Consider the following 72,089-nt stretch of genomic DNA (forward strand, 5'->3'; position numbering starts at 1 on the left):
ACACTCCATACTTCAGTCGGTTCTATGGGAGAAAATGACCCAAGAGCTAATGTTCACTAGACACTCTAGCAGACATAGTCATGGTGGGTATCTTGGTTTATTCCCAGAAAGTACTATAACCCAGGATCAGAAAAAAACTGAAGGTTGGCTGAGGACAAATCATCCTACAAAGTTTCCAAAGGGTAATCTTGACCCAAAAACATTTTGTTAAGTTCTCTGGGAAAAGTAAAAGAAAAAGAGGAGCCGGGCGTGGTGGCTCGCCTGTAATTCCAGCACTTTGGAAGGCCCAGGAGAGTGGATAACCAGGTCAAGAGATCGAGACCATCCTGGCCAATACGGTGAAACCCCGTCTCTGCTTAAAACACAAAAAATTAGCTGGGCGTGGTGGCGCGCGCCTGTAGTCCCAGCTACTCGAAAGGCTGAGGCAGGAGGATCCCTTGAACCCAGGAGACGGAGGTTGCAGTAAATCGACATCGCCTGACTGCACTCCAGCCTGGCAACAGAGCCAGATTCCGTCTCAAAAAACAAAAACAACAAAAGAAAAACAGGCACAGATATTTTTTACAATACAGTGTCAGGGGATTATTCTTTGCTTTCTTCTTCTGGGAAACATTTACAAAGAGAAAACAAGTCTTTTCAATAATGTTATGCAATGCTTTTTAAAAAAATGATTGAGGAACATGGGGTACATTTGAGACCCTGCTTGGGACACTTGTGAATTGCCAGGGAAAATCACTCCCCTGTGGGGTGTGAAAATAATTAAGGGGCAGGCAATTAGACTGAGGAGCCTCTAGTCCTCGGATTCCTACTTCTAAAATAAAAATCTAAACTCAAGTGCAGTTTTTGCTAAATTACTACATTCGGGAAACAAAACTCAGGCTTAAAAAACTGTAAACTGCCAATTAAGCTCTGATTACAAAACCGAGAAATTTCCACCTTAATTGTACAAATTAAGAAACTACGTAACTATACCTGATCAATTATTGAACTTGGTTTTCTTCATCATGCACCTTATAAATGTGTTTCCTTCAAGCCCCTCCCACGGACCACAAACTACAAACTATAGCCGGATGCTCTTGAATGACTGTTTGATTAAATTATTTGATATTTTTGCGGTGACTCCCATAATTTTTTTTTGTTTTTTTTTTTTTAGACGAAGTCTTACTCTGTCTCCCAGGCTGGAGTGCAGTGGCGCGATCTCAGCTCACTGCAAACTCTGCGTCCTGGGTGCAAGCGATTCTCTCCCCTCTGCCTCCCGAGTAGCTGGGACTAGAGACATTCGCCATCAAACCCAGCTAATTTTTGTATTTTTTGTAGAGACGGGGTTTCCTCATTTTGCCCAGGCTGGTCTTCAACTCCTGACCTCAAGTGATCGGCCCTTCTCAGTCTCCCAAAGTGTTGGGATTACTGGAGGCAGCCACAGCGCCTGGCACCATACATTTTTAATAACAGAAAAGAGAAACTGTGAACCCCAGGGACCAAAGCTCTTCTCATTCATGGACCCACATCCCGAGTCAGGATTCTCCCCACGACCCTCCGATGGTCCCTGCACAATCTGGGAGAAACGCGGCGCTGCCGCTGCAGAACTGCCCAGGGAGGGCTCCAGGCCAGGGCACAGTCACTGCCAGAGGAAGAGAAACGAGGCCCAGGGCCCGGCTGTCAGCGCAGTCGCCATCTTACGGCTGAAGGGGACTGAGGCCAACTTGGGCAAGGAGAACTTGGGGCGCACATTGTGGAGCTGACTGCGAAGAAGCCTGAGTCCCGCCACAGTCACTTCCCACGGGTGTCACCCTACCCCTCTTCCTCTCTCGGGATGTAGGCCCCCGCACGCTCACCATTTCTAGGCTTCCGGGGGTCCTGGCGTTTTAGCTGTGGATCTCCCAATACCTGCAGGTCACAGGGCCACAGAGACTGGGCCTCCAGGAGAATAGGGCACAGAGCAGTGAAGAGGAGACCTGAAGGTCGGGCTGCAGCCAGAGACAAAGGCCGCGCCAAAAGCGGAAAGCCGTCCTCTTCCCTCCAGCTGCATGCCTGATTGGACGGTTTCCAGCCCAGCGTCTCTGATTGGATAATGTTTTAGGTCCCACCCCTCAGGTCCTGAGTGACAGAAGATGTGATCAGATGCTGGGCTAAGTTGAAGAGAGACAGCCTAAGCTGCAGCCTTTAGAGGCAGGGCTTCCTCCCTGAGCTGAGCCAGGCCCACCCCAGAGCATGAGAAAATTCTCTCTCTTGTACTCACTCTCTTTTTGAATGTCATGCGCGTCCGTGTGAAGAGACCACCAAACAGGCTTTGTGTGAGCAATAAAGCTTTTAAATCACCGGGGTGCAGGCAGGCTGAGTCCGAAAAGAGAATCAGCAAAGGGAGATAAGGGTGGGGCCGTTTTATAAGATTTGGGTAGATAAAGGAAAACTACAGTCAAAGGGGGGTTCTCTGGCGGGCAGGAGTGGGGGTCACAAGGTGCTCAGTGGGGGAGCTTTTTGAGCCAGGATGAGTCAGGAAAAGGAATTTCACAAGATAATGTCATCACTTAAGGCAAGGACCGGCCATTTTCACTTCTTTTGTGGTGGAATGTCATCAGTTAAGGCAGGGGCAGGGCATTTTCACTGATTTTGTGATTCTTCAGTTACTTCAGGCCATCTGAGAGTATAGGTGCAAGTCACAGGGGATGCGATGGCTTGGCTTGGGCTCAGAGGCCTGATAGTGAACAGAGTATTTTGCTGTCATATTAATAATACATAAAATATTTGCTCAAGAGAAAATCAATGTTTACTTTGGTAGTAGTGTATTATCAATACTAAAGCTAATTTTTTTTTTTTTTTTTTTGAGACGAAGTCTCGGTTTGTCACCCAGGCTGGAGTGCAGTGGTGCGGTCTTGCTCACCGCAACCTCCGCCTCCCGGGTTCAAGCGACTTTCCTGCCTCAGCCCCCTGAGTAGCTGGGATTACAGCTACTATTGTTGAAAAACAATTAACAATCGCAAAAACAAGTCGACCTTTTTGTGTTCCCTGAGCCTAGTCCTGAAGAGCCCTCGTGACTGGGCCTTATGCCAAACAACTCATTACTAAAGAGCTGTGGTCCCAGACTGCACCGCAGTTTCATGAGACCTCTCCTCATCTGTGCAGGGAGGAGTGGCTGAGTCTGGAACCCAAGCTGTTGCTTCCCTGTCTGGTGGTGAATCCTTCATAGTCTGGTGAGTGCGGTGTGCCATTCTGGAACCCAGGCTGTTGCTTCCTGGTCTGGGTGGCGAATCTTCCAGTCTGGAGAGTGCGGTGTCTGACTCTTGGAGCCCAGGGCTGGAAACTCGGGGGTATCCCGAATTCCGGAATGTAAACTCCTCCAGTTCTCCCCCTTGGCGTGCCCTATCTGGCGAGTTTCGGTGGAACTCATGACCCAAGTCATAATAGGAATTTCAAGCCTCATAAAGACGTCATGGTTGAAGCAGAGGTGTTTGTTTTCAGCAAAGCCCAACAGCAAGCTAACAACTGCTTCTCAAAAGGGGTATAAGCCTTGCCGGCCTCTGGCAGTTTCTGGGTCCAAAACCAGAAATGTACCTCTTCCTATCTTGTTTCAGCCTAAGGCCCCAATTAGCATGCTGACCTAGGACAGTTACTTGCAGTTCTACTGGCCCTTCCCGAATGAATCATAGATCCAGGACCAGTTGCACTGCTTGTTTATCTTGTTCAGAAGCCATGATCTCATTCTCTCCCCAATCAAAGTCATAGCGTTTTCCAGTGACAGCATGCAGAGGTTGTAAAATGTCACCCAAGTGGGGAATATGATGTCTCCACAATCCAAACAAGCCAATACATTTCTGCACCTCATTTTTAGTGGTAGAGGTTACAAATTCTAGTATTTTAGCCTTAACCTTTGGTAAAATGAATTATTTCCCTGCATTCCATAGGATGCAACCAGTCCCTATCTTGACACATTATCTCATAAGCAGTAAGCAAACACCATCCACTCTGGGAGATCCCCCAGCATCTCCTTTGCTGACTGGAATTTCCTGCAGCACTTCACGCACAAAGGTCTAAATTGCACTAATTTGGATTCCCAATTCTCACAAAGGCCAGTTCCCCTTGACCATTCAATCGGCAAGGCAGAGAACTGGGGGAGTTTCCATCCGGGGATATGGGAAGTCCCCGAGCCTCCTGACATGTCCTTGTGGCCAAAAAGTGGCACACTTTTGTTTTTGAATCCTGTTTGTGACACCAAAAATGTTCTGTGCGGGGAACGCACTAGGGGAGAAGGAAAGACACACACACAATACCTTTAAGGGTAAACAAGCTTCATTCCACGTAAATGGCAACGCAGATATAATAAACAAATTATGTAATAAGCAAATCAACATAATAAGCAGATTGATATAGTAAGTAGTGGATATAATAAGCAAATTGCAATGGGAAGAGGAGAAAGGAAAAAAGATATATATATTTACACTCACCAGACTATGGAGGATTCACCACCAGAGTGGGAAGCAACAACCTGGGCTCCAGCATTGGACATTGCTCTCACCAGACAATGGAGGCGTCACCACCAGCCTGGGAAGCAACAGCTTGGGCTGCAGAGCCGGCCACTCATTCCTGCACAGATGAGGAGAGGTCTCATGAAGCTTCAGCGCAGTCTGGTACCCTAGCTCTTTTGTAATGAATTGTTTGGCATGAGGCCCAGTCAGGAGGGCCCTTCATGACTGGGTACAAGGAACACAAAAAGGTCAGCTTGTTTTTGTGATTGCCTATTGTTTTTCAATAACTAATGTATAGGAATAGATTGAAATAGAGATTTCTCCAAAACAGCGCTGAATGAATGCTTAACGGGGCTCACACAACCTGTTCTGGGACTTGGTGACTGTCATGCGTGTCCGTGTGAAGAGACCACCAAACAGGCTTTGTGTGAGCAACATGGCTGTTTATTTCACCTGGGTGCAGGCGGGCTGAGTCCGAAAAGAGAGTCAGCAAAGGGAGATAAGGGTGGGGCCGTTTTATAGGATTTGGGTAGGTAAAGGAAAATTACAGTCAAAGGGGGGTTTTTCTCTGGCTGGAGTGGGGGTCACAAGGTGCTCAATGGGGGAGCTTTCTGAGCCAGGATGAGCCAGGAAAAAAATTTCACAAGATAATGTCATCGCTTAAGGCAAGGACTGGATATTTTCACTTCTTTTGTGGTGGAATGTCATCAGTTAAGGCGGGGCAGGGCATTTTCACTTCTTTTGTGATTCTTCAGTTACTTCAGGCCAGCTGGGCGTATATATGTGCAAGTCACAGGGGATGCGATGGCTTGGCTTGGGCTCAGAGGCCTGACGGTGACCATTGTTTGTGTCCACATTCAATTGAGTTCAAATTTATTATTTAACTTTTCCTCCACAAATTCCCCTGCCTTGATGAATCAGCTCTGTCTAGGCAAAGGGCAAGGTGAACCGCTTGGCTCTTACACAACCTCTGCCTCCTGGGTTCAAGCGATTCTTCTGCTTTGGCCTCCAGAGTAGCTGGGACTACAAAAGTGCACCACCATACCCTGCTAATTTTTTGTATTTTTAATAGAGATGGAGTTTCATCATGTTGGCCAGATTGGTCTTGAACTCCTGACCTCAAGTGATCCGCCCACCTTGGCCTCCCAAAGTGCTGGGATTACAGGCGTGAGCCACCGAGGTTGTCTCTAAATGATTTCTTTTTTTTTTTTTTTTTGAGACAGAGTCTCGTTCAGTCGCTCAGTCGCCCAGACTGGAGTGCAGTGGCACGATCTCTGCTCACTCTATGCTCCGCCTCCTGGGTTCACGCCATTCTCCTGCCTCAGTCTCCCGAGTAGCTGGGAGTGGGAAGCAACAGCCTGGGCTCCAGCGGAACTCCTGAGTTGACTCACAGGTTCAAAAGGCAGCATCCACCCCTTACCAGGCAGGCGTCAATCACTGCGCCCTTGCTCCCTTAAGCACCTGAACTTGTACCTACTTATTGTAAAGAAGAAAAAAACTTTCTCCAAGTGGAAAGGGTACAGGTACTAAAAGAAGGATGAATCTGGTTACCGGATGGGAGAATAGCTGTGCCACAGCTACTTGGAGCAGTGGTTGTACTGGCTGTGCATGAAACTACCCATCTAGGTCAGGAGTCACTTGAAAAGTTGTTAGGCCGGTATTTTTACATCTCCCATTTATCAGCTCTTGCCAAAACAGTAGCACAGCTATGTGTTATCTGCCAACAGCACAATGCAAGACAGGGTCCAGCCGTTCTGCCAGGTATAAAGACATATGGAGCAGCCCCCTTTGAAGATCTCCAGGTGAACTTCACAGAAATGCCAAAGTGTGGAGGTAATAAGTATTTACTAGTTCTTGTGTGTACCTACTCTGGGTGGGTAGAGGCTTATCCAACGTGAAAAGCTGGTGAGGCGGCCGGGCGCGGTGGCTCACGCCTGTAATCCCAGCACTTTGGGAGGCCGAGGTGGGCGGATCACAAGGTCAGGAGATCGAGACCATGGTGAAACCCCGTCTCTACTAAAAATACAAAAAATTAGCCGGGCGCGGTGGCAGGTGCCTGTAGTCCCAGCTACTTGGGAGGCTGAGGCAGGAGAATGGCAGGAACCCGGGAGGCGGAGCTTGCGGTGAGCCGAGATCGCACCACTGCACTCCAGCCAGGGGGACAGAGCAAGACTCCGTCTCAAAAAAAAAAAAAAAAAAAAAAAGAAAAGAAAAGTTGGTGAGGCAACCTGTGTGCTTCTTCAAGATCTCATCCCTAGGTTTGGACTGCCCTTACAGATTGGCTTGGACAACGGGCCAGCGTGTGTGGCTGACTTGGTACAGTAAACATCAAAGGTATTGGGGATCACATGGAAACTGCATGCCGCCTACCAACTGCAGAGTTCCGGAAAGGTGGAGTGGATGAATCAGACAATCAAAAACAGTTTAGGGAAAGTTGTCAGGAAACAGGATTAAAGTGGTACCTTTAACCCTGGTACTGTTCAAGATTAGATGCAACCCTTCAAAGAGAACAGGATATTCTTCCTATGAAATATTATATGATAGGCCCCTTCCTATATTATTGGAACTCCCAGGCACTCCACAAGATCTAGGTGAAGTTGAGTTACAGCGACAGCTACAGGCCTTAGGAAAAATTACTCAAACAATTTCAACCTGTGTAAATGAGAGGTGCCCCGTCAGCTTATTCTCCCCAATTCACCCTTTCTCCCCAGGTGATTGAGTGTGGATCAAAGATTGGAACACATCCCCCTTGTGACCACTGTGGAAAGAACCCTAGACCATCATCTTGACCTCCCACACAGCTGTAAAGGTAGAAGGAATCCCAGTCTGGATCCACCACAGCTGCATAAAACCTGCAGCCTCTGAAATCTGGGAGGTGAGACCGAGCCCAGACAACCCCTGCAAAGTGACTCTGAGAAGGATGAAAAACCCTGCTCCAGTCACATACGGAAGCTGACTGGTCTATCACAGCCAAAGCATGAGGAAACTCACCGTGGGACATATTCTCCTTGAACTTTGGACTTGTGTAATAAGGACTTCTACTGATTTTCCTGGCATGGAGGACTGTTCTCAGTGTATCCATCAGGTTACTGAGGTAGGCCAACAAGTTAAAACAATCTTTCTGTTTTATAGTTATTATGAATGCCTAGGAACTTTAAAAGGGACTTGCTTGTATAATGCCACTCAGTATAAAGTGTGCAACCCAGGGAATGACTGACCTGATGTGTGCTAAAACAGAAGAAAAAAGGATCCTCAAACACATAACCTTAAAATTTGATGCTTGTGCTGCCATTAATAGTAACCAGTGAGGATTAAAATGTGGCTCTCTAGATGAGAAAAGAAGTTATACAGCAGAAAATAAGTACATTTGCCATGAGTTAGGCTTGTGAAATAACGTATGTAATTACTGGTCTTGTGTCATTTAGACTACCTGAAAAAAAAAAATGACAAAGATCCTGTTTGGATTTAGAAAATGAAAGAGCAATTTCTTCTATAAGGATGGCTACTGTAACCCCTTAGAACTAATAATTACCAATCCCCTAGACTCCCATTGGAAAAAGGGAAAATATGTAGTTCTAGAGATCAATGGAGCCAGACTAGAGCAGAAAATGTAGACCATTTACTCAATGTAACTTCCTGTTATGTATGCGGAGGGACCACCGTGGGAGACCAGTGGCCTTGGAAAGCCCGAGAACTAGTGCCTACTGATCCACTTCCTGACCTAACTCAAGTCCAGAAGACTCAAACTAACAATTTCTAGGTCTTAAAAACTTCCATTATTGGGCAATATTGCATAGCTAAAAAAAGAAAAACCTTCACTGTCCCTGTGGGAAATCTCCGTTTCCTAGGACAAAAGCTGTATAACAGTACAGCAACGGCAATCACTTGGTGGGGCCTAAACCATACAGAAAAGAATGAATTGAGTAAGTTTCCTAAGTTACTAACTGCTTGGCCCCATCTAGGATATCATTAGGACTGGGCAGCTCCCGCTGGACTGTATTGGATATGTGGACATAGAGCCTGCAGCAGAATACCTGACTGCTGGACAAGGAGTTGTGTCATTGTCACCATTAAGCCATCAGCAACCTGTTTTCTCCACCAACCTTGGGTCTGGACCACTTGTTCATATTCTCATCTGCCTGCATTCACAGACAAATAAATCAGAGTACAGGCTCACCTGGGCTACTATCTGTAGCAAAAATCAGTTTTTTCACCTACATTGCACTCTCTCCCACTCGGGGAGATTTTTGTTTTGTTTTTTTTTTTAGCTTTTATTTTTGTTTTGGGATACACATGTGGGTTTGTTATGTAGCTAAAATTACGTTACAGGGTTTTGGTGTGCAGATTATTTTGTCACTGAAGTACTAAGCCTAGTGTCAAGCAGGTGATCCTCTTAGTCCTCCCACTGTCTACCCTCAACTAGGCCTCAGTGTCTGTTGTTCCCCTCTTTGTGTTCATGTGTTCTTATTATTTAGCTCTAACTTGTAAATAATATGCATTTGGTTTTCTCTTTTTGCATTAATTTTCTAATAATAATGGCCTCAAGCTTCTTTGATGTAATTGCAAAGGACATGATCTTTTTTTTTGAAATGGTCATAGAGTATTCCATGATGTTTATGTACCATATTTTGTTTTTACTAAATCTTTTATTTTATTTTATTTTTGGAGACAGGGTGTCACTTATTTCCCAGGCTAGCATGCTGTGGTGTGATATTGCCTTATTTCAGCCTCAACCTCCCAGGCTCAAGCAATTCTCTCCTACCTCATCCTTTCAAGTATCAAGGACCACACACCTTCTTTACCATGCCTGACCAATTTTTCTTTTTGTATTTTTCATGGAGACGGGATTTTGCCATGTTGCCCAGGCTGGTCTCAAACTTCTAAGCTCAGGCAATCCACCTGCCTCGGCCTCCCAAAGTGCTGGGATTACAAACATGAGCCACCGCATCTGACCATACCATATTTTCTTTACCCAATCTACCATTGACAGGCATTTAGGGCCTGTCCATGTCTTTGCTGTTGTGAATAGTGCTGCAGTGAACATGCCTGTGGATGTGTCTTTATAATATAATAATTTATATTTCTTTTGGTATATACCCAATTATGAAGTTCCTGGGTCAAATGATAATTGTGTTTAGTTCTGTAAGGAACTGCTGCACTGCTTTTTACAGTTGTTGACCTAATTTACACTCCCACCAGCAGAGTATGAGCATTCCGTTTTCTCTGCAACCTTGCCAGCATCTGTTATTTTTTGACTTTTAAAAAATAGCCATTCTGACTGGTGTGAGGTCGTATCTCATTGTGTTTTTCCTTTTAATTTCTCTAATTAGCGATGAGAATTTTTTTTCATATGCTTGTTAGTCACATGTATGTATTCTTTTGAAAAGCATCTATTTATGTCTTTTTTTGCCTCCTTTTTAATGAGACTGTTTAGTTTTTTCTTGTAAACTCGTTTAAGTTCTTAATACATTCTGGATATTCTATCTTTGCCAGAGGCAAAGTTTGCAAATATTTTCTTTTCTTCTGTAGGTTGTCTGTTTACTCTGTTGATAGTTTCCTTTTGCTATGAAGAAGCTCTTTAAATAGGACCCATATGTCAATTTTTGCTTTTGTTGCAATTGCTTTATGTAGCTTCATCATGTAGTTTTTGCCAGTTTTTATGTCTAGAATAGTATTTCTTAGGTTATCTTGGAGGGTTTCTTTTTTTTTTCTTTTTTTTTTTTTTTTGAGACGGAGTCTGGCTCTGTCGCCCAGGCTGGAGTGCTGTGGCCGGATCTCAGCTCACTGCAAGCTCCGCCTCCCGGGTTTACGCCATTCTCCTGCCTCAGCCTCCGGAGTAGCTGGGACTACAGGAGCCCGCCACCTCGCCCGGCTAGTTTTTTGTATTTTTTTTTTAGTAGAGACGGGGTTTCACCGTGTTAGCCAGGATGGTCTCGATCTCCCGACCTCGTGATCCGCCCGTCTCGGCCTCCCAAAGTGCTGGGATTACAAGCTTGAGCCACCGCGCCCGGCCTGAGGGTTTCTTATAATTTCAAGTTTTACATTTAAGTCCTTAATTTATCTTGGGTTGATTTTTGTATATAGTGTAATATAGGGGTTAAGTTTCAGTCTTTTACATAGTGCTAGGTAGTTATTCCAGCACCATTTATAAAATAGATAATTATTCCTACATTTTTCTTGTCAGATTTGTCAAAAATCTGATGGTGGTAGGAGGGTGGCGTTATTTCTGGGCTCTCTAGTCTGTTGCATTGGTCTTGTGCGCTCATGGATTTTTTATAACATCTTTCTCCGGTCTGCTTTTTTGCCCCATAAACATTGTTTCAAATGCATACAGTGTGCAAAAGTCTGATGTCCAAGAGTTCAAAAACTTTTTAGAAAGTTCCAAAAGGCCGGGTGCGGTGGCTCACACCTGTAATCCCAGCACTTTGGGAGCCCGAGGCGGGTGGATCACGAGGTCAGGAGATCGAAACCATCCTGGCTAACACGGTGAAACCCCGTCTCTACTGAAAATGCAAAAAATTAGCCAGGCGTGGCGGGGGGCGCCTGAAGTCCTAGCTACTTGGGAAGCTGAGGCAGGAGAATGGCGTGAACCCGGGAGGCGGAGCTTGCAGTGAGCCGAGATCACGCCACTGCACTCCAGCCTGGGCGACAGAGCGAGACTCCGTCTCAAAAAAAAAAAAAAAAAAAATTCCAAAAAAGGGGGATATGGGGCTAGGGGAGGGATAGCATTAGGAGAAATAGCTAGTGTAGATGACAGGTTGATGGGTGCAGCAAAACACCATGGCACGTGTGTGTAACAAACATGCACTTTCTGCACATGTACCCCCAAATTTAAAGTAAGATAAATAAATAAATTAATTAAAAGTCTCAAAAAATATTTTGTTGTTCTCTCTTTTCTTAAGGGATTTAGATTATATATAGATATTTTTCTCTGCTTTCTTTCAAATATATGTAAATCATATTAACAGCTAAATAAACCTTTGTCATGTTTTTGGCTCCAGATTATCTTTATCTAGTACTTCAGATGTATTGCCTTGTCTTTGCTCCTGAAAAGTTTATTTTTTAAATTTTTAATCCTTTGAGTTAAACACAGAGTTGTTTAGATAAAAGCTCATTTTAAGAGCACACAGAAGCTTAGCACAAAGACAGGATCAAATTTAGCAATACAGAATGATGAAGACTAAAGGATACTTAGTTTCTTTGACAGAAACTTGATTATCTGAGTTAATTATCTAATATTTGCAGGCTGAAGTACTTATACTGCAAAAGCGAGCACAGTTCAGTGCATAAAATGAACAGTGGGGTCTGTAGTTGTACCTTGCTTTCTATTGATTATTTCAGAACAATTAGCATAGTTATGTGTAGTGTTTGTAGACAACGTGCATTCATAAAAATTAAACAGTATTTCCTTCCTTTCTTCCTTCCTTCCTTCCTTCCTTCCTTCCTTCCTTCCTTCCTTCCCTTTCCTTTCCTCTCCTCTCCTCTCCTTCCTTTCCTTCCTTCCTTCCTTCCTTCCTTCCTTCCTTCCTTCCTTCCTTCCTCCTTTCCTTTCCTTTCCTTTCCTTTCCTTCTTTCTTCCTTCCTTCCTTTCTTCCTTTCTTTCTTTTTTGAGAGAGAGTCAGACTCTGTTGCCCAGGTTGGAGTGCACTGCCATTATCTCAGCTCACTGCAACGACTGCCACCCCAGTTCAAGTGATTGTCCTGCTTCAGCCTCCCGAGTAGCTGGGATTACAGGTGTGCACAACCATGCCCAGCTAATTTTTCAAATTTTTAGTAGAGACAGGGTTCCACTATGTTGGTCAGGCTGCTCTTGAACTCCTGACCTCAGGTGATCCACCCCCCTCAGCCTCCCAACATGCTGGGATTACAGGCATGAACCAAATACAGTATTTTCTACAATAGTATAAATATAAACCCACAATAGTTACTTTGAATGAATCATTTACTTATTTTAATATTGTTATTTATACTTTTGAAATACAAAGTGTTTTAACTGAAGTATAGCTGCAATTTTTAAAAATGCTACATACATAGCTGGGCACTGTGGCTCACGCCTGTAATCCCAGCACTTTGGGAGTGTGAGGCGGGCAAATCACCTGAGCTTAGGAGTTCAAGACCAGCCTGGCCAACATAGTGAAACCCCATCTCTACTAAAAATAAAAAATTAGCAAGGTGTGGTGTCACTCATCTGGAATCCCAGGTACTTGAGAGGCTGAGGCAGGAGAATTGCTTGTACCCAGGAGGTAGACGTTGCAGTGAGCCGAGATTGTGCCATTTCATTCCAGCCTGGATGGCAGAGTGAGAACGTCTCAAAAAAAAAAAAAAAAAAAAAAAGGTACATGTATTATGACTTGTTCATTAAAATTATTCATAGTTAGATATTTATATCTAATATCCAAAGAAAATTTAATACCAAATTGTAGCAGTAGATAATTAGTCTGACATGTTTATTACTTTTTTCAATACAGATAATTATGAGTAAGCACAATTTTGTTATCTTTTATTTCACTAAATTGGAATGCTGCTACTCTAAGACAAATAAAGACAGGTGATGTAGCCACCTAAAAACTGTAATAGCTCTTCAGTTATATTGCAAGCTCTAGTATATTCCACTATATGAACACAGTCAGATTCTATTTCTTCATCTAAAAGTGTTGTTGGAAGTTGTCAGATGCATTTCAATATAGAACCCCCATTCAATGGCTAGGAGTTGAGAGAGCAGCAGAGATAGAAAAGAAACTTTATAAAATTCTAATGAAAATCTGCTCCCTTTCTTCATAATGCTCATGTCTCTCATGCTGAGAGTAGTTGCGCACTTTGGGTGTTTAGAAAGAAATTACTTTAGGGGAATTTTTTCTGGCTGACTTGATCAATCTTATATCCAATCACCATTATAAGTAGAAACTGGGCCGGGCGCGGTGGCTCAAGCCTGTAATCCCAGCACTTTGGGAGGCCGAGACGGGTGGATCACGAGGTCAGGAGATCGAGACCATCCTGGCTAACACGGTGAAACCCCGTTTCTACTAAAAAATACAAAAAAAACTAGCCGGGCGAGGTGGCGGGCGCCTGTAGTCCCAGCTACTCGGGAGGCTGAGGCAGGAGAATGGCGGGAACCCGGGAGGCGGAGCTTGCAGTGAGCTGAGATCCGGCCACAGCACTCCAGCCTGGGCGACAGAGCAAGACTCCGTCTCAAAAAAAAAAAAAATAAAAAAAAAAAAAAATAAGTAGAAACTGGGGCTGAAACACTGCTCACATTCTCATTATTGTGAAGGTGCAATTTTACCCATGAGGGCTGCAGGCTCTCCTCCTGCAGCTCAAACTTTACTCTCTGATGTGATGTTAGAGTGCTGCTATGGCAAATGTGGTTCACATAAAATGTAAACTGTGCTCTGGGCTGTGCTTCAGAGGCAGATGATACAGGTCAAGGGGACACTAGCAACCAGGAGAAAGCAAGCAAGAGTGCTGTAACCCAGTGCCAGGGAGTACAGAGCCACTGCTCTAAAATGTAAATAGCCAAAAAGATAGAACCCTATTCAACCATTTTTGTAGCAGAGTGAAAGCCTAGCTTCAGCAGGCACCTGGCTTCAAGCTGCTAAACTACATCCTGTTATGAAGATGTGAAAAGTTTATTTGTCATTGAAAATAAGCAATTAGCATACACAGATGGCCTCGTCAATCTCCAGGTGAATTTAGGATGAACTCTGTATGACATGGTGTTTTAAATTGTTCTACTTGTGGTCCAATTATAGTGACCATCCTTCTGTCTCTGCAGTCTCTTAAGCAGATTGACGAAGATCCATGTCACATTCAAGTTCTATTGTGTAATAAAATTGTTTTCTTTCTATTCTATTATTGTGGGGTTTCTCTGGGGTGGAGAAAATTTTTCTTTTAATTATTGTTTCCAAACACTGTCTAGAATTACCAGACATGATATAAACACATAAGGTACCAACCAGAATTTGCTCTAGAGACTTTCCCTCTCAGGCTTCCGGTCAACTCAAAGTTGTGCAGCAAAGTGCCTAAATATGCAGGCAGAACTGTGTCCCTGCCTATTTGGTAGCTATAGTCCTCTACAGTCACTTCTAGAAAGGCTAGACCACATTGCTACAAACTTCACCGGGCAGCAATCAATCATTTTGCCTCTTTCAATGACTCTTGTATCTTCAGAATGAAACTGATACAGAAACTGTGTAGCCCAGAAACCCAATCAGAATAACATGTGTGCATTGAGTAGACATTTAGACATGAGAATCCCCACTTTCCCCTCACTCCTCTTGCCAAAGTGCTCACAAATGTGCAGTTAACACCTGTTGCTACTCCAGCCATTCAGGCACTAAATGTGCAGCTCCAAATTTTGAATTTAGATCTTGAGATTTGGGAAATAAAAAACTTTTATCTAAAAAATGCAAGTCCCTTTGGTTATCAACCTCAGAGAGACATTAAAATAAAAGTGCAGTTACTTCTCCTCCCTTTGAACTATGTATTCATCTCTTGAAACTGTTCACTATTGCCACAAGTAGGTATAAACTAATAATGCCACATTGGACACTATATCCCATATCCTAAACCGTAACAGTATATATCTAATCAATAATCAGTGCTATTTCTGTAAATAAATAAATATTTCTGACAAACAACTTTGTATCATCTTTTAATGGTAGGTTGTATTGATATCTTTGAAAAATAAAATTTTTTGACCCTGGAGCAAAAACATATTGAAGAGTATTTTATATATACATATTTTTGAATTTGCCAGTTTGACTTTTGCTTTTAATTCCTACTTTAATTCAGTTTTTGTTAGAAAACACACAGTGTATAATTTTAGTCTTTCAAATTGATTTGTTGTTCTTTCGAGACAAGATCTTACCATCACCCAGGCTGGAGTGTAGTAGTATAATTTTGGCTCACTGTAGCCTCAGCCTCCTGGGCTCAAGTGATCCTTTCATGTCAGTTTCCTGAGTAGCTAGGACTACAGATATGCACTACCGTGTCTGGCTAATTGTTTGCTTGCTTGTAGTGTTAGGATCTCACTGTGTTGCCCAGGCTGGTCTTGAACTTTTGGCCCCAGTGGATCCTCTTACCTCAGCCTCCCAAAGTGTTAGGATTATAGGCAAGAGCCACTGCACCCAGTCAGTATTTTAAAATTTAATAAAACCTGCTATTGCCCTAACAAAATACACTAGATGCAAATAAGAATATTGTGTATTATCTTGGTTTTGACTGGAGAGTTTTTTATGTGTCTGTGAAGGCTAGTTGGTCTAGAATATGGTTTGGATGTCCATGTTTTCCAAACCTCATGCTGCAATATAAATCCTCACTGTTGAGGCCGGGCGCGGTGGCTCAAGCCTGTAATCCCAGCACTTTGGGAGGCCGAGACGGGCGGATCACGAGGTCAGGAGATCGAGACCATCCTGGCGAACACGGTGAAACCCCGTCTCTACTAAAAAATACAAAAAACTAGCCGGGCGAGGCGGCGGGCGCCTGTAGTCCCACCTACTCGGGAGGCTGAGCCAGGAGAATGGCGTAAACCCGGGGGGCGGAGCTTGCAGTGAGCTGAGATCCGGCCACTGCACTCCGGCCCGGGCGACAGAGCCAGACTCCGTCTCAAAAAAAAAAAAAACAAAAAAAAACAAAAACCACTCAGGTATTCTATTTCTTTTTCTTTATATAATTTTATTTATTCATATATTTATTTTTATGTATTTATTTATTTATTTTTGAGGTGGTGTCTCACTCTGTCACCAAGACTGGAGTGCAGTGGTGCAATCTCAGTTCACTGCAACCTCCACCTCCCAGGTTCAAGTGACTCTCCTGCGTTAGCCTCCTGAGTAGCTAGGATTACAGGCACATGCCACCATACCCAGCCAATTTTTGTATTTTTAGTAGAAACACGGTTTCACCATGTTGGCCAGGCTGGTCTTGATCTCTTGATCTCATGATCCACCCACCTCAGCCTCCCAAAGTGCGACTGTAAGGGACCCTGTTCTGTGCCTGCTTCTGTAACTAATGGTAATAATGAGCCAATGGGGAGCAACATCATCGACGGGGGAACTTGTTTAAAACACCCATTCATGGACCCTTTTCAAACCTGCAGAATCACATTACATAAAGTGGGTAAAATTACCAAGTGATTTATAAGCTCGTTAAAGCTTGAGAGGCAATGCTTAGCTTAGTGGTGATCAGCCCAGGCTTCTCATTAGGATCACATGGCCAATTTGCAGAAATCTCTTGTGCCCTCCCCACAGCTTCTGTTTATTGTTCTGGGTGGAAGCATCCATGTTGTTTCAATGAAGGGCCTCATGTGACTCTAAGGTGAGGCCAGAATCAGGTATGAGGGCTTCAAAATACATTCGTGAGAGTTAAGTTCCACCTTTGTACTATAGGGTGGTCACAGGGCCTTTTCTGCTTGGGTTCGGTAGGGACAGGTCAGTGTGGCACATATTTCCATTACTGTAGCAGAAATTGCTGGTGTCTGTGGCAGGGGAGGGCACCTGAGGACAGGAAAGGAGAAACTTATATTTTCATCTTCATGGAGCAGCTCATTGTTCCTGAATCTCTTCTGTTTTAAAGGACAGGAATGGGTGGACTTTTTCTGTCTATTTCTGCCAGTTGATGTCATGCTAGCAGGTAAACACATGGTACTGACACCTTTAAAGTCATATCCTTCAGATGCAGGTGTAATTTGTCCAGAAAATCTCATCTGAGAAGGAATTCCAGAGAAGTAGGAGATAGAAAAAAAAAAGGCTTTTCTTCAGGTAAATATGTCTCAGCTGAAATGCTGTGTCCACTCTGCCCGCTAATATGCCATGCGTTTAGTACTTGCAAACCTGGATTTCTCTACTTTTGTTTTTCCTCCCTAAGGAGTTTGGTTTAAGTACTTCTTAAAATTCTTATGATAGTCAAGGGTCTCTGAAAAGTATTTCTTTCCTGTATCCCAGAGGCTTCTCTTCATTCTCTACAGAATAATTTCTTATATGCCATGCAGATTTCTCAACAAGTATTTATGATCTGTAATATTAAAAATATTCCCTTTGTGGCTGTTGAACATGGAAATAAGTGGATACTCAAGATTTCTACTGGGGAAAACTGTGGTCCTTAGTAAAGATGGAGAACATGTAATGTTGAGGCTCCATTCCTGTATTCCATTAGCGGTGTGCAGACCAGGATTAAGAAATTGTTTATATAGGTTGGGTGCAGTGGCTCACACCTGTAATCCCAGCACTTTGGGAGGTCGAGGCAGGCAGATCACCTGAGATCAGGAGTTCGAGACCAGCCTGGCGAACATGGTGGAACCCTGTCTCTACTAAAAATACAAAAATTACCCGGGCATGGTGGCAGGCACCTGTAATCCCAGCTACTCGCGAGGCTGAGGCAGGAGAACCGCTTGAACCCAGAAGGTGGAAGTTGCAGTAAGATGAGATTGCACCATTGCACTCCAGCCTGGGGGACAAGAGTGAGACTTCGTCTAAAATAAAAAATTGCTCATTTAAATGTGATGACATTTATTACTCAGAAAGTTCTGAAAAAAAATTATTAGGAGATACCTACTCTCTAGGGTGCTACGTGAAGCCTACTTAAAATTGCTACTAAAAATTACAGAACATAGGAGTTATCTGTATTTTAAAGTTTGCATAAAACTGATGTTTCCTTATGGTTAAATTCAGATTTTAATTTACTTTGGGAGGAATATTTCAACAGCGATGCTGTGTTCTTCTTTGTGCATTAGCATATCACAAAAATTTTTTGTTGTGCAGTTAATTTGTAATGATTCACTTGGTGAACTAGCTCTCTGACAGATTTTTTCACTATGTAGTTAATTATTTTTTCCTTCATTATTAAGTATCTTTTTGCAGCTGATGTGCGTAAACCATCACATTTAATCTGACAGCTGTCCTTTCTTCTTATTTTTTTTATATATATTTTTTTGGAAAATTAAGGCTCTTATCTTTGTTTACAGGCTAGAAAAAGTGGGAAAAACAATGGCTCTTCCACTTGTTGAATGTTTGAGAAAATATCCTTCTTAGGCCAGAAACATTGGCATTATTAGTGAGCTTGTTAGAAATTCAAAAAATCAGCCTGGCATGGTGGCTCACACCTGTAATTTCACCACTTTCGGAGGCCGAGGTGGGTGGATCACCTGAGGTCGGGAGTTCCAGACCAGCTTGAGCAACATGGAGTAAAACCTTGTCTCTACTAAAAATACAAAATTAGTCGGGCATGATGGGGCATGCCTGTAATCCCAGGTTCTTGGGAGACTGACTCAGGAGAATCTCTTGAACCCGGGATGTGGAGGTTGCGGTGAGCCGAGATTGGGCCACTGCACTCCAGCCTGGGCAACAAGAGAGAAAATTCGTCTCAAAACAAACAAACAAACAAACAAACAAAATTGTTGAGAGATACCTTCTAATTCAGCATGTCTTTTCCATTTGAAAAATATTCACAACTCCTTCCGTATGATATAAATATAGCACACAAAAATGTACAGTTTCATGTTCATGCTTTTAATTTTATACTTTTTATCTAGAAAAGTATAAGAACTGATGTTGTGGATCTTATGTTGCTCTTTTTTCTTAGAGTTAGAGAATACATTAGAGAATATTTCTCTATTGAAAGTTATTTTATTAGATCATTTTAGTCAGTCCTGTATGTCAGAACCAGTTCTGTTTACTCTCTAATTTCACCTTAAGTCAAATTAAAAATTCTGCTCATGGTTACTTAGTAAATGTGTGTGTGTGCGCGTGTGTCTCAGGCACCAGAGCAATTTAGAATGTGGCCATGGAATTCTCTTGAGGAGTGGCATTGCCTGGACAATGCATGGCAGAATTTATATACAGATGTGATGTTAGAGAACTACAGAAACCTGGTCTTCTTTGGTGAGGATAACTTTAATACATTATTCATAATATACCCTAAAGATATTATTTCCCTTTTTTATGGAATGTTTTTTGGTAATTTATTCTTTTTTTTTTTTTTTTTTTTTGAGACGGAGTCTCGCTCTGTCGCCCAGGCTGGAGTGCAGTGGCCGGATCTCAGCTCACTGCAAGCTCCGCCTCCCGGGTTTACGCCATTCTCCTGCCTCAGCCTCCCGAGTAGCTGGGACTACAGGCGCCCACCACTTCGCCCGGCTATTTTTTTGTATTTTTTAGTAGAGACGGGGTTTCACCATGTTAGCCAGGATGGTCTCGATCTCCTGACCTTGTGATCCGCCTGTCTCGGCCTCCCAAAGTGCTGGGATTACAGGCTTGAGCCACCGTGCCCGGCCAGGTAATTTATTCTTTGCATAAAAGAGTTTCAGATACCCTTTTTCAAAAAACTTCCTGAATTTGTTCATTTAGAAAAGAATTTCTTCAAGATGTTTCATCTTAATCCAAACTTTCCACCTTCCTGATTAGAGCTGTATTCTTCACTCTAAATTAGTGATAATTCCAGCAATTTAGTGGCATAAAATATTGTTGTCCCCACCTGAAAATCTAATTGCCACTGCCAATTTTTGATTCAGTAATACCAGGTAGTAAAATTAAGAAACCTACAAATTGAAAGTATTTTCTAAATACTTAGAAATTTCCTTTATAAATTAGTATTTTGTTATTAATTTACTAGAATATTTTATTACATCCTCTCTGCTGAGCACATTACCAGCTTGTAACTGGAGAATATGAGCAGGATTCATGTTATTTTTTTGTTTGTTTGTTTTTTAATTTTGCTCTCACAAAGAGGCTTCTTCTGTCTTATGATTTTAAATTCTCTAAGGATTCTACTTTTCATTTGGTGAGCTTTCTTCAAGTTCACAGTGAGAGCCAAAGTCCTCTTCATGGCATATAAGAGACTGCGTAATCTGGCTGTTTTTTCATTGTTTTAGGGCACACAAATATCTGCATGCTTTTGAGAGGCCAAAACTATTTTTTAAGTTCTTTTTTTCATCAGATCTGAAATGTGTGAGAGTAGTAGTTTCTGTTGCATTTTTTGTTCATTTTCCTGCACAGTCCATTCTGTTTTTATTACTACATAGTCTTGAAATATAGTTTGAAATTATAAGTATGATATCCTTCTGCTTTGTTCTTTTTTTCAAGATTGCTCTGGCTATTCAAAATTTATTTTAATTTCATGTAAATTTTGGAATTGTATTTTCCATTACTGTAAAAAAAAAAATTGCAATTTTTTTTTTTTTTGAGACGGAGTCTCCCTCTTGCCCAGGCTGAGTGCAGTGGCGCAATCTCGGCTCACTGCAAGCTCCGCCTCCTGGGTTCACGCCATTCTCCTGCCTCAGCCTCCTGAGTAGCTGGGACTACAGGCGCCCGCCACCTCGCCCAGCTAGTTTTTTTGTATTTTTTAGTAGAGACGGGGTTTCACCGTGTTCGCCAGGATGGTCTCGATCTCCTGACCTCGTGATCCGCCCGTCTCGGCCTCCCAAAGTGCTGGGATTACAGGCTTGAGCCACCGCGACCGGCCGAGTTTGTTATTGATATTAAAATTATTGTATATAGTGTATTAACGTATTTATGCAGATTTACATATTTTTATATTCTACAAAAGTACTTTAAAGGTTTTACATACCATCATTTGTTTGTTTGTTTTGTTTTTGTTTTGAATTGAATCTTGCTCTATTGCTTAGGATGGAGTGTATGGATGCGATCTTGGCTCACTGAAACCTCCGCCTCCCAGGTTCAACAATTCTCCTGCCTCCTCCTTCCTAGTAGCTGGGATTACAGATGCCTGTCACCAAGTCCGGCTAGTTTCTTATATTTTTTTTTAGAAAAGATAGGGTTTCACCATGTTGGCCAGGCTGGTCTTGAACTCCTGACCTCAAGTGATCTACCTGCCTCGGCCTCTCAAGAAGCTGGACTTACAGGTGTGAGCCACAGCACCCAGCAAGAAGTTACTTTTTATCTCACTATTCATAGTGTTTCATATCAATACAAAGATTGACACATCTAGATATAAATATACATAGGAAGACAATTACTCCCATACAGAAGTTTATAAATATTTCTATCTAAACATTTATGTATATAAAACATGTTCCCCAAAAGACATTTTTAATCTTTTAGCATGTACTAAAGATGCTGATGTAGAATTACTTCTTTTTTCTTTTGTTTAATAACATGTCAGAATGGAACATAGTTATACAATTTTGTTTATGTAAATATCAACAAAGCTCTATCTTCAAAGGCAAGGCTACAGAAATAAGCTGAAAATAAAGTTATGGAACACATCTGTTCAGGACAGTATTTCAGTGCTCTGCATGTCTCCTCAGTGTGTGCATGTTCTGTTTGTATCCAGTATTTGGGGCCTGTCTTGACAAAGCCACAGTCACCATTTAGATAATTTGATGATTGCATCCACCTGGGCTGAGCTACTTGGCTGGCTGGGATCACCTGGGCTGTGCAAACTGGCTCATTGCAATCACCCGGTTTCTCCTAATTTGCTTATTTAATTTATCTCAGCTTCAGGGGTAGAATACGGAGATGTCATCTGACCTACTTTATTTCTGAGGTTTTTTTTAAGGGTCGTATGCACAAATAAACATTTCATAGACATACCCATGTGATTCATTTTCTGTATATGTTTATCTAGCCACCTATTTTCTATCTATATGTACAGAAAGAAGTCTATAAAATAAACTTGATCAGAGGTTATTTCCATTTTCTTTACCTACAGGTTAGGTAAATCAATCTGCTACTGAGCTCTGAAGATTTATTCAAACCAAGCCACACACCACATTACATTTTTTTCATAAATGTAAAAATGTCTTTAATAATCTGGAACCTGGGTGTTTTTAATTCTGGTCCCATTAAACCAGCCCCATGAGGTTCTGTTCATCTATTTAGGAACCGCCAGAAATGCTTGACATCAGTGGGCTGAGCCTTCCTCACAAAGAAGATTTGACCTGGCAAATAAGAGCCACCTATGGCACTTCAGTGAATGTTCACTATCACCCATTTGAAATGCAGCCAAGTACCGTGTACCATTATATTTGCTTCCATCATCACCATCTGTCTTCTAAAAGGAGACCTAGACTTCTTTTTCATTACCGTAAATACCCGACTTCTGCCACAAAGACAAAAAGACAAGAGTGTGATTTTATATCACACATTCTTGGAAATAAATATAGTACTTGTCTTGATGGAAGTTCAAAAGAGAAAGAATAAGTATTCCATATTTAGGTTAGGACCTTTGCACTGGGGCTGGTTCATCTGTGACCCTACATACAATAAAAGTCAGCCCTGACATGGCAGTAAATAACTCCAATGGCCTTAGTAAGTATTCGTCTTCCAGAAGTGCACAACAAAACCCAGTGCTTCCTTTGAATATGTTAAGTGCAGCAGGATGTATATCAGAGCATTCCTCTATTTCTGTACTATTCTAGATATAGTATTCTATACGGAAAATATTTTTATACATGTATGGAAGGTTTTTTATTACTGTTTATAGCAATAGGTATCAATACTTCCACATTCAAAGTCTTTATTCTGTATGAACATACAAAGATTGTTCCAGCTTCATATATATATATATTTATATATATGTAGGTATATATATGAATATACATATGTGGTAGATACATAAACACAAACATATGAATGTGTCTATGTAAATATTAATGTATACATACAGTATTTTCCCCCTTTTTAAATTATAGAGCATATACTAAGAATGCAGATGTAGAATTAATTGCCTTCTGTTTTGCACGATAGTATGTCAGAATGAAACATAATCATACAATGTTTATAGAAACATAAAGATTCAGCTTCAGGTTTCAGGCCTTGTAAAGCTGTATATACACTGTCCAGGTTAGCATATAAGGCCCTGCATTTCTTTTTGGTGTGCATGGGCTATTTACATTTACCATTTTGGGCATACCTTAATGAATCTGTAGTCGCTATTTAGATAATCGGCTAATCGGGATCACCCGGACTGAGCTAATTGGCTAACTGAATTCACCTGGACTGAGCAATTGGTTGATTGGAATCACCTGGGCTGAGCTAATTCACTGATTGAAATCACCTGGGCTGAGTGACTCGGTGGTTCAAAATCACCTGTGCTAAACTAATTGGCTTATCAGCTGAGCTAACTGGCTGATTGGTATCACCTAGAAAAAGCTAGTTGACTGTTAGAAATCACCTGGGCTAATCAGCTGGGCTGAGCTAATTTGCTGATTGGATTCTCCTGGGGTGTGCTAATGTGCTGCTTGGAATCCCCTGAGGTAAGCTACTTGGCTGATTTAAATTATCTGAGCTGAGTTAATTGATTCAGAAAACTTGAACACTGGGCCAGGCCGGTGGTTCATGCCTGTAATCCCAGCACTTTGGGAGGCCAAGGAAGGCAGATCATTTGATGTCAGGAGTTCGAGACCAGCTTGGCCAACACGGTGAAACCCCATCTTTACCAAGAATACAAAAATTAGTCACGCTTGATGGTGGGTGCCTGTAACACCAGGTACTGAGGGGGCTGAGGCAGCAGAATTGCTTGAACCCGGGACGTGGAGGTTGCAGTGAGCCAAGATCGTGCCATTGCACTCCAGCCTGAGCAAGAGTGAAACTCTGTCTCAAAAAAAGAAAAAATCTCTCTCTCTCTCTCTATATATATATATACACACACAGTTAGAGGATGATAACTTGAAGTATTTTAGAGATGTTAAGAATCTAAAATTATTTTTACTTTTAGTTTTTATAAATGTTTCTTAAGCATTTTTAATTTCCCAAAAACTTTTAAATAAATGTTGTTAGTTTAATTTTTTTGAAGAATTTAAATAGAGTCAAATTACACATATCAAAAAATCAACTTTTCTGATAGTAGATCAGCTTAATTTTCAGAACAAATGTGTTAAACTTCACAAAATGCTATGCTGACCAATTTGATCAGTAGCCTCTTTCATACAACTGGGAGAGATGACACCAAGATGTAGCATTCATGTTGGGTGAGAGATTAAATGACTACCAGTACTAGATAATTTCCATTTTACTAACAAATGTCGATTTTCCTTTCTATATTGTCTCAAGTTATGTTAACAACAAAGTAATAACCTTTATCCAGGAAATTTCAAAAACTTATTTTTTAATCAGCCATAATAGTAAGCAAAGACAGAGAAATGAAAGTTTTTAGGCCGGGCGCGGTGGCTCAAGCCTGTAATCCCAGCACTTTGGGAGGCCGAGACGGGCGGATCATGAGGTCAGGAGATCGAGACCATCCTGGCTAACACGGTGAAACCCCGTCTCTACTAAAAAAATACAAAAAACTAGCCGGGCGAAGTGGCGGGTGCCTGTAGTCCCAGCTACTCGGGAGGCTGAGGCAGGAGAATGGCGTGAACCCGAGAGGAGGAGCTTGCAGTGAGCTGAGATCCGGCCACTGCACTCCAGCCTGGGTGACAGAGCAAGACTCCGTCTCAAAAAAAAAAAAAAAGAAAGTTTTTACCAGTCATAATATATATATGAAAATTAAAATACTTCTAGAAATAAAGAAGGAAAGGAAGAAATACACAAAGAAATGAAAGGCAGCCTGGTCAACATGGTGAAAGTCTGCCTCTACTAAAAATACAGAATTAGCCTGGTGTGGTGATGCACACTTGTAATCTCAGCTACTCCAGAGGCTTAGGCATGAGAATCACTTGAACCTGGTAGGCAGAGTTTGCAGTGAGCTGAGATTGCACCACTGCACTCCAGCTTGGGTGACAGAATGAGACTCCATCTCAAACAAAACAAAACCAAACAACAACAAAATAAAAGAGCAAGAAGGAAGTTGATTACTCATAATAGCTAAGGTATGAAATCAAACTAAGCGTCCATCAATGGGTGAATGGAGAAAGAAAATATGGTATATGTACACAATGAAATGCTATTCAGCCCTTAAAAATAAGAAAGTCTTGTTATTTGCAACAACATTCATGAACCTGAAAGACATTATGCTAAGTAAAATAATTCAGCACAGAAATAAACAAAAAAACAATCCTGTTTTTGTTTAAGATGGAGTTTTGTTTTTGTCACCCAGGCTGGAGTGCAGTGGTACTATCTCCACTCACTGCAACCTCCACCTCCCAGGTTCAAGAGATTCTCCTGTCTCAGCCTCCTCAGTACCTGGGATTAGAGGCACATGCCACTACGCCCAGCAAATTTTTTATTTTTAATAGAGATGGGGTTTCTTCATGTTGGCCAGGCTAGTCTCAAACTCCTGACCTCAAGTGATCCATCCACCTTGGCCCCTCAAAGTGTTGAGATTACAAGTTTAAGCCCCTGTGCCTGGCCCACATAATCCTATTTCTATGTAAAGAAAAACTAAACTCATTGAAGCAGACGGTACAATAATAAAACAAACAAACAAATCCCCTATCAGGTTTTTTGGTTAAGAGACCTTCTTCATGATTTTTCAGGGGTTATATTTTCTTTTATTTTCCACATTTTCCTGTTCTTCAGCCAACGGATGAAAAAATATATAGAGAAGACACATTTGCTTTTTATCCACTTCACTTCCTCTCACTATTAGTCAATGTGGGTACAGATGAGACTAGCAGGTTTCTGGCAGGACAGCCACTTCTCCGTAATAAAGAACAAACTGAAAAAATAAAATTGGCATGTACATCAATAGTGCTTCTTGTAAAATAAAGATTCATTGCCGGGCGCGGTGGCTCACGCCTGTAATCCCAGCACTTTGGGAGGCCGAGGCGGGCGGATCACAAGGTCAGGAGATCGAGACCACGGTGAAACCTCGTCTCTACTAAAAATACAAAAAATTAGCTGGGCGCGGTTGTGGGCGCCTGTAGTCCCAGCTACTCGGGAGGCTGAGGCAGGAGAATGGCGGGAACCCGGGAGGCGGAGCTTGCAGTGAGCTGAGATCCGGCCATTGCACTCCAGCCTGAGCGACAGAGCGAGACTCCGTCTCAAAAAAAAAAAAAAAAAAGATTCATCTTGTTGATTTCCATTGAGCTCCTGTAATATTTGATCAAAAGCTAGCAAATACACAGTAGAAAAGGAAAAGTGTTCTAAATAAGAATAGTGAATGATTATTTTGTCAATATAAGTAAAAATATGACCTTACACTAATAGTCTCACCTATAGTTATATGACATCAAATACTAATTTTTATTTAAAATGTTATTTCATCTGAGTATTCAATTTATATCACCTGCCTTTGCTATTTCAATGGCTTCTTCACTTTGTATCAGTGAAAACAGGCCAGCAGGTCCTAGAAACGCATGTGGTGCTGTTGCTACTTTAACAATGATCAGGTCAAGCATGATGGTTTATGCCTGTAATCCCAGCACTTTGAGAGGCTGAGGCAGGTGGATCACAAGGTCAGGAGCTCGAGACCAGCCTGGCCAATATGGTGAAACCCTGTCTCTACCAAAAATACAAAAATTCCCTGGTGCAGTGGCTCATGCCTGTAATCCCAGCAATTTGGGAGGCCGAGGCCAGTGGATTGCTTGAGGTCAGCAGTTCAAGACCAGCCTGGGTAACATGGTGAAACCCCGTCTCTACTAAAAACACAAAAAATTAGCTGGGCATGGTGGTGGGCATCTGTAATCCCAGCCACTCAGGAAGCTGAGGCAGGAGAATCTCTTGAACCTGTGAGGCCAAGGTTGCAGTTAGCCAGGATCATGCCACTGCACTCCACCCTCAGCGACAAAGTAAGACTCCTCTCAAAACAACAAAATTAGCTGGGCCTGGTGGCGGGCGCCTGTAGTCCCAGCTACTAGGGAGGCTGAGGCAGGAAAATCACTTAAACCTGAAAGCCAGAGGTTGCAGTGAGCTGAGATCACAACACTGCACTCCAGCCTGGGTGACATAGCGAGACTCTGTCTCAAAAGAAGGAAAAAAAAAACCCAGTGATCATGAATAGCACTTGTTTGGTTGCTACTCACGTGTCAAACACTTATTTTTACTTAAGATGCTGTTTTTTTCTTTTTCTTTTTTTCTTTTTTGAGATGGAGTTTTGCTCTTGTTGCCGAAGCTGGAGAGTACAATGGCACGATCTCAGCTCACTGCAGCCTCTGCTCCCAAGGTTCACGCAACTCTTCTGCCTCAGCCACCCCAGTAGCTGGGATTACAGACACCTGCCACCATGCCCGGCTAATTTTTTATATTTTTAGTAGAGATGGGGTTTCACCATGTTGGCCAGGCTGGTCTCGAACTCCAGACCTTAGGTGATCCAACCGCCTCGGCCTCCCAAAATTCTGAGATCACAGGCGTGAGCCACCGCATTCAGCCTGGTTTTCTATTTTTTTTTTTTCTAAATTTACTGGTAATATAAAATTCTTTGCTAAGAAGATTTTATCTTATTCAAATGTTTTATGAGATTTCATTGACATTTAACTGTCTGAATTATCTGGAATATTAAAATTTTTCATGAACTCAAATCAAGTACTATAGATAATCTTTTAGTAAAAGCTTTTCTGAGGCAGAGTAAGATTTATAACATTTTATTATCATATGGAAGAAGTGTATTAACCATGTTTTCAGCAATCACTCTGAAAACAGCATTCTCAGTTCCCAGTGTAAAAAGTAAAGTAGAGGTTCCTCTTTAAAGACTTTTCTCCCCGTCTAATTAGGAATAAATAGTAACTTCTCTTAGAAGCGAAGTTTATTCAAAGACCTGTGCTAACATTCTTAAATATCTGCTAGCCATAATAAAAAAAATCAATGTACTTTATGTTCTTAGCTCCCACAATGTAGCCTAAATATTTGCTCTGGCATGCTTACACTAATCCAAACAAGCATTAGGTCATAGCCTGTTCCTCCTTTTTCATGGAAGGTGTTTTTATCTTTCTCAGCATTCCACAAGTTACTTCCTCCTTCCTTTGTTCTCCTTTGCCTTTGCCTCTTTTAAAAAGTTCTACATTGCTAAACAATTGGGACAAATACAGAATGTGAAGTCCTATTCCAGCCAATATAAACCAGACACAGCAGTAGGGTGGACACGTCACGTTATAAATGACCCTGTCTCGTTTGTTGAGTGTGCTCTCATGGCAAAACTGCTGGTAAGTGTACCCTTTCTGCAAAAAGTAAAAATGGCCTTGCTAAGAAAAATTAAATTTACGTTCAAGTGCTATTTCTTTACAGCACCAGAGAAAAGCATTTCTAACACCAGTATGTACCCTGAGTCACTCAGGGGAAATTGGTATGTCTGTAAAGAGGCAGAAGAAAATGCTGAGTGGAGGTGCACCACACTGCACAGCAATGCTTTCCACATGCACCTATTAGAGTCTCCATTTAATTGGGCTGTTATTTGCATAGATACTTACTAACATTAGTCATACTATGTTTTAGCAGCTAATGGCATCTGTTACCCATTAATTTTATACATTTGCTTTTTTGAAAAACAAATCTTTTGTTAATTCACTCTAAATTGAGACAACATTTACAATCTTCAGTTTTTCAGTGTTGAAGCAAATCAGAGAAGAGCAATGTGCATACATAATGTGCATTTTCCTGCCTACCAAAATTCTTCTGGCCAGGCAAAGTGGCTGATGCCTGTAATCCCAGCACTCAGGGAGACTGAGGCGGGTGGATCACCTGAGGTCAAGGGTTCAAGACAAGCCTGGCTAACATGATGAAACCCCATCTCTACTTAAAATACAAAAATTATGCGGGCATAATGGCGGTGCCTGTTATCCCAGCTACTTGGGAGGCTGAGGCAGAAGAATTACTTGAACCAGGGAGGCGGAGGTTGCAGTGAATTGAGAACGCGCCATTGCAGTGCAACCTGGGCGACAGAGTGAGAATTAATCTAAAAAATAAAATAAAATAAATTATTTCTTCATTTACTTGGAAACCCTGGAAAGCCCCATACTCCCTTTGAATACTTTAGCCAGGATTTCAAATTTCAAAAGGTAAAAAACAATCATTGAGCAAAGCCTAAATCTTGTCTTTGTTTCTTGTTAGTCATCTGGCCATTTCCATTTCCATAAGTATGGCAACTATGCCAAGCCACTGAAAAAATGTGGTTTTGGTTAATTTTATTCTATTTCAAATGTTTTCTCTAATTGTTACTTTGGTCATGTCAACCTAAAAGAAACTATCTACATAACTAATCATGCATTCAAAAACTATTCCTATTAAGGTGTTTACAGTTTAATCTTGCATTGCAGTACAGTAGAATACTCTATAATTAGAAGTTATTTATAAATGCATTGTTTTTAAGGTTTTTCAAATTTGAAAACAGACAATTAAGTATGCTTTTTGAAGCAAGTTCAATTGCAGGACATTACCCACTGGTCTTCATGGCATTTCTGTAATAAATAGTGTAAACCTGGGTCACAAGAACGGTACAGACATGCTGATTGAAATAGAATAAATTCATCCTTGTTCGTAGACTATTGGTATCCCAGAGGCCAATCATTCAATATAGCTTACTAAATATTGTTCTATAATGTCAGAGAGCACTTTTACCCAGGTTACCCTTTTTCTCCCATTAATGTGGTCCTGTTGTGGTCTCCTGTTTTTCTTAAGCTATCCCAGGTGAGAGGTGATTATTTCTTGAATGAATGAGATTGCCTTTTTTTACCCTCTGCCATAGAATCCTCTTAATGCTCCTTACTGGAAGCAACATGTAGGAGGCAGCAATGATGACAATCTACAAACATGTTTCCTGCTATGTGGCCATAACCAGCTTACAACATGTTCTACCTAGAAGTCACTTACTTTCAGGTCAGCAGGGCTATTTTTCTGTGATGTGTCTCTTTCTCTTAAAAGCACCTCTGATTGGTCAGGAGATCAAGACCATCCTGGCTAACACAGTGAAACCCCGTCTCTACTAAAAAATACAAAAAACTAGCCGGGCGAGGTGGCGGGCGCCTGTAGTCCCAGCTACTCGGGAGGCTGAGGCAGGAGAATGGCGTGAACCCGGGAGGCGGAGCTTGCAGTGAGCTGAGATCCGGCCACTGCACTCCAGCCTGGGCGACAGAGCGAGACTCTATCTCAAAATGAGTATAATACTTTACCACTTGTACTTTTATGTAATAAAATGCAGTACATTTTAAAACTGTTAGGGCTGGGCTTGATGGCTCACACCTGTAATTTCAGCACTTTGAGAGGCCGAGGCGGGTGGATCACCTGAGGTCAGTAGTTCAAGACCAGCCTGACCAACAGACTGGTCTTGAACTACTGGAGAAACCCAGTCTCTACTAAAAATACAAAAAAATTAGCCAGGCATGGTGGTGCATTCCTGTCATCCCAACTACTCAGGAGGCTGAGGCAGGAGAAACGCTTGAACCCGGGAGGCAGAGGTTGATAGAGATAGAGCGAGACTCTATCTCAAAAAAAAAAAAAAAAAAAAGCACCTCTGATTAAGTCTACAGATGAGTAACCTAATTTCTTTCTTTCTTTCTTTTCTTTTTTTTTGATAAGGAGTCTCGCTCTGTCGTTACATTTTAATGTTGTTAAAATAATTTTTTAAAATCTCTGGTATCTCTGATGCAGAAGCAATCGATCACATGCTTTCTCACATGTGAACAGAAATAAAATAACAGCATAATTTGAAATCTGTATTACATCATTATTCAGCTTTCAAAAAATTTTATTCAAGGAAACAAATACACTTCCAACGGAATTACAATGCTTCCAAAAATCTACTCCTTTTAAAGTTACATAGAAATCATTTACCTAAAAACTGCTGCTGTGGATTAGTTTTTTATACCCAATGCTCTGATTTAGTATAATGTCTGAAATATCAGGGCCTTAGTTATTCTACTGTAACTTCTCTGATATTTATATACAATCTATTTTGAATTAAATATTTTTTCATATTTACTGCATCTGCAAAATTATATTTTAGTATAAACTCTCTGCTGTTTTCTAAGCTGTAGTTTCTAAAAAAAAAAAAAAAAAAGGTATTTCTAAACTTAATTTATTTGTAGGACTCATCTCCAATATAAATTCCCTGATGTTGAACAAAGCTTGAGCAACTGCTTTAGGGTTTCCTTCAGTACAAAATGTGTGCAATAAAATCTGTGATAAAAGTAAATGTACTATATAACCCTCTTTATATTTGTAATGCTTGTCTTCACAAAAAATACTCATTTTAAAGACTTATACTTTCTGAAAGTTTTTTTGACAGTAACTGCAATTTTAATGCTTTTATTAAAAGGAATCTTTTTATGTTGAGTTAGATGTGAGTAGGAATTAATGGGTTTTCCATATTCCTTCTATTTGTACAGTTTTTCTCAAGGATACTAGCTTTTCTGTGAAATAAGGTTTAAGAACTGATTAAAAGTTTTGCCACATTCTTCACACTTGTAGTTTTGCCAGTATGAATTATCTTACCTACAATCAAGTGTGGCAACTATATAAAGGCTTTGATACATTTTATATATTTCTAGAGTTTCACACTAGTATAATCATTGTTACGTATAGAGAAGTTGGAGGTGTTGGTAAAAGCACTGTCATATTTTTTAGCTGTGTAGATTTCCTCTTCAGTATGAATTATCACCATGTCTCTTAAGAATTGAGAACTTGTGACTGGGTATCGTGACTCACGCCGGTAATCCCAGTACTTCAGGAGGCCAAGGCAGGTGCATCTCCTGAGGACAGGAGTTCGAGACCAGACTGGCAAACATGGCGAAATCACATCTCTACTAAAAATACAAAAGTGAGCTGGGCATGTTGGAGGACACCTGTAATCCCAGTTACTCAGGAAGCTGAGGCAGGAGAATGGCTTAAATCCAGGAGGCAGAGGTTGCAGTGAGCCGAGATCATGGCATTGTACTCCAGCATGGGTGATGAGCATGAAACTTCATCTCAAAAAAAAAAAAAAAAAAATTGAAAACTTGTTATAGGCTTTGCCACATTCCTCAAACTTGTAGGATTTTTGTCCAGTATCAATTATGTGTAAGAAGGGTTCAGAACTTCCTAAAAGCTTTGTCACATTCTTTGTATTTGTAGGGTTTAATATAAATTCTCATATTTAGTAAAAGTTGATAGCTGGCTAAAGGCTTTCCCACATTCATCAAACTCACAGGGTTTCTCTCCAGTATGAATTATCATGTCTAGGAAGGGCAGAGGTGTCCTTAAAGGCTTTGTCACATTTTCTTATTTATTGGGTTTCTCTTCCGCATGAATTATCTCATGTCTACTAAGGTGTGAGGATGAAATAAAGGCTTTGCCACATTTATCACGCTTTACAGTTTCCCTCCAATATGAATTTTCTTATGTGTAAAAAGGATAGTGGGTTAAAAGCTTTGCCACATTCTTCACATTTATAGTTTCTCTCCAGTATGAATTACCTTATGTGTAGTAAGGGTAGAGGAGCACTTAAAGCCTTTGCCACATTCTTCACATTTGTAGGGTTTCTCTCCAGTATGAATTCTCTTATGTCTAGTAAGGATAAAGGAGCGCTTAAAAGCCTTACCACATCGTTCACATTTGTAGGGTTTCTCTCCAGTATGAATTCTCTTATGTGCAGTAAGGTGTGAGGACGAGTTGAAGGCTTTGCCACATTCTTCACATTTATAGGGTTTCTCTCCAGTATGAATTCTCCTATGTGTAGTAAGGACAGAGAAGCACTTAAAGGCCTTGCCACATTCTTCACATTTGAAGGGTTGCTCTCCAGTATGAATTATCTTATGTGTAGTAAGGCAAGAGGAGTACTTGAAGGCTTCGCCACATTCTTCACATTTGTAGGGTTTTTCTCCAGTATGAATTCTCTTATGTGTAGTAAGGTGTGAGGACCAGTTGAAGGCTTTGCCACATTCTTCACATTTGTAGGGTTTCTCTCCAGTATGAATTATCTTATGTGTAGTAAGGGATGAGAAGTACTTAAAGGCTTTGCCACATTCTTCACACTTGTAGGGTTTCTCTCCAGTATGAATTCTTTTATGTGTAGTAAGGACAGAGGAGTGCTTAAAGGCCTTGCCACATTCTTCACATTTGTAGGGTTTCTCTCCACTATGAATTATCTTATGTGTACTAAGGATAGAGGAGCGCTTAAAGGCCTTGCCACATTCTTCACATTTGTAGGGTTTCTCTCCACTATGAATTATCTTATGTGTAGTAAGGTTAGAGGAGCGCTTAAAGGCCTTGCCACATTCTTCACATTTGTAGGGTTTCTCTCCACTATGAATTATCTTATGTGCAGTAAGGTATGAAAACCGGCTAAAGGCTTTGCCACAGTCTTCACATTTGTACCGTCTCTCTCCACTATGAATTATCTTATGTGTAGTAAGGTGTGAGGACCAGTTGAAGGCTTTGCCACATTCTTCACATTTGTAGGGTTTCTCTCCAGTATGAATTTTCTTATGTGTAGTAAGGGTTGAGGACTTGTTAAAAGCTTTGCCACATTCTATACATTTGAAAAGTTTTTTTCCACTATGTCTTATCTTATGTCTGTTTGAATCTGAAAACTTACGAACGACTTTCACATATTTATCACACTGAAATATTTTCCTTTGGGTAGTTGTCAAATATTGGTTAAGTCCATTATAACCTCTTTTGTGCACCTTACACTCATCCACACCTTCACAGCCTTTTTTAAACTGTAAGTTGTCATGTCCACATTTTTCGTATCTTCTCAGTATCCCCTTATGGAAATAATCTTTTACGTTCTGCTCTGGCCAAAGATCTTGGGTAAAATGAGAACACAAAACTGAAAGAAACAATAAAAACACATTACTTCAATTGCTAGACTCGGATAAATATAATTTACAAATCTAACCTATAAAGTTATACAAACTACCTAAGCAAGATGACACAGCAAAATATCGCAAGCTGTAATTTCTTCCTGGACACATAAATATAACAAAAACATACTGCCCAAAATATATCTGTAAAAAATTTATAAGTCAGTTAAGTGTATGAAGGGCCCCAGGCGAGCACAATGCAGAGTCACACAGAAGATAAAGAAAAGCCTGTTACTTATACCCAACACAGCTCTTCCTGCTCTCCAGTATAACATTATGCCTTTAAAAGTAAATTCCCCGTCAGATGCAGTGGCTCATGCCCGTAATCCCAGCACTTTGGGAGGCTGACACGGGTGGATCATGAGAAATTCGCCCCTATGACCCAAACATGTCCCACGAGGTCCCATATCCAACACTGAGAATTTCTATTGCAGCATGAGGTTTGGATAACATGGACATCCAAACCATATTATAGACCAACTAGGCTTCACAGAAACACACAAAACTCTCTGGTCAAAACCAAGATAATACACAATATTCCTATTTGCATCTGGTGTATTCTGTTAGGACACATACCAAGTTTTGTTAAATTAAAAATACTGACTGTGTACCATGGCTCTTGGCTATAATCCTAATACTTTGGGAGATTGATTGGGGCCAAAAGTTTGAGACCAGCCTGGGTAACATAGTGAGATCCTAACACTACAAACAAGCAATTAGCCAGACATGGTAGTGCATATCTACAGTCCTAGCTACTCAAAATATTGAGGTGAAGGGGATCACTTGAGCCCCGGAGGCTAAGGCTACAGTAACCCACAATTCTGCCACTGCACTGCAGCCTGGGTGACAGTAAGCTCTTGTCTCAAAACAACAACAACCAATTATTTTAAAAACACTAAAAGTATACACTGTGTTTTCTAACAAAAACTGAATGAAACTAGGAATTAAAAGCAAAAGTCAAACTGGAAAATTCAAAAATACGTGAAAATGAAACACACTCTACAACATATTCTTGCTCAGGGGGCAAAAAGTTTCATTTTTCAAAGATGTCAATACAACCTACAGTTAAAACCTACAGTAACATGGCCAGGCACGGTGACTAATGCCTGTAATCCCAGCACTTTGGGAGGGTGGGGTGGTGGATCATGAGGTCAGGAGATTGAAACCATCTGGCTAACACAGTGAAACCCTGTCTCTACTAAAAATACAAAAAATTAGCCGGGCATGGTGGCGAGTGCCTGTAGTCCCAGCTACTTGGGAGGCTGAGGCAGGAGAATGGCGTGAACCTGGGAGGTGGAGCTTGCAGTGAGCCAAGATTGCGTCACTGCACTCTAGCCTGGGTGACAGAGCGAGACTCTGACTCAAAAAAAAAAACCTACAGTAACATAAACGATATGACACTGACACAAAGATAAACAGATGAAAGAACAGAATAGAGAGCTCAGAAATGAACCCTTCTGTATACGATCAGATGATCTTCCACAAAGTTGCCATGCATACAAAATACAGAGAAATAATTTCTTTTAAAAATGTTGAAAACTGAATATCAACACTGATAAAATAAAGTTGTTTATTTCCTTGAATGATACAATAATATATTTTATTTTATTATTTCTTTTTTGAGACGGAGTCTCACTCTGTCACTCAGGCTGGAATGCAGTGGGGCAATCTCAGCTCACTGCAAGCTCCGCCTCCTGGGATCACGCCATTCTCCTGTCTCAGCCTCCCGAGTAACTGGGACTACAGGCGCCCACCACCATGCCCAGTTAATTTTTTGTATTTTTTGTAGAGATGGGGTTTCACCGTGTTAGCCAGGATGGTCTCGATCTCCTGACCTCATGACCCCCTGCCTCAGCCTCCCAAAGTGCTGAGATTATAGGCATGAGCCACCGCACCCGGCCAATTACATATTTTAAATAAAATGCTTAAACATAAAAATACACAAATGGGAAAAAGCATTTGAAAGAACATACAAAATTACTAATTTGTAGAGAAATTAAAAAAAAAACACAATGACAAAATCAACTTACACCCATTAGGTGCAATGAAAATAAAACCGATGTTGATTGCTGGTGGAAAACAAAGACACAGCCATTATTTTAAAATGTTATAAATGTTCCTCATATATAAATCTATATCCAAAATATGTAACACAGGCCATATGCAGTGTCTCAAGCCTGTAATCCTAGCAGTTTGGGAGGCTGAGGTGGGCAGATAACCTGAAGTCAGGAGTTTGAGACCAGCCTGGCTGACATAGTGAAATACCATTTCTACTAAAAATAAAAGATTAGCTTGGCGATGTGACATGCACCTGTAATCCCAGCTACTTGGGAGGCTGAGGTAGGAGAATCGCTTGAACCCAGAAGCCAGAGGTTGCAGTGAGCCGAGATCACACTACTGTACTTCAGCCTGAGCAACAGAGTGAGACTCCATGTCAAAAAAAGGAAAACAACAAAAAAACAAAATATGCAACACAAGACCTGGAAGATATAATTTGAAAATCCATGTTTATTGTACCAGTATTCACAAAAGCAACCCAGATGTCTCTTGATTTATAAACATATCAAAAAATGTAACATATACATATGATGAAGTATTATTCCACCTTAGAAAAAACAATATTCTCAATTTTAAGATGAACTTTGAGAATATTATGTCACCTGAATTAATCCAGTGACAGAATTATGGATACTGTATGATTCTATGTATATGAGATATCTTAAGTAGTCAAAATCATAAAATCAGAAAGTGGAAAGTATGTCTATTAAGGCCTGGAGAGAGGGTAAAATGAATAGTTAGTACTTAATGGTCAATGACTTTTAGTTTTACAACGTGTAAAGTTTCTAGAAGTCTTTTGCATACAATGTGAATATACTTAACACGCCTGAAATGAACAGCTGTCTTTTTGAGACAGGGTCTCACTCTGTCACCGAAGCTGGAGTGTAGTGGTACAATTTTGACTTCCCCTCAATCTCCCAAGTAGCTGGGACCACAGCTGCACACCACCATAGCTGGCTATTATTAATTTTTTTTTTTAGAGAGAGGGGTCACCATATGTTGCCCTGGCTGATCTCAAACTGTTGGGCTCCAGGGATCCTCCAGTCTTGGCCTCCCAAAATCCTGGGATTACAAATAAGAGCCTCCACCTAGCCTGGCCCTGAAATGCACACTTCAATAGATTTAAGATGGTAAATTTTATGTTATGTGTTTTTAAGACAATTTTTTTAAAGAAAAACTGAAAAAAAAAAAAAACAGAATTATATATCTTTTTGAAAATTACTTTCAAATCGTAGAAGTGCTTCTCTCACAAAAGCAAATATATAGTCATCATTAAACACATGGTGAAAGTAAGACTATCTTGATGACTAGTCACTTAGACAAGATAAAACTACCATCAAAAATCAGCTAAGAAAGAATATAGGATAAGCCATAACTAAAATTGGGGTCATATTTATAGATAAATACACATACATATGTAATCTGATTGTGATAGACATGCATAATTTATATCTTAAATTGACTTAAAATGTACAAAAAGAATTGCAAATTGTCTAAAATTGTAATACATAAATAAACCCAAAACACACAATAAACTAATGTTAAGAAACCTACACTGAGGCCAGGTGCAGTGGGTCACAACTGTAATCCCCGCACTTTGGGAGACCAAAGCATGCAAATCCCGAGGTCAGCAGTTCCAGACCAGATTGGACAATATGGTGAAATCCCATCTTTGCTAAAAATGCAAAAATTAGCTGAGCGTGGTGGCACATGCCTGTAGTCCCAGCGTCTCAGGAGGTCAAGGCAGAAGAATCACTTGAACCCCAGAGGTGTTCAAAACTTCAAAACAACAATAAGAGAAATGTTTACTCGTAAAATCTTGTATGCAACATTGATGTATAATTTTAAAAAATTGTCAGGCCGGGCGCAGTGGCTCACGACTGTTATCTCAACACTTTGGGAGGCCAAGATGAGCAGATCACCTGAGGTCAGGAGTTCAAGACCAGCCTGGCCAACGTGGTGAAGCCCCATCTCTACTAAAAATACAAAAATTAGCTAGGGATGGTAACACATGTCTGTAATCCCAGCTACCTGGGAGACTGAGGTATGAGAATAGTTTGAACCCAGGAAGTGGAGGTCGCGGTGAGCCAAGATCATACCACTGCACTCCAGCCTGGGTGACAGAGCGTGACTCCATCTCAAAAAAAACAACAAAAAAAATTTCTAGATAATTGCAATATTTAACTATTAGTATGTACTCACTAAATGCAAGTATTCTGAATCATTGGCATGTACTGTGTGGCAGTAAAATTTCAGAGAATATACAGTATAATTATAAATAGAAGATTCTAATGAGAAAATAAATTAGCATTTAAAAGAAACTAGTTACTTTTAATGTTTTCAATATATGGTATTCTTACACAAAATGAAACTGCTGTAATCCAACTTTAGAAACAGAGAGTAGCCTTACATTGTTAAATAAAAAAATATATATTTTCCAGAATAGTGTTAGACCCTCTGATACGTAAAACAAATATTAGGAAATAAACTATTTTATTATGGAGATGTAGGCTGAAAAAAGTAGATGAACATCCTATAATTCTTTTTTGCCTGCAGCAAACTTAAATTTATAAATAACTATTTTTTTTTTTTTTTTTTTTTTTTTTGAGACGGAGTCTTCACTTTGTCGCCCAGGCTGGAGTGCAGTGGCACCATCTCGGCTCACTGCAAGCTCCACCTCCCGGGTTCGCGCCATTCTCCTGCCTCAGCCTCCCGAGTAGCTGGGACTACAGGTGCCCGCCACCGCGCCCGGCTAAGTTTTTGTATTTTAGTAGAGACGGGGTTTCACCGTGTTAGCCAGGATGGTCTCGATCTCCTGACCTCGTGATCCGCCCGCCTCAGCCTCCCAAAGTGCAGGGATTACAGGCGTGAGCCACCGCGCCCGGCTTATAAATAACTATTTTAGTAACTATGGGTGCCTACTAATTATGAAATTTACTTCAGGCATACCATGCAAATTCTAGCATACTGTCTTAAATACCTGAATCTAAAATTACAAACAAATCTGAAAGAGAAAATAGAAAGTAAAAACATATAGGGAGAGTGACATCAGTGAGATGAAAAGATTAAAAGTGCCGTATTTTCATATTCCATTACGGCAAAACAATGTCAGCCATCTCTGACAAAAATACTTTTATGAGAGAACCAGGATTATGACTCCCACCTGTAATGACAGCTACATGGTACATTAAGGTTGGAGAACTGCTTCAGGCCAGGATTTTGAGACCAGCCTGGGTCTCAAAGACCAGATCAAAGATGTAGCAAGATGCCATCTCCAAAATAAGTGCCCCTAAGGGAGATTTGAGAGCCAGGGAGGGAGTTGTGAAACGCTGTTAAAGCTTAAGATTGAGAAGTGTCGTATTCAGAAGGCAGGCTCTCATTCAGGTGGGAAACTACAGGACCCTTGTTCATGGCTACAGACCAGGATAGGGTTCACCCAACTTAGTCCCACTGAGAATTCTGAACTTACTCTATAACCACCCCAAACTCCCAGCCACAGTCTGGCAGAGGTCCTTCCATTCCAGAGACCTAGAAGAAGACACCCATTTACAGCAATGTAGGCAGGCCTGCAGACCTTGGCCTTTACTGGGGTTCCTGAAGTGGTTCCTGACTCAGTTTCAGTTACTTGAACCACAGTTTATGGTCAGTTCTGCCTACATAGAAACCCACACAACTGGGCTAGAAGGGGTGCCTCATGCCTGTAATTCCAGTACTTTCAGAGGCCAAGGCAGGCAGATCATCTGAGATCAGGAGTTTGAGACCAGCCTTGCCAACATGGTGAAACCTGGTCTCTACCAAAAAAATACAAAAAATTAGCTGGGTGTTGTGGCGAGCACCAGTAATCCCAGCTACGCAGCAGGCTGAGGCAGGAGAACCTCTTGAACCTGGGAGGCAAAGGTTGCAGTGAGCCGAAATCATGCCATTGGACTTTAGCCTGGGCAACAAGAGTGAAACCCAACCCCATCTTGGGGGGGGAAAAAAAAAGAAAAAAAAGAAAAGAATCCATTGCAATTGAAGAAAAATAAGTAGAAGCTGCTGTTTGTGGATCATACCTCTTATATTTAAAAAATCATAAACAGTACATTAAAACCTATCTAAACTAACACACTGAGTAAATTAGCAAAATATAAAATTAACACACAAGTGTATGTATGGTTTCATATGCTTAAAACAAACTATCTGATAAAATAGAGGAAGAAAAAATCTTATTTAATATAGCATTAAATAATAAATTTCTGAGAAAAAAATTAACCAAGAAGGTAAGAAAATGTTTACAACAAAAAAAGAAAAAATGAGAAGATCCAAATATATTTTAAAATATTTTATGTCTAGAGATTGAAAGAATAAATCTTATTAAAGTGTCATATTATCCAAAGTGATCTATAGATTTCATAAACTTCCTGTCAAAATTGCAGTGGTTTTTTTTTTTTACAGTAATGGAAAATACAATTCTAAAATTTACATCAAACTAAAATAAACTCTGAATAGCCAAAACAATCTTGAAAAAAAAGAACAAAGCAGAAGGATATCATCTTATAATTTCAAACTATATTTTAAAACTATGTAGTAATAAAAATAGAAAGGACTAAGCAGGAAAAAAAAATTTTTTTTTTTCAACAGAAATGACTACTTTCACACATTTCAGACCTGATGCAAAAAGAGAAATAATTCTCAAAATCATGCAGATATGTATGTGTCCCCAAAACAATGAAAAAGCAGTCAGATTGTGCAGTTTTTTACATGCCATGAAGAGGACTTTGGCTCTCACTGTGAACGTGAAGGGAGCTCACTGAAAGAAAAGTAGAATTTTTACAGAATTTAAAAGCATAAGCAGAAGATGCCCCTTTATAAGAGCAAAATTTTAAAAAAGAATGAAAAAAAAAATAAAAACAAAAAGAAAAAAACCCAGCTGACCAGGAACTATTTCCTTTGGAACACAGCTTCCCAAATCACCCTTTAAGGACTGGCCTTCTCTTTGACCTCGGGACCTCTTATCAGTGTCTGTTGTATTCATTTTCACTCACACCTACCTGAGGGGTTGGCTACCATCTCATGTTTCTTCATAGTCAAAGGTTTTTCTGCTTGCTCCAGACAGGTGATGAGGTCTGGCTTAGAGACCACAATACCTGTTTTATTAAAAACAAATAACATGAATCTTGCTCATATTCTCCACTTGCAAGCTAGTAATGTGCTCAGCAAAGACGATGTAATAAAATATTCTAGTAAATTAATACCAAAATACAAATGTATAACAGAAATTTCTAAATATTTAGAAAATACTTTCAATTTGCTGGGTGCAGTGGCTCATGCCTGTAATCCCAGCACTTTGGGAGGCCGAGGCGGGTGAATCACGAGGTCAGGAGTTCGAGACCAGCCTGGCCAGCATGGTGAAACCCCATCTCTACTAAAACTACAAAAATTAGCTGAGCATGGTGATGTGCATCTGTAGTCCCAGATACTTGGGAGGCTGAGGCAGAACTGCTTGAACTTGGGAGGTGGAGGTTGCAGTAACCCGAGATCACACCACTGCACTCCAGCCTGGGTGACAGAGCAAGACTCTGTCTCAAAAAAAAAAAAAAAAAAAAACAAAAAGAAAGAAAGAAAATAACTTTCAATTTGTAGGTTTCTTAATTGTCCTGCCTGGCACTACTGAATCAAAAATTGGTGGTGGTAATTAGGTTTTCAGGTGGAAGCTACAATATTTTATGCCACTAAATTTCTGGAATTACCACCAATTTGGAGTGAAGATTACAGCTCACCTCAGAAATATGGAAAGGTTGGATTAAGATGAAACATCTTGAAGAAATTTTTTTTCTGTTTTTTCCTCAAGACGAAATCTTGCTCTGTTGCCCAGGCTGGAGTGCAATGGCATGATTTCAACTCACTGCAACCTCTGCCTTCTGGGTTCAAGCTATTCTCCTGCCTCACCCTCCTGAGTAGCTGGGATTATAGCCGCGTGCCACCATGCCTGGCTAATTTCTTCTACTTTGAGTAGAGATGGGGTTTCACCATGTTGGCCAGGCTGATCTTGAACTCCTGGCCTCAGGTAATCACCTCACCTCAGCTTCCCAAAGTGCTGGGATTACAGGCAAGAGGCACCGAAGAGTTTCTCTTTTCTAAATGACCGAATTCTGAAGATTTTCTTGAAAAAGTGGATCTGAAACTCTTCTATAAAAGAATTAATTACTAAAAAAATTCTACAAAAAAGAGAAATAAAACCTTTTGTGTATATTATGAATAATGTATTAAAGTTTTTCTCACCAAGGAAGACCAGGTTTCTGTAGTTCTCTAACATCACATTCCTATATAAATTCCGCTGTGCAGTGTCCAGGCAATGCCACTCCTCCAGAGAGAATTCTATGGCCACGTCTCTAAATTGCAATGGCCCCTGAAACACACACACATACGTTTTTACCAAGTGGTCATGCGTGGAATTTTTAATTTGACTTAAGGTGAAATGAGAGAGTAAACACAAATGGTTCTGACTTATAGGACTAAAATTATCCAATAAAATAACTTTCAAAACAGAAATATTATCTAATGTATTCTCTGAGAAAAAGAACCGCATGAGATCCACAACATCAATTCATATATTTTTCTAGATAGTAAAGTGTAAAATTAAGGAACACAAACATGTACATTTTTGAGTGCTATGTTTACACCACACGGAATGAGTTGTGAATATTCAGATGAAAAAGATATGTTGAGTTAGAAGGCACCTTTCAAATTTAAATATATACAATACGTTGAAGACCTTATTGTGCAGGGGTTTTTTTCCAGAAGATCTGGAATGAAGTCTGATTTTTCGAATTTCTAACAAGCTCACCAATAATGTCAATGTTTTTGGCCCAAGAAGGATATTTTGTCAAACATCCAGTCAGTGGAATAGCCTGTGTTTTTCTCAGTTTTTCTGGCCTGTAAACAAAGATAAGAGCCTGCATTTTCCAAAGAAAAATATATACACAAAATTAAGAAGAAAGGACAACTGCCAGATTAAATGTGATGGTTTACTCACAGGAGCTGCATAAAGATACTTAATAATGAAGAGAAAAATAATCAGCTATATAGTGAAAACAATCTGTCAGAGCCATTTAAGCAAGTGAATCATTAACCATTAACTGCACTAGGAGAAATTTTTATGATGTGCTAATGCACATGGAAGAACACAGCATCACTGTTGAAATATTCGTCTTTCAAAAAAGTAAATAAAATCTGATTTAATCATAAAGAATCATCAGTTTTACGCAAACCTCAAAAGACAGATAACTCCTATGTTTGGACACATCTATTTATTGTACCAAGCATATGATGCATAATTCAATTATTTATCCAGTTGCTTGTCTAGACTAAAAGTTTCTGGATTGTAGGAACCAAGACTGCTTAATAGTTTTTTTTTAATGGTCCTATAAAATGGGAGCAACTAGTTTATCCATTTGGGTCTCCAGATCTTTTCCTTCTTTTTTTTTTTTTTTTTTTGAGATGGAGTCTCACTCTGTCGCCCAGGCTGGAGTACAGTGGCCAGATCTCAGCTCACTGCAAGCTCCGCCTCCCGGGTTTATGCCATTCTCCTGCCTCAGCCCCCCGAGTAGCTTGGGACTACAGGCGCCCGCCACCTCGCCCGGCTAGTTTTTTGTAGTTTTTAGTAGAGACGGGGTTTCACCGTGTTAGCCAGGATGGTCTCGATCTCCTGACCTCGTGATCCGCCCGTCTCGGCCTCCCAAAGTGCTGGGATTACAGGCTTGAGCCACCGCGCCCGGCCGATCTTTTCCTTCTTTATCATCCAAGTACCAGAAAACTGGAGAAACTCTCATCTGGGTACCAACCAACGAGGGGATGAACAAACACAGGATGACTCATTTCTCTTACACTGAGACAGAAGGAGAATTAGCCACTCTTGTCAGCCTAACACAATTCTGCTCTGAACATCCTCAAATGCCTCAAAGACACCTACGTGATTTTGAGGGAATTTCTAGTGACCCTGGGCTGATGGCCCAATGATAAGCCAGGCTGGAGAGACTCAAGCTGAAGACCAATGCGACAGAATAGAGAGCCCAGAAATAATGGCACCCTCCTGCAACCATCAGATTTTTGACAAAGGTGACAAGAGAAATGTGGGAAGAATTCTCTCTTTAATAAATGGTGCTGGAATAACTACCTAGCACTATGTAGAAGACAGAAACTAGGTCCCTTCATTACAGCATATACAAAAATCAACTCAAGATAAATTAAACACTTAAATGTAAAATTATAAGAAACACTGCATGACAACCTAGGAAATACCATTCTAGACATAGAAACTGGCAAAGACTGCATGATGAAGCTACCAAAAGCAACTGCAACAAAAGCAAAAATTGACAAATGGGACCTATTTAAACTAAAGAGCTTCTTCACAGCAAATAAACTATCAACAGAGTAAACAGACAACCTACAGAAGAAAGAAAATATTTGCAAACTTTGCCTCTGACAAACGTCTCATATCCAGAATTTATTAGAAACTTAAACAAATTTAAAAGAAAAAAACAAACAACCTCATTAAAAAGTAGGCAAAAAAGATGAACAGATGCTTTTCAAAAGAAGACATACATGTGGCTAACAAGCATATGAAAAAAATGCTCATCTGTAATGATTAGAGAAATTAAAAGAAAAACCATAATGAGATACCACCTCACACCAGTCAGAATGGCTATTTTTAAAAAGTCAAAAAATAACAGATGCTGGCAAGGTTACAGAGAAAACGGAATGTTTATACTCTGCTGGTGGGAGTGTAAATTAGTTCAACAACTGTAAAAAGCAGTGTGGTGATTCCTCACAGAACTAAAAACAGAATTATCATTTGACCCAGGAACCTTATAATTGGGTATATAGCCAAAGAAATATAAATTATTATATTATAAAGACACATCCACATGCATGTTCAGTGCAGCACTATTCACAATAGCAAAGACATGGACAGGCCCTAAATGCCTATCAGTGGTAGACTGGATAAAGAAAATATGGTATGGTCAGATGCGGTGGCTCATGCCTGTAATCCTGGCACTTTGGGAGGCCGAGGCAGGTGGACTGCCTGAGCTTAGAAGTTTCAGACCAGTCTGAGAAAACAATGCAAAATCCTGTCTCCACGGAAAATACAAAAAGAAAAATTGGCAAGGTGTGGTAATGCCCATGTGTAGCCCCAAGAAGAGGATGAGGCAGGAGAGAATTGCTTGAGCCTGGGAGGTTGAGGCTAAAGTAAGCCAATATCATGCAATGGCACTCTAGCCTGGGCAATAAGGGAGACCATGTCTTCAAAAATAAAATAAATACAAAATATGGTACATAAATATCATGGAATACTTTGTGGCTATTAAAAAACAAAATCATGTTGTTTTCTATAACATCAATGAAACTGGAGACCATTATTCTTAGAAAACAAATGCAGAGGCCTGGTGCAGTGGCTCAAGCCTGTGATCCCAGCACTTTGGGAGTCAAATGTCGGTTGATCACTTGAGGTCAGCAGTTTGAGACCAGCCTTCCCAACATGGAGAAACCCTGTCTCTACTAAAAATACAGAATTAGCTGGGCGTGGTGGCACGCACCTGTAATCCCAGCTACTCAGGAGGCTGAGGCAGGACAATCACGTGAAACTGGGAGATATAGGTTGCAGTGAGCCTGGATCACACCACTGCACTCCAGCCTGGGCAACAAGAGTGAAACTCTGTCTCCAAAAAAAAAAAAAAGAAAGAAAGAAAAAGAAAATAATGCAGAAACAGAAAACCAAACGCATGTTATTATTTATAAGTAACAGCTAAATAATAAGAACATATGAACACAAAGAGAACAACAGATGCTGTGGCCTAGTTGAGGGTAGAGGGTGGAAGACTAGGAGGATCAGAAAACATACCTGTTTTGTGCTATGCTTAATACCTCAGTGACAAAATAAGCTGTGCACAAAACCCCCATGTACCAAAACAAACCCAAGGGTACCCCGAAACAAAAATAAAAACTAAAAGAAAAAATTAAATCCCTGGGTGGGAGAGAGTGCAATGTGGGTGAGAGGACTGATTTTTGCTACAGACAGTAGTCCCAATGCAGCTGTACTCTGATTTATTACTGAGTGCATGCAAACGTATGAGATTATGAACAGCTGGTCCAAAATGCTAGGTTGGTGGAGAAAACAGGTTGCTGCTGCAGATTCAGTAGCTGGGGGTGGGGATATGTCAGGAGACTTGTAGAGACTTGTGGGTTCTTGGCAAGAAACACTAGGATCAAAAACGCCATGGTGAAGTTCGTGAGGGTGGTGCCTACGCCTCAGAGGAGTGTGGCCATGTCAATGTCTGTGTGTTTGTGAGTGGGTGCCTGTGGTGGCAGCTGTGGGAAAAGGGGGTCTGTCATCAGAGCTCCTTTCTTCTAAGTTTTCAGTCCTCTGTCACCCTGGGAGAATACGTGGAATCACAGGACAATGGGCAGTGTGACAGCCTGTGTACTGGACAGCAGAGCTCCCATTCCCAAACACCTAGAGTTTTATTCCAGGCCAGGCCTCTGTGATATCTTTTTTCTGGCACCAAATTTGTAGAGTTTGCTGAACATCCAACAATTCTCCAACACCAACTCATTGTCTAACACTTGAATTCTGACACCACCCAGCGTCAACACAGACCCTGATTCAGGGCTCGGTCCCGCAACACTGTCCTCACTGCAGATGCCAATCACAAACCCCACAGGCTTATCTACGCTTCTGAGCTACTGTTTAAAAACTGGGGAGTCCCATAACCTCCCTGAAGTTCGATAATTTGGTAGAGCTACTCACAGAGCTCAGCAAAACACTGTAGTTAGGTTTACCAGTTTCATATATGAGATGCAGCCCAGGAAAAGCTAAATGGAAGAAAAGGATAGAACAAAGAAAAGAGATAGGGAAAGATGAAACACATAGATAATCCTGGAAAGTATTTGTGATTAATAAAATTCTCCATCCTTTGTGTGCTCCAGGAACAGTTTATGGAAAGAAACACTCTTCCCATTATGACTTAGATGGTGCTCTCTTTTCTTACTTATCACACAGCCAGACACACACTCTGCACATTTTCTCCTTTTTCTCATTAAAAAAATCAGCTGAATTTGTGTTCCATGCTCAAAATAAAATATTTCTTCACTTTGTCACCCAGACTGAAGTGCAGTTTTGCGATCTCGGCTAACCACAACCTTTACCTCCCGGGTTCAAGCGAATCTCCTCCTGCCTTAGTCTTATGGGAAGCTGGGATTACACGCATGCACCACCATACCTGAATCTTTTATTTTTATATTTATTTATTTATTTATTTATTGGTCTCGAATTCCCGACCTCAGGTGATCTGCCCGCCTCAGCCTCCCAATAATTTTTGTATTTTAGTAGAGACAGGATTTCATCATGTTGGCCAGGCTGGTCTCAAACACCTGACCTCAGGTCCGCCTGCCTCAGCCTCCCAAAGTGCTGAGATTACAGGCGTGAGCCACCACACTTAGCCTAAAATAAAATAATCCTTAGTCAAACTTTTCTTAAGCTTATCTCCCTCCTTCAGGCTCCTGAACTTTGTGCTACCCTCAGTCTGAGTCGACATACAACCCCATTTTACGTCTCTCCTAAGAATACGCTGATTTTTTTTTTTTTTTTTTTTTTTTTTTTTTTTTTTTGAGACGGAGTCTCGCTGTGTCACCCAGGCTGGAGTGCAGTGGCGCGATCTCGGCTCACTGCAAGCTCCGCCTCCCGGGTTTATGCCATTCTCCTGCCTCAGCCTCCGAGTAGCTGGGACTACAGGCGCCCGCCACCACGCCCGGCTAGTTTTTTGTATTTTTAGTAGAGACGGGGTTTCACCATGTTAGCCAGGATGGTCTCGATCTCCTGACCTCGTGATCCACCCGCCTCGGCCTCCCAAAGTGCTGGGATTACAGGGTTGAGCCACCGCGCCCGGCCGAAGAATACGCTGATTTCAGGGTAAGACATTCTCTGACCTAAAATCTGACTTTTTCACTCTCCATTTGCCATTCCCTTCACACCTCCTTTCTAATCTTGTTTGCTCCTCCCTAAAAAAGAAAGCCCTTTTCTGCCGACATCTTTGCAAGCCATAAAGATCTTATACTTAGTTGGTACTTTCTGCTGTTGCAATAATTTTTTGGAATTCATTTTTTTTTACATAAATCTAATGTTTTTTATGAAGTGTAGAAAGTGCCGCAAAACATAAAAACTTCATCATCAGTAAGACCCTCTCAGTTTCCTTTCATCTTAATCTCAACTGTAACTGCCTGTGGATCCCCAGCTTTCTAGGGCTCTGTAGCTTCTCTCAGGATAAAGGCTCCTTCCATGGCTGGGGTGAGCAGGCTGGGAAATCTGCAGGGGAGGCTCCCCAGAAAAAAACTGAGTCTTTAATAACATCCTGTTGCAGGCTTAATATTGGCCTTAGCTTGGAGTTCTTAGTTTCAAGCTTTAATTTCCATATCAGTTATTCACTTGGTTTTTGAAACTGTTTGAAAAATCCAGGGAAATTACTCAAACATAGTTTACATAAGAGAAGGAAATTTTAAGGTGCTTACTTTTTTTTCCTTTTTTAAAGACAGAGTCTTCCTCTGTCGCCAGGCTGGCGTGCAGTGGCCGGATCTCAGCTCACTGCAACCTCCACCTCCCGGGTTAAGCGATTCTCTCACTCCTGCCTCCCGAGAAACTGGGATTATAGACATTTGTCATCACACCCAGCTAATTTTTGCATTTTTAGTAGACATGGGGTTTCCCCATTTGGGCCAGGCTGATCTTCAAGTCCTGACCTCAAGTGATCCGCCTGCCTCGGCCTCCCAAAGGGCTGGGATTACAGGCGTGAACGATCGCACCCGGCCCCATAAATTTTTAATAGCACAAAACAAAAACTGTGAACCCCACGGAGCAAAGCTCTTCCCTTTCCAGCTCTTCCCTGACCCGCACCCCGAGCCAGGATTCTCCCTTGACGACCCTCCGGTGGTCCCTGCACATTCTGGGAGAGATGGGGCGCTGCGGGTGCAGAGCTGCCCACAGAGCGCTCCAGGCCAGAGCACGGTCACTGCGCAGGGAAGAGACAGGACGCCCGGGGACCCGGCTGTCAGCGTAGCCGCCATCTTATGGCTGAATGGGACTGAGGCCGAGCTGGGCAAGGAGAACGTGGGGCGCAGATTGTGGAGCTGACTGCCCGGAGGCCTGAGTCCCGCCACAGCTACTTCCCACTGGTTCCAACCAGCGCGTCTCCCTCTCTGGGGATGTCGGACCGGCACTCTCACCATTTCTAAGCTTCCAGGGGGTCCCGGCGTCTTAGCTGTGAATCTCCCAATACCTGCAGGACACAGGGCCACAGAGGCTGGGCCTCTAGGAGCAGACTACACAGAGCAGTTAAGAAGAGACCCGGAGCTCCAGCTGCAGCGAGAGACAAAGGCCCCGCCAAACCCGGAAGCCTTACGGTTCACTCTGGCTGCGTGCCTGATTGGACGGTTTCCAGCCCAGCGTTCCTGATTGGATAATACTTAAGGCCCCGCCCCCTCAGGCCCTGAGTGACAGAAGATGTGATAAGACGCTGGGCTGAGTGACAAAGAAACGGGGCTTCCTCCCTGAGCTGAGCCAGGCCCACCCTAGAGCGTGGGAAATTTTTATCTGTTTTTTAATCTCTCTCTTGTTGAATGCATTCAAAAGGTGACTGGAAGTATTTTGCTGTCATGTTAATAATACATAAAATTTTTGTTCAACAGAAAATCAACTTTTACTTTGGTAATAGTATATTATCTATTAAAGCTAATTTTAATAAAACCTTATAAATAAATCAAATTTGTCATTTTTGACCACTCCAGATTTACGTATGTATTTTGTAATATCTAGTAATTTTTTTTTATATTTTAATTTTATCCATATTCTTTTTATTTTTTCAATTTGAAACAACCTTTAAGTAATTTCAAACTGCTATAGGAGATAGAAATCATTTAGGGGCAGGCACGGATGGCTCACGCTGGTAATCCCAACACTTTGGGAGGCCAAGGTGAGTGGATCACTTGAGGTCAGGAGTTCAAGACTAGCCTAGCCAACATGGTGAAACCCCATCTATACTAATAATATAAAAAGTTACCCATTTGTCGTGGTGCACATCTGTAGTCCCAGCTACTCCAGAGGCTAAGTCAGGAGAATCGCTTGAAGCCAGGAGGCGCAGGTTGTGCAACAGTCCAAGGGGTTCACCTTGCCCTTTGCCTAGACAGAGCCGATTCATCAAGACAGGGGTATTTGTGGAGGACGGGTGAACCTGTGCACAGACAGGTGTCTGACTCTGGAGTCGTGGCTGTTGCTTCCCTCTCTGGTGGTGAATCCTCCATAGCCTGGTGAGGATAAATATATATCTTTTCCCGTCTCCTCTTCTTATTGCAATTTGCTTATTATATCAATCTGCTTATATTTATTTTCTTATTATGTCATTTGCTTATTATGTTATTAGTTTATAATGTCTGCATTGCCATTTATGTGGGATAAAGCTTGCTTACCCTTAAAGGTATTGTGTGTGTGTCTTTTCTTCTCCCCTCTCAACATTTCCAGCACAGAACATTTTTGGCGTCACAAATAGGATTTGGAAACAAAAGTGTGCCCCTTTTTGACCAGAAGGACAGGGCTGGAGGCTCAGGGATTTCCCATATCCCGGGATGGGAACTCTCCCAGTTCTCCCTCTTGTTGATTAAATGGTCCAGGGGAACTGGCCTTTGTGAGAATTGGGAATCTAAATTAGTGCAATTTAAACCTTTGACTGTGCATGAAGTGCTGCAGGGGATTCTGGTCAGCAAGGGAGATGCTGAGGGGACATCCCAAAGTGGACGGTGTTTGCTTACTGCTTATAAATTAATTTATTGAGATAGGGGCTGGTTGCTACAAGAGAAATGTAAGCTGAAAAAGGAAAATGCTAATCTTACTTCCAGACTGGCCCTGGCCCAATGCCAGTCAATGTCTTGACTGATCAAGGTCAAAGCTATCAGCCTATTGCTGAAAAAAGCAGCTGTCCAGGTGGCCTGGTCAGGATAAAACTGAAGAACTAGTCAACCGGGGCTTGAAGCAGGTAAAAACCCAGCTCCTATCTCAAAAATGGGAAATTAACCCTAGTGAAATTCAAGGACCTGCACAAAGTGTAAAATCCCTTAGTGTTTTATGGAATGCAAAGAAATAGTCCATTTTACCAAAAGCTAGAGCTAAAATACTAGAATTTGCAAACCCCACCACTAAGAAGGAGGCCCAGAAATGTACTGTCTTGTTTGGATTCTGGAGATATCATATTCCCCACTTAGGTAACATTTTACAACCTCTGCATGCAGTCACTAGAAAACGCTATGACGTTCACTGGGGAGAGAAAGACAGCATGGCATTGGAACAAGCTAAACAAACAGTGCAACTAGCCCTGGATCTATGGCCCATACGGGATGGGCCAGTAGAACTCCAAGTAACTGTCCTAGATCAACATGCTAATTGGAGCCTTGGGCAGAAACAAGATGGGAAGAGGGTACTTTTCGGGTTTTGGACCCAGAAACTGCCAGAGGCCGGAAAAGCTTATAACCCTTTCAAGAAGCAATTGTTAGCTTGCTATTGGGCTTTTGCTAGAAATGGAACACCTTTGCTTCAGCCATGATGTTTTTATGAGGCCTGAAATTGCTATTATGACCTGAGACATGAGTTCCCCCAAAACCCACCAGATAGGGCACACTCAAGAAAGTAGCACCATAAAACAGAAATGGTACATACAAAACCAGGCTAAGCCAAAACCAAAGGGAGTATTACTTTTACATGAGGATGGACAAAACTTGACAGCACAGGAAACACTGAATAAGTCCTGCAGATACAGAGGGAAACACCACCCCGTGTTGCCCGTCAAATGGGGCAAATCCTTTGAAGAACTAAGCCCAGAGGATCAGAAATACGCTTGGTTTCCTGATGGATCCACCAAATACATTGGTGGGACCCGATGCTGGAAGGCTGTGGCTTATAATCCTCTTAAAAACAAGCATTTCTGATGAAGGAAGGGGTGGGAGCAGCCAGTTAGCTGAACTAGTAGCCATCCTCTGAGCTATTCAGGAGGAGACCAGAGGGATTTGTCACTTGTATACCAACTCTTGGTCAGTAGCAAATGGTCTTACCACCTGGGTGCCCCACTGGCAACGAAATAAATGGCTAATTGGGAATAAAGAGGTTTGGCGAGAACAATACTGGTAAGGTATCTGAATCCTGGTGCACACTACCATTATCACTGTGTTCCATGTCTGGTTTTGTTGCTTTTTCTTTTTTTTTCTAGCCCTTTCACCAAACTGAAGTGCAGTGGTGCAATCTCAGCTCACTGCAACCTCTGCCTCCCAGGTTCATGAGATTCTCCTGCCTCACCCTACCAAGTAGCTGGGATTACAGGCATGGGCCGCCATGCCCAGCTAATTTTTTTTTTTTAAAGACTCAGTCTCACTCTGTTGCTAGACTGGAGTGCAGTGGCGCGATCCGGGCTCACCACAACGTCCACGTCCCAGGTTCAAGCAATTCTCCTGACTCAGCCTCCCGAGTAGCTGGGACTACAGGTTCGCACCGTCACGCCCAGTTCACTTTTGTATTTTTTGTGGAGACAGGGTTTCATCATGTTGGCCAGGATGATCTCGATCTCTTGACCTTGTGATCCACCCAGCTCAGCCTCCCAAAGTGTGGGATTACAGGCATGAGCCACTGCACCCGACCCTGTTTTCCATGTTGATGCTCAGGCATCTCTGCTTTCTCTTGACAGACTATTTAATCAGCAGGAAGATCAACAGGTCAAAATTTCCACCATAACTGCAAACTTGAATGCAGGTAAATGGATTGCAACATGTTCAAGCCTTGCAATGAGAGGCATTCTAGTGTATGGTGGTAGAATTGATAGCGATTACCAGGGAGAGTTAAAGGTCATTTTACACAATACCACTCCAGATTCTTTTGCTATAAAACCACAGATGCTGGTTGCTCAATTGTTAGTGGTACCTTGTCCACAATCAACCCCTGAGGAAATCTCTGCCCAACAGAGTCTACATGCAGAACTGGGGGTTTCAGCTCCCCTGGTACAGGTAGCTTAAATCCTGGAGTCAAAATATGGGTACAGCATCCATCAGATCCCGATCCTAAGGCTGGTGACCTTGTAGCTATGAAAACAGAAAATGAAGGCATAGTACCATTTCCTAAAGATGAAAAACAATATCATGTTCCCCTCCATTTTTGTTATTACAGGGAATAACCTATCTACTAGTGGTCAGCACCTGTGTCTTTGTGTCTGAGGCCAAGAATAAATTCATCACCTGGGTAGCCACCGCTGCAACAGAAGCCAACCGCAATCAATGTTGGCTGTATGTTGAGTTGCCGGAGGCCGCCAAAAATGGGCAAACTTGGAGAATCATCCCTGACAGTATTTCTGAATGGCTATGTTGTTACCAATGGGGCCATAACAACAACACTTGCAATCCAACCTGGACTTCCTTTGACCACACTAAGGAATCTATCTTTGCCAAGTCAGAAAAAAGGTGAACGGCACCCTCACCTTGTATTGAAAGCCTTGGTATCCTGCCCAATAGTCCTGGAACTGTATATTTTGGAAACCTGCTGTGCTGGTGGCCGGATTCCATACAGCCCCTGCTTTGTCTGGAGGCAGTAAATGACTCCTCTAATGTTTCTCTGGGGTTTCTTCAGTCAATTGTCAACACACACTCCAAATCAACAATATCGCGCCCAGTGAAACACAATCCCTTTTCCTATTTTAATAAGAAATTAGTACACTATGATTACGGTAGCTCCACTGCTGTCCCCACGGGGGCCCTCTGGGTATGCAGATCCTGTGGGTGGTGATACCTGCTGCCGCTTTTGATGGGGAGATGTACTTGGGCATGGCCATTAATTTCATTCACTGTCCGCGATAATATTCCCCTCCCCAGTAATCTTGATGCTTACAAACATGGCTGGTTACAAATGCGCTGGCCTCCCTGGTGGTGGTACCCTATCACAGTATTCTCCCCTGCTGTCCGTACAATCCTGCTTCAGCAACAGATTAAAACATTTACCTTACATGTAGAAAAAGCTCTTAATGATAGTAGCACTGGCCTTATGTTGTTATCAGATGAATTTGCTCAGCTGCGTACTGTTGTGTTGCAAAATCAAATGGCATTAGAGATGCTTACCAGAGCCCATGGAGGGGTTTGGGCCTTGCTGCATACTGAATGTGGTGTGTATATACCTGGCAAGTCTCACAATATTACTCTGCTTGCAAAGCCATGTTGGGTTTAATTTTTATTAATTGTGCTTTTAATTCTCCTGTGCTTACCCTGTGTCTATAATCTATATCAACTATGTGTTCCCCGTATATCTGTGAGGGTATTTTAATACAATTGAGTATCCAACTGAGGCCAAATGTAGTGGAAAAGTTAAATATTAAATTTGAACTCAATTGAACATGGACACAAACAATGGTCACCAAGTCTCGGAACAGGTTGTGTGAGTCCCCTTAGGCGTTCATCCAGCGTTGTCTCAGAGAAATTTCTATTTCAAACTGTTTCTATACGTTAGTTATTTAAAAACAATAGCCAAGCACAAAAACAAGTTAACCTTTTTACAGGTGTGCGCCACCATGCCCGGCCTTGGATGGGGTTTTTGTGGGTGCTTTTTGGTTTTGGATGCTGTTGTTGCTTTCTGTTTGTTTGTTTTTCTTTCAATGGTCAAGTCCATCTTCTGTGGGGCTGCTGCAGTTTGCTGGGGGTTCACTTCAGGCCCTGTTCAGCTGGTTCACTCCCATGCCTGGAGATGTCGCTCAAGAAAGTTGAATAGCAGAGTGTCTGCTCCCTCCTCTGTGATCTCTGCCCTCAAGAGGCACCAACCTGATGCCAGTAGGATCACTCCTGTATAGGGTGATCCTACTGACAAGTAGGATCCTACTTGACCCTGACAAGCCCTGTTGAAGGGTCACCAGGGGATAGCACAGGGAGCAGAACCCATTTAATGAAGCACTTTGACTGTTCCTTGGGTGGAGGGAGGTGTTTTGCTGGGCAACCCACTCATCTGGGCTGCCCAAATTCCACAGAACTAGCAGGAGGAAAGGCTAAGTCTGCTGGTCCACAGGGACTGCAGCCACCCCTCCCCCTAGAGGCTCAGGCCCAGAGACATCAGTGTTCTGTCCCTGAGCCCCTGGCTGGAGTTGTTGGAGTTCCTGCAGGGAGGCCCTGCCCAGTGATGAGGGACACGTCAGGCCTGAAGAGACATTCTGGCCACAGTCTGCCACAGCTAGTGTGTTGGGCTGTGGGGGACACCTCTTGAGACCAAGCTATCCAGTTTCCCTGGATCTAGCAGGGGAAAAGTACAGCCAGGAGCTACGGAGATGGCTGCTGCCCTTTCCCCACCCAGGGAGCTGAGCCTGTTAGGCCGTTTCGAGTCCCAGTGCTGGTTGCTGTCCCTCCCCCAAGAAGCTCAAACAGCTAAGACAGCAGACAGCTGCAACTGTGGTACTGGTCGCCCCTCCAGTGGGAACTCCGCAGGCTTAAGCAGATTCTAGCTCATAGGCTGTTCATAATCTGCTTAACTCCAGGGTTGTGTCAGGCATAATAAGTCCCTCTTCAAAGGGTAACTTCCTTGTTCTTTGTTCTCAAAATCAACTTCCTTGTACCTTCCACTCCTAGCTACCTGCTCTGTAAACATCTCTTCTCCCCGTTGCAATCTGTAACCCACATCTCTTCCTTATTTGGAAGAAGCCCTCCTCGCTCCTAGTTACCTGCTCTGTAAACAACCTTCCCGCCAGTCTCGATTTAAAACAGCCATTGAGTTAGCTTAGATTGTGCCATCTGACTCTGGCCAATGGGAGCAGGACACAGAAGCAGTGACTGTGTTAGGGATAAAAACCCCTTCCCTCCCTTGTATGCTGTGCTCTCACAACAGCCAGAGACATGACTGGCACCCTTCTGCAGAAGTAAATTTGCCTTGCTGAGAAATTCCTTGTTTCAGTGCTCTTTTTCTTTTTTTTTTTTTGAGACGGAGTCTCGCTCTGTCGCCCAGGCTGGAGTGCAGTGGCCGGATCTCAGCTCACTGCAAGCTCCGCCTCCCGGGTTCACGCCATTCTCCTGCCTCAGCCTCCCGAGTAGCTGGGACTACAGGCGCCCGCCGCCTCGCCCGGCTAGTTTTTTGTATTTTTTAGTAGAGACGGGGTTTCACCGTGTTAGCCAGGATGGTCTCGATCTCCTGACCTCGTGATCCGCCCGTCTCGGCCTCCCAAAGTGCTGGGATTACAGGCTTGAGCCACCGCGCCCGGCCTTCAGTGCTCTTTTTCTTTGTGACTCTCAGCTCTTGTTTCCAACAGTTGGGACCTTAGGCTCCTGTGGCGTGGGTTCATGAGTGGAATCTGCTAATCCATGGGTTGCAAGTTTCATGGAAAAAGCACCGTTTCCCAGGATGGATAGCATGCTCACTCATGGCCTCCTTTGGCTGGGTGGGGGTGGGGGCTCCCCAGGCCCATGTGGGTGTCAGGTGGGCTGCGTACCACACTGCTCTTCCTTCCTCTCCATGGGTCACGCCAGCCACCTAGTCAGTTCTGATGAGAGAACCTGGATACCTCAGGTTGTGGTGCAGGATTGACACACTATTATGGTTCTCTTTTATGGGATGCTGCTTCTAGTCAGCCGTCTTCGCCCTGCCCCCACCAATTTTTCTTTGAAAGTCTAATATAATTTAGCTGTGAATCCACCTAGTTCTGAACTTTTTTTTTTTTTTTTGGTTGGCAATTTTTAAAAATTATTATTTCAATCTCACTTCTTGCTATTAGTCTGTTCAGACTTGTTGTTTTTTAATCTAGGAGGGTTGTACATTTGCAGGAATTTATTCATCTCCTTTAGGTTTTCTAATTTGTGCACGTAAAGGTGTTCACAGTCACCCTGAATGATCTTTTGTATTTCTGTGGCATCAGTTGCAATATCTTCTGTTTCATTTCTAATTGAGCTTATTTAGATCTTCTCTCTTCTTGGTTAATGCTGTTAATGGTCTATCAATTTTGTTTATCTTTCCTAAGAGCCAGCTTTTCATTTCATTTATGGTTTGGATTTTTTGGTGGTGGTTGTTTCAGTTTCATTTAGTTCTGCTCTGATCTTTGTTATTTCTTTTCTTCTGCTGGGTTTGGGTTTGGCTTTTTCTTGTTTCTCTAGTTCCTTGAGTTGTTATCTTACATTGTCTACTTATGCTCTTTCAGACTTTTTTGATGGAGGCTCTTGATGCTATGAACACTCCTTTTAACACCACTTCTGCTCTATCCCAGACGTTTTGATAGGTTGTGCCATTATTATTGTTCCGTTCAAAAAATTTTAAAATTCCAATCTTGATTTCATCCAATGATCATTCAGAAACAGGTTGATCTTAAATTTAATATTTAATTTAATTTCCATGGTTTTATTTAATTTCTAAAATTTAATTTCCATGTATTTGCATGGTTTTGATGGTTCATTTGGAGTTGATTTTCAATTTTATTCCACTGCAGTCTGAGAGACTAGTTGATATAATTTTGATTGCCTTAAATTTATTGAGACTTGTTTTGTGGCCTATCATATGTCTATCTTGGAAAATGTTCCATGTGCTGATGCATAAAATGTATATTCTGCAGTTGTTGGGTAGAATGTTCTGTAAGTATTTGTCAAGCCCATTTGTTCTACGATGTAGTTTAAGTCCACTGTGTTTTTTTGTTGTTATTGTTGACTTTCTGTCTTGATGACTTGTCTAGTGCTGTCAGTAGAGTATTGAAATTCCCCATTATTACTGTGTTGCCATTTATCTCGTTTCTTAGGTCTAGTAGTGATTGTTTTATGAATTTGGGAGCTCCAGTGTTAGGTGCATATATATTTAGGATTGTGATATTTTCCTGTTGAACTAGTCCTTTTATCATTATATAATGTCCCTTTTTGTGTTTTTTATTTTTACCTGTTTTTGCTTTAAAGCCTGTTTTGTCTGATGTAAGAATGACTACCCATTTATAACTATGTTATCTTTGACAAAGTTGATGATAACGATCAATTGGGAAGTAACTTCTTATTCAATAAATGGTACCGAGATAATGGACTAGCCATATGCAGAAGTTTGAAACTGGACCTCTATCTCTCGCCATGTACAAAATTAACCTAACGTTAAGTAGAGACTCAAATATAAAATCTAAAACTGTAAAGTCCCTAGAAGAAAACCTAGGAAATACCATTCTGCACATAGGTTTTGACAAAGATTTCATGATGCTGACTCTCAAAGCAACTGCAACAAATACAGAAATTCACAAACAGGACCTAATTAAACTTAAGAGCTTCTACACAGTGAAAAAAAAACCATCAATAAAGTAAACAGACAACCTGCAGAATGAGAGAAAATATTTGAAAACTATGCATCTGAAAACGGTCTAATGTCCAAAATCTATAAAGAAACATAAACAAATCAACAAGCAAAATATAAACAACCAATTAAAGAATGAACAAAGACATAAACAGACACGTCTCAGCTGGGCACTGTGGCTCACGCCTGTAATCCCAGCACTTTGGGAGGCTGAGGCAGACGGATCTCAAGGTCAGAAGTTTGAGACCAGCCTTGCCAACATGAATGAACAAAGACATAAACAGACACGTCTCAGCTGGGCACTGTGGCTCACGCCTGTAATCCCAGCACTTTGGGAGGCTGAGGCAGACGGATCTCAAGGTCAGAAGTTTGAGACCAGCCTTGCCAACATGACAAAACCCCGTCTCTACTAAAAATACAAAAATTAGCCAGGCGCGGTGGTGGGTGCCTGGAATCCCAGCTACTCGGGAGACTGAGGCAGGAGAATCGCTTAAACCCGGAGGGTGGAGGTTGCAGTAAGCAGAGATCCTACCACTATACTCTAGTTTAGGTGACAGAGCAAGACTCCATCTCAAAACAAAAACCAGATACTTCTCAAAAGAAGACATACACAAAGCCAAAGAGCACATTTAAAAATGGTAAACATTACAATTATTAAAGAAATGCAAAAAAAACCCACAATGTGATATTGGTCAGGTTGCAGAGCAAGGGGAATGTAAGTTAGTTCAGCCACTGTGGAAAGAGCAGTGTGAAGATTTCTCAAATAACTTTAAACCATTTGACACAGCCATCCTGTTACCAGGTATATACCAAAAGGGATATAAATCATTCTACTATAAAGACACATGCACACATATGTTCACTGTAGCCCTTTTGACAATAGCAAAGATATGTAATCAATCTACGTGCCCATCAACAGTTGACTGAATTAGAAAAACGTGGCGTCCGGCGCGGTGGCTCACGCCTGTAATCCCAGCAGTTTGGGAGGCAGAGGCGGGTGGATCACAAGGTCAGGAGATCGAGACCATCCTGACTAACACGGTGAAAGCCCGTCTCTACTAAAAATACAAAAAATTAGCCGGGCGCGGTGGCCCCAGCTACCCGGGAGGCTGAGGCAGGAGAATGGCATGAACCCAGGAGGCGAAGCTTGCAGTGAGCCGAGATGGCGCCACTGAACTCCAGCCTGGGCGACAGAGCAAGACTCCGTCTCAAAAAAAAAAAAGAAAAACGTGGCGCATGTACACCATGGAATACAAGTCAGACATAAAACAGAGTAAAATTACGTCCTTTGCAGCAACATGGATACGGCTGGAGGCCATTATTATAAGCAAATTAATGCAGGAACAGAAAACAAAATACTGAATATTCTCACTTATAAATTGAAGCTAAACATTGAGTACACATGACTCAAAGAGGAAAACAATAAACACCAGGGTCTACGTGAGAGTAGAGGGTGTGAGCAGGGTGAGGATCAAAAATCCAGCTATCTGCCAGGCACGGTGGCTCACGCCTGTAATCCCAGCACTTTGGAAGGCTGAGGCGGGCGGATCACCTGAGGTCAGGAGTTGGACACCAGCCTGGCCACCATGGTAAAACCTTGTCTCAAAATACAAAAATTGGGCCAGGCGCGGTGGCTCATGCCTATATTCCCAGCACTTTGGGAGCCTGAGACAGGCAGATCACAAGGTCAGGAGTTCCAGACCATCCTGGTTAATATGGTGAAACTTGGTCTCTATTAAAAATACAAAAATTAGCCGAGCATGGTGGCATGAACCTGTAATCCCAGCTACTCAGGAGGCTATGGCAGGAGAATCACTTGAACCTGGGATGCAGAGAGGTTGCAGGGAGCCAAGATGAGGCCACTGCACCCCAGCCTGGGCAACAAGAGCAAAACTCCATAAAAAAACAAATAAATAAATCTACCTATCAAGCACCATGCTGACTATCTGGCTGATGAAATAATGTGTACACTAAACCCCAGTGACATGCAATTTACCCATTTCACAAACCTGCACATGCACCATTGATCCTAAAATAGAAGTTGGAAGAAAACAGCACAAATAAAATAACATTCAGAAATTGAGTAGATGGAACAACAATGATTTTAAAAAGAGCTTTTTTGGTTTTCAAAAATATGGATGTTAATAGATGTTCTGGATCTTCAGCCTCATCTTGGACCATGAAGAAGGGAAAACAAATGTCAGGGGTGATGGAGCAGAGACATCCCTAAGGGCTTCATGAAGCTGCCATACTGGCCCAGGTATGCCTAACTCCCAAGTTTTTATGAAAAAAAAAAAAATACTTAGGTGTTTTAAGTCATTATGGATAAATCTCAATTATTCATAGCTGAATAAAGGAAAATGAGCTGTTGAACTTGAACAAAAAATAAGATATTTTGAAAAATTTGCTCCAGTTACAATTTACCAATAACAATTACAGTTCTTTGCCAGGTGTGGTGGCTCCCTCCTGTAATTTTAGCATTTTGGGAAGCCGAAGTGGACAGATCACCTGAGGTCAGGAGTTTGAGACCAGCCTGGCCAACATGGTGAAACACCATTTCTACTGAAAACACAAAAATTAGTCAGGTGTGGTGGGGTGCACCTGTAATCCCAGCTACTTGGGAGGCAGAGGCAGGAGATTAGCTTGAACCTGGAAGGTGGAGGTTGCAATGAGCTGAGATCATGCCACTGCACTCCAGCCTGAGCTTGGAAAAGTGAAGTGACATCTTCCGTGATGTGTTGTAAGGAATTGAAAAGTTAAATAATATAGTTTTGATTTATGAACAGATTTAGAGACAAATGGAATATAAAATTCAAAAATAGTATGAAAGATATATGAAATGTAGTGTATGATAGATGCAGCAGTAGTGAAATAGGAGATGTGCGCTCAATGTGTCTCACTGGAGACTAAAACCCACAAATATGCAGTGAGGGCCTTGTCTCCCAATGTTTTATGTTTGCACATCTGATGTTTCCACATGTGCAGAGAAGATGTTTAATATTTGACTGTCTTTGGCTGTGGTCTGATGGATGAGTCTCTCCTGACTCTATACACATTGTAACCTGTTCTCAGAGTTCACAGTATGTCTCTTGGTGAACGTAGATGTTACTACTGTCTGGAAAGGTTGACCATCTACAGCAGACACTCTTGCTCTGTTTGGGAATAGGCACATATTGTTTCTGTAGTTATTTTCAGTTGGTGAATTTTCTGGGGGACTCCCCCACGCCCTTGCCCCACATGAGGTAATTGTCTTAAAGCACTTCAGGAAGAACAACTTTGTGTAGACTCTGGAATGGGCTGCTTCAAAGTAGGATACTCTATATAACCTATATTCTAATATGCAACCAACAGAAGACAGTACACTTTTTCTTTTCTTTTTTCTTTTTGTTTTTTAGAAAAAAACTTTTGGAGAAAATAGGCAAGGCATGGTGGCTCATGCCAATAATCCAAGGACTTTGGGAAGCCATGACAGGAGAATCACTTGAGGCCAGGAGTTTGAGATCAGGCTGGGCAACCTAGGGAGACTTTGTCTCTCTCTATAAAAAAAGAAATTAATAGGGCATGTTGACATGCAACTACAGTCCCACCTACTCAGGAGGCCAAGGCAGGAAGATCACCTGAGTTCAGGAGTTCCAGGCTACAGTGAGCTATAATCATACCACTGCACTCCAGCCTGAGTGACAAAGTAAGATATTGTTTATAAAAAAAAGAAACAAATAAAGATTCTTTGTTATAAGAAATAAAACTAATCTTAAGAGGATGTTCTATAATGTAAAGTAACAGATGTTTTAAGCCTATATTGAAACTTTTGTTTGTTTATTTGTTTGTTTTTGAGACAGAGTCTCACTCTGTTGCCCAGGCTGGAGTGCAGTGGTGTGATCTCGCCTCACCGCAACCTCCACCTCCCGGGTTCAGCTGTAATCCCAGCCACTCAGGAGGCTGAGGCAGGAGAAATAATATGGTGAAAGTACCAATAAACATGGTGAAATGCCATCTCTACTAAAAATACAAGAATTAGCCTGGCATGGTGGCACACGCCTGTAGTCCCAGCTACTTGGGAGGCTGAGGCAGAAGGATCACTTGAACCCGGGAGGTGGAGGTTGTAGTGAGCCAAGATTGCATCACTGAACTCCAGCCTGGGGGATGGAGCGAGGTTCTTTCCAAACAAAAAAAAAAAAAAAAAAAGAAGAAGAAAAAGAAAAAAAGAAAAAAGAAAGACTTTTTTCTAATAAAAGAAATCAGAAGAAGAAAAAAATAGTGGAGAGATACAACATGATCATGAATGGAAATACTCCATATTGTCAAGATGTCAGTCCTTCCTAGCTTGATCTGTGATGCACTACAACCTTAAACAAAATTCCACAAACTTCTTTTGGGGCTATTGACAAACTGATTCTAAAGTTTATATGTACAAGCAAAAACCTAGAATAAGTTTACATGTAGAGGCTAAAGACCTAGAATAGCCAACACAATATTGCAGGAGAACATAAAATTGGATGACTGAGACACCACTCAGCTTCAAGATTAAATATAAAGCTATAGTAATCAAGAGAGTGTGATATTGGTAAAAGAATAGACAAATCAGTTGATGGAATGAATGCAGAGCCCAGAGGTAAGCCCATATTAATATGCTGAATGAATCTTTGATAAAAGACTAAAGGCACTTGTAATGCAGCCAAGAGAATCCTTTCAACAAATGATGCTAAAACAATTGGACCTCCACATACAAAAGCATGAATCACAAACATTACAGCCTCACAAAAACTAACACAAATGGATCACAGACCTAAATTTAAAATGCCAAACTCTAAAATTCCTAGAATGTAATTAGAGAAAATCTAGATGACCCGGGATTTAGCAATTATAAGTTAGATAAAATACCACCAGTTCATTTTTTTTTTTTTTTTTTTTTTTTTTTTTTTTTTTTTGAGACGGAGTCTCGCTCTGTCACCCAGGCTGGAGTACAGTGGCCGGATCTCAGCTCACTGCAAGCTCTGTCTCCCAGGTTTATGCCATTCTCCTGCCTCAGCCTCCCGAGTAGCTGGGACTACAGGCGCCCGCCACCTCACCCGGCTAGTTTTTTTTGTATTTTTAGTAGAGACGGGGTTTCACCATGTTAGCCAGGATGGTCTCGATCTCCTGACCTCGTGATCCGCCCGTCTCGGCCTCCCAAAGTGCTGGGATTACAGGCTTGAGCCACCGCGCCCGGCCTAGTTCATTTTCTAAAAGTAAAAATTTGATGTCAAATTTACCAAAATTAAGTATTTCTGCTCTGTGAAAGACACTGTAGAGAATGAAAAGAAACAGTATGGAAGAAAATATTTGCAAAAGACATACCTGATAAGGATTGTTATCCAACATATAGAAATGGTTTTCAAACAACAATAAAACCAATGACCTGACTGAAAAGTAAAAATAAAGAGTGAGCCGAAGACCTCAATCAATACCGCACCTGAGGGCAGCAGGAATGAGATAACCACAGGTAAACCACTGCTTATCACCTGTTGCCCACCCTTCTTTCAGAGAACAGACAGTGAACAAAGGATGCTGGGGCCTCAGGAGAAGAAAACTCTATGTCTTCAGATCTGCTCACAGTCTGGAACTTTCATGTTTACATAGGAAGAAAATAGATTAAAGGCAAACTTATTTTGCTATTTGGCCTTGACCCTAATAATCAGACTGTGGTTATCTGTTTTCTCCTGTGGTATGGGAAACTGAGTGAATATAAGCACCAATCACATGCATACATGTCCACATGTCCACGTGTATTTCTGCATTTATTTATTTATTTATCTATTTATTTATTTATTTTTTGAGACTGAGTTTTGCTCTTGTTGCCCAGGCTGGAGTGCAATAGCATGATCTCGGCTCACAGCAACCTCTGCCGCCCGGGTTCAAGAGATTCTCTTACCTCAGCCTCTTGAGGAGTAGCCGGGATTACAGATATGTGAAACCACGCCCGGCTAATTTTTTTGTATTTTTACTAGAGATGAGGTTGCTCCATGTTGGTCAGGCTGCTCTCGAACTCCCGACCTCAGGTGATCTGCCCCACCTCAGCCTCCCAAAGTGCTGGGATTACAGGCATGAGCCACCACACCCAGCAATAATAGTTCTGCATTTCTCAACATTATCTTACAGGACATCTAACTTTAAATAGGGAAAAATATCAGTACTTTTATGGTGCTCAGCATTAGAAGGTAACTAGTAATCAACCTGTCATTAAATCTTGGCGTTCTATCTGCACTGGGTGCATGTATTAGTGACCTTTGGTAGCATAACAAACCATCCCAAAACTGATTAGCTCATAATTGAACTGCTCAGCCATTTAGCCATTCTTCTATCTAAGAACTCTAGGAACAGAGGGCCATTCTTGTATTCTCAGTTGAGCTCCTTCAGACATGTATCATGAGCTGCTCATTGACTAGGAAGGCAGCCCTCTTCTAGGGGTGAGCTTCTGCGTCTTGGGCTGTCAACAGGGGCACCTTGCTTCTCCTCCCCATGGTATCTTATCCTCCAGCTGGCTAATATGGGATTGTCTCATGAACATGGCAGCGTTCTGAAAGAAAAACAGAAGCAGGCCTGGCATGGTGGCTCACGCCTGTAATCCCAGAACTTTAGTAGGCCAAGGCAGGTGGATCACCTTAGGTCAGGAGTTTGAGACCAGCCGGGCCAACATGGTGAAACCCTGTCTCTACTAAAAATACAAAAATTAGCTGGGTGTGGTGACACATGCCTGTAGTCTCAGCTACTCGGGAGGCTGAGTCAGGAGAATTGCTTGAACCTGGGAGATGGAGGTTGCAGTGAGACAAGATCATGCCACTGCACTCTAGCCATGATGACGGAGAAAGACTCCTTCTCAAAAAAAGAGAAAAAACAGAGACAGAAAAGAAAAGGAAAACAGAATTAGTCAAAACTGTTTGAATCTAGGCCCCATACTAACACATTGTCATGTTCCCAGGTTTCTACTGGGCTGAGCAAGTAGGGCCAGCCAGAGCAAGTGTTTGGAAAATAGATTCTGGATCTTGATGGGAATGGCTGTAAAAGCACCTGTCAATGGACATGAATACAGGAGGGATGAAAAATTGCTACCATATTTGCAATCAGTATCATTCTGCTGTTGTTTGTTTGTTTGTTTGTTTGTTTTGAGAGGGAGTCTTGCTCTGTCGCCAGGCTGGAGTGCAGTGGTTCAAGCTATTCTTGTGCCTCAGCCTCTTGAGTAGCTGGGATTACAGGCCCACACCACCACACCCAGTTAATTTTTGTATTATTAGTAGAGATGGGGTTTCACCATGTTGGCCAGGATGGTCTCAATCTCCTGACCTCGTGATCTGCCTGCCTCGGCTTCCCAAAGTGCTGGGATTACAAGCGTGAGCCACCGCACCTAGCCCATTCTGCTTTTTCTTCATATGCGGTCCACGGAACTCTTCCACATCAAGAAATTTTCCAAACACCCACAGCTACTAAGTGGCTGGGCTGGGACTCAGGATCAACTATCACTCCGAAGCCTATGTACCTCCATGGAGCGCACTATTCAAGTAGCTGCCCTAGACTCTTAAAATCCTGGAGAGTGACACTTCAAAAATAGAAACCAGATTGCTTTTAGATTTGTGCCCATATAGTACTGTTTATCAGTGGGAAAAATCTCACGAAATTACTGAGGTACACGGTGGCTCACATCTGTAATTCTAACACTTTGGGAGGCTGAGATGGGAGGATCACTTAAGCTCAGGAGTCCAAGTACAGCCTGGGCAACACAGGAAGATCCTGTCTCAATAAAAGAAATTAAAAAAATTAACCAGGCATGATGATACTCAGGCGTCTAGGATAGTATTGTTTAAACCTGGAAGGTGGAGGCTGTATTAAGCTATAATTGATTACACCACTGCACTCCAGCCTGGGTGACAGATTGAGACAGAGTGTTTTGTTTGTTTGTCTCAAACAAAACAAAACAAAAACAAAAAAGAAATTGCAAAAGCATTTAGAAAAAACCTAGAAAAACTTGGAAAAAGTAGCTGACATAGCTGATATGGAATAATTTGGAAAACATAACTTATTTTAGGTAATCAAAGACTAACAACACATCACTTTTTTTTTTTTATCATACCAAACATTTGAAGACTTTTAAAAGAAAAAAAAACTTCAGAGAAATTAAATTTAACATAGTTTAATTGAGCAAAGAATAATTTGCAAATTAAGCAGCCTGTGGGTCCCTAGTAGCCTCAGACAGACCCCAGCACAGCCACAAGGTAAAAAAGATTTATGTACAGAGAAAGCAAAGTGACATACAGAAAATACAAGTGAGGTACAGAAACAGCCAGATTTATTACAGCTTGGGATTTGCCTTATTTGAATACTGTTTGATCATTCGATGTTCTTTTATTGTGAAAAACACAGTGGTTGGTACAAGAATAGGTTACAATCTATGTACATATTCAGCTAGGTTTTCATTTACTATGTACAGAAAACCCTATTAACGAAAATTAAACATAAAAGGGGTCAGCTTTAGGCTATAATTAATTTAGCAATATCTCCCTTTTGGTTATCTCCTCAATTTCAAGAAATAAACCAAAACTTTAGACAGTGATATTACTTTGTCACCATTACAAATGTACTTATTTAGTCTCAAATTCCACTATAAAATAGCAGAACTGTGGGTTTTACAAAGTGAAAACAAGTACTTCAGTTTATTATTTTTAAAAATGATTACAGTAGAAGAAACCTCCTTGTATCGAAATCTGCTTTTTACCAAAGAAAAACAAGACGTGGCCAGTTTTAGAATCTACCTATTTCTTTAAATTTGCAGTTTGACTATGTCACATTTAGCATGAATGACTCCATTTTGGTTTGCTTTGGTTTGGTCTGTTTGGGCCTAGCGAACAAGCTCAGTCCAGAATGATGGCCTCGAATAATTTTGTTTAAAATATTTCCCCCTTTTGATTAAGTTTTCACATAGGTCAGAGTGTCACCAAAACTTAGAGTCTTAGTGTCACTCTCAGTTTCCATTATTTTAGGTTTCCGTTCTTATCCGGTCATTCATAGGTTATGGTGTTCTCATGGTCACATACATCTTCAAGTTTTCATCATTCCTGTTAAAGACAGACCACATGAGATGACTGCATGCAAAGATTTATAACTTTTGAGACAATAGAGTGCAGTAGGGAGACTATTATTTTGACTATCAGGAAAATAATGTCAAGAGCTAGAAGTATGCTTTTTTTTTTGTTTCTTTTGAGATGAAATCTCACTCTTGTCACCCAGGCTGGAGTGCAATGGCACGATCTCAGCTCACTGCAACCTCTGCCTCCTGGGTTCAAGTGATTCTCCTGCCTCAGCCTCCCAAGTAGCTGGGATTTCAGGCATGTGTCACTATCTCCGGCTAATTTTTGTATTTTTAGTAGAGACAGGGTTTCACCATGTTGGCCAGGCACGTCTCGAATTTCTGACTGGTGATCCTGCCTCGGCTTCCCGAAGTGCTGGGATTACATGTGTGAGCCACCGCTGCAGGCCTGAAGTATGCTTTCTAACCAAGGACCCCATGAACCAACCAACTAAGATTAAATAGATCAAATAATTAACTTGTTAAATGGTCTACTCATTTCAACCAAGCAGTCGGTTCATTAATTTCCTACAACGGAATCTCTGTAATACTTGAAGTATTTCTCCATGTGCAACTACAAATACTAGCAACTGCACAGATACTTCTCTGTTTATCCAGTAAGTAAACTAGATACATTCTTTTATTTAGCACAACTTTAGTTTAAAAAAAAAAAAAAAAAGCCGGGCGCGGTGGTTGAAGTCTGTAATCCCAGCACTTTGGGAGGACGAGACGGCTGGATCACGAGGTCGGGAGATCGACACCATCCTGGCTAACACGGTGAAACCCCGTCTCATTAAAAAATGCAAAAAATCTAGCTGGGTGAGGTGGCAGGGGCCTGTGGTCCCAGCTACTTGGGAGGCTGAGGCAGGAGAATGGTGTGGACCCGGGAGGTGGAGCTTGCAGTGAGCCAAGATCGGCCACTGCACTCCAGCCTGGGCGACAGAGCCAGACTGTCTCAAAAAAAAAAAAAAAAAAAAAAAAAAAGGCTTTCAATGACCTTTTGTAAAGGTCAACACATTTTTTTCCACTCTAAGTGGATCTGACTGTCATCAATTGCAATTACAAAAGCAATTTAGTGAATTTAGTTAGCTTTGCTCAGTACTATTGTATCTGTAATACCTTATTTAACCGTTTTACAACTTTTCTAGTGAAATAAATATCTTTGTAATTGGACAACTTTTCAGAAAGTTTTCATGAGGGAAAAAAAGTCTTAGTATCCTTTTAGCTACGGTTAAAACATCATCCTTCTTGCATCAGAAAGCTTTTATACTACCAGAAAACATGCATTAAAAATGACAGTTGCCAGGTGTGCAGTTTTCTCTCCATTGCTCATGTCTGTAATCCCAGTATTTTGGGACTGAGGTGTGAGGATCCCCAGAGGGCAGGAGTTCGAGACCAGACTAACATGGTAAAATCCCGTCTCTACTAAAAACACAAAAATCACCTGGGCGTAGTAGCGGCCCCCTGTAATCCTAGCTACATGGGAGGCTGAGGCAGGACAATTGCTTGAACCTGGAAGGCAGAGGTTGCAGTGAGCCAAGATGGCGCCATTGCACTCCAGCCTGGGCAACATGAGTGAAACTCAGTCTCAAAAAAGAAGAAAAAAAAAAAAAAAGCCTGGCGAGGTGGCTCATGCCTGTAATCCCAGCACTTTGGGAGGCTGAGGCGGGTGGATCACGAGGTCAGGAGTTCGAGACCAGCCTGGCTAATACGGTGAAACCCCGTCTCTACTAAAAATACAAAAATTAGCTAGGCATGATGGTACGTGCCTGTAGTCCCAGCTGCTTGGGAGACTGAGGCAGAAGAATTGCTTGAATCCAAGAGGTCAAGGTTGCATTAAGCCGCGATCTTGCCACTGCACTCCAGCCTGGGCCACAGAGTGAGACTCTGTCTCAAAAAAAAAAAAAAAAAATGACAATTTCGGTATAAATGTTTAAATGGCCTATAAGGTAGCAGAAACATACATAAACTTAATTGTCTTCTAAGAATTATAAGTTTGACAAAAAAAAAATTGGTCTTAACTTAGTGTAGTAATTTAGAATCGTCACCACACACACACACACACACACACACACACTAAATTTATATTTAATGTGAATTACTTTATCTTTTCTGTGATGAGTAGTGAAATACAGAGTTTTTAATAATGGAAACTTCAAGAACTCAGGAATAGGGGCCGAACACGGAGGCTCACACCTGTAATCCCAGCACTTTGGGAGGCTGAAGAAGGCGGATCACGAGGTCAGGAGTCCGAGACCAGTCTGCCCAACATGGTGAAACCTATTTCTACTAAAATTACAAAAATTATGCATGGTGGTAGCCACCTGTTGTCCCAACTACTTGGGAGGCTGAGGCAGGGGAATTACTTGAACCTGGGAGGTAGAGGTTGCAGTGAGCAGAGATCATGCCATTGCATTCCAGCCTAGGTGACAAAAGTGAAACTCCATCTCAAAAAAAAAAAAAATTAATTTAATTCTAAAAAAAGAACTCAGGAAAAATCAAGTGGCTGCCTAGGTTCTCTGTGAGTCCACACTTAACATTAAGTTTACGTCTTCGTAAACACTTCTTAAACATTTCTTAAACATTGGGTTACTTTCCCCCAATTTAGGTGCACACCACTATTCCTGAGAGGTTATCATAGTTAATTTGACTTGGACCACAGAGTTTATTTAAAAAGCATATCTAAAACATTTCTGTACTGGCTGATATAACTTTAAAAATGTGGCAGAGTACTTTTGTAATGGTCAATTAATTTTTGTCATGTCTGGGCTCACAGGTTTTTTTGTTTGCTTGTTTTGGTTTTTTGTTTCGTTTTGTTTTGTTTTCGAGACGGAGTTTCTCTCTTGTTGCCCGGGCTGGAAATGGCACGATCTTGGCTCACTGCAACCTCTGCCTCATGGGTTCAAGCAATTCTCCTGCCTCAGTCTCCCAAGTGGCTGGGAATACAGGCATGTGCCACCATGCCCAGCTAATTTTGTATTTTTAGTAGAGATGGGGGTTTCTTCATGTTGGCCAGGCGGGTCTCCAACTCCTAACCTCAGGTGATCTGCCCACCTCGGCCTATCAAAGTGCTGGGGTTACAGGCGTGAGTCATCGCACCCTGGCCTGGGCTGACAGTTTTTTAAGAGTCTCTCTCTTCATTCGAATTCTCACAATCCCTGGCCAGTCCAAATAATATGATCCTAAAATTATCAGAAGCCTGTACTTAACTCTGTGGACCCTTTTCATCTTTTCATGAACCTCTTTAAAGACACACTCCTCTAGGATGTCATGTGCTTTTGAAGTTTTTAGAAACTACATCAGAATTAAACCATTAACTATGGAAATGACTTCAAATGGTTATGAAGAAACAAATGAAAAAAATGATTTTACCTGTGGTCTATGATAATTTATTATAGCAACCATAAGTATTACTAATAGCATATACTCAGGTATATTAGATTTTTAGAGATTTCATATAATTTTGAAATGAATAGCATAACATTTATTAAAATATAAGTTGATAAAGGTCATACTTTTTTTTTTTTTGAGACGGAGTCTCGCTCTGTCACCCAGGCTGGAGTACAGTGGCGTGATCTCCGCTCACTGCAAGCTCCGCCTCCCGGGTTCGCGCCATTCTCCTGCCTCAGCCTCCCGAGTAGCTGGGACTACAGGCGCCGCCACCTCGCCCGGCTAATTTTTCTGTATTTTAAGTAGAGACGGGGTTTCACCGTGTTAGCCAGGATGGTCTCGATCTCCTGAAGGTCATACTTTTTAATTTGACAATGCTTTCCATGTAATTTAACACATCAAAGAATTCTGTTTATCACTCTTTTGGATGCTGCATTGGAACACTGTAGCATTCCAATGTTAGGGGTCAAATACACACAACTTTTAAGCTGAATTTTAATTTTGGGAAGCCTGCCAAATATGTCAAAGGGTTAAAATACTTGAACAAAATGGGATCACAGGCCACTATTAAATAATAATCATTCATTTAGCCAAAGCAAGTAGTAAAAGATTTCATTTATTTATTTATTTATTTATTTATTTATTTATTGAGACAGAGTCTCCCTCTGTCGCCCGGGCTGGAGTGCAGTGGCGTGATCTTGGCTCACTGAAACCTCTGCCTCCCAGGTTCAAGCAATTCTCCTGCCTCAGCCTCCGGAGTAGCTGAGACTACAGGTGCCCACCATCGTGCCTGGCTAATTTTTGTATTTTAGTAGAGATGGGCTTTTGGCATGTTGGCCAGGCTGATCTCGAACTCCTGACCTCAGGTGATCCGCCTGCCTCAACCTCCCAAAGTGCTGAGATTTCAGGCATGAGCCACGGTGCCTGGCCTGTTAGAAGATTTATAAAAACAAAACCGTTTACTGTTTGATGCAGGAGATTTAGTTTTACAATCAAATGACCCAAGAAAGACAGCACGAGAAAAGCCCTATCTCTACTCTGTCTCTTTTTAAATTAATTCAAAAGGTGAATAAAAATATGTTATTGTGTTATAGTAATAATACATAAAATTTTTGTTCCAAGAGAAAATCAACTTTTACTTTTCTATTA

General features: G+C 41.6%; 1 protein-coding gene across 1 annotated transcript; it reads right to left on the minus strand.

The window, feature by feature from the left end:
* Positions 1 to 32,444: 32,444 nt before the first annotated feature.
* Positions 32,445 to 49,563, minus strand: LOC112612826 (zinc finger protein 737-like). The gene is given in 7 exon segments (XM_025367774.1): positions 32,445 to 32,574; positions 32,577 to 32,618; positions 32,621 to 32,652; positions 32,654 to 34,031; positions 41,154 to 41,249; positions 42,385 to 42,511; positions 49,378 to 49,563. Coding segments are annotated over 7 exon segments (1,773 nt in total). The 5' UTR covers positions 49,381 to 49,563; the 3' UTR covers positions 32,445 to 32,479.
* Between the last annotated feature and the right edge of the window lie 22,526 nt (positions 49,564 to 72,089).

The sequence above is a fragment of the Theropithecus gelada genome, chromosome 19, assembly GCF_003255815.1.
Source record: "Theropithecus gelada isolate Dixy chromosome 19, Tgel_1.0, whole genome shotgun sequence".
NCBI lineage: Eukaryota > Metazoa > Chordata > Mammalia > Primates > Cercopithecidae > Theropithecus > Theropithecus gelada.